The sequence below is a fragment of the Lactuca saligna genome, chromosome 8 (assembly GCF_052625555.1).
Source record: "Lactuca saligna cultivar CGN05327 chromosome 8, ASM5262555v1, whole genome shotgun sequence".
NCBI classification, from domain to species: Eukaryota; Viridiplantae; Streptophyta; class Magnoliopsida; order Asterales; family Asteraceae; genus Lactuca; species Lactuca saligna.
Window position 1 is genome coordinate 168743420 of NC_136424.1, and position 72089 is coordinate 168815508.

General features: G+C 36.0%; 4 protein-coding genes and 1 long non-coding RNA gene across 6 annotated transcripts; 1 reads left to right on the top strand and 4 right to left on the bottom strand.

Annotated features, from left to right (window-relative positions):
* Nucleotides 1-9120: 9120 nt before the first annotated feature.
* Nucleotides 9121-10439, bottom strand: LOC145011550 (uncharacterized). Its single transcript, XR_013664142.1, has 2 exons — nucleotides 9623-10439; nucleotides 9121-9533 (listed from the first exon to the last, which is right to left on the bottom strand). It is a non-coding gene; the product is annotated as an uncharacterized LOC145011550 (long non-coding RNA).
* Nucleotides 10440-10895: 456 nt separating this feature from the next.
* LOC145011549 (isocitrate dehydrogenase [NAD] regulatory subunit 1, mitochondrial) lies at nucleotides 10896-13994 on the top strand. The gene is made up of 4 exons (XM_078970289.1): nucleotides 10896-11561; nucleotides 11876-12115; nucleotides 12234-12312; nucleotides 13539-13994. Exons 1-4 carry the CDS (start codon nucleotides 11049-11051, stop codon nucleotides 13811-13813), a joined length of 1107 nt encoding a protein of 368 aa, XP_078826415.1. The 5' UTR covers nucleotides 10896-11048; the 3' UTR covers nucleotides 13814-13994.
* Nucleotides 13995-14093: 99 nt separating this feature from the next.
* Nucleotides 14094-18845, bottom strand: LOC145011548 (MATE efflux family protein). Of its 2 annotated transcripts, XR_013664141.1 has the most exons (16): nucleotides 18721-18845; nucleotides 17138-17456; nucleotides 16830-16993; nucleotides 16616-16741; nucleotides 16390-16550; nucleotides 16103-16238; nucleotides 15923-16019; nucleotides 15727-15827; nucleotides 15485-15648; nucleotides 15291-15362; nucleotides 15068-15184; nucleotides 14896-14991; nucleotides 14698-14819; nucleotides 14544-14601; nucleotides 14366-14460; nucleotides 14094-14273 (listed from the first exon to the last, which is right to left on the bottom strand). XR_013664141.1 is itself a non-coding variant. In XM_078970288.1 (15 exons), the coding sequence occupies exons 2-15, from the start codon at nucleotides 17452-17454 to the stop codon at nucleotides 14449-14451; spliced, it is 1743 nt and encodes a 580-aa protein (XP_078826414.1). In that variant the 5' UTR covers nucleotides 17455-17456; nucleotides 18721-18845; the 3' UTR covers nucleotides 14365-14448. The 2 variants fall into 2 exon arrangements, 1 of the variants encoding a protein (XP_078826414.1); XM_078970288.1 differs by lacking the exon at nucleotides 14094-14273 and having other exon boundaries at nucleotides 14365-14460.
* Nucleotides 18846-20740: 1895 nt separating this feature from the next.
* LOC145011488 (lysM domain-containing GPI-anchored protein 2-like) lies at nucleotides 20741-23305 on the bottom strand. Its single transcript, XM_078970219.1, has 4 exons — nucleotides 22510-23305; nucleotides 21439-21559; nucleotides 21152-21351; nucleotides 20741-21041 (listed from the first exon to the last, which is right to left on the bottom strand). Exons 1-4 carry the CDS (start codon nucleotides 23180-23182, stop codon nucleotides 20947-20949), a joined length of 1089 nt encoding a protein of 362 aa, XP_078826345.1. The 5' UTR covers nucleotides 23183-23305; the 3' UTR covers nucleotides 20741-20946.
* A 13995-nt stretch (nucleotides 23306-37300) lies between these two features.
* LOC145008367 (lysM domain-containing GPI-anchored protein 2-like) lies at nucleotides 37301-40088 on the bottom strand. The gene is made up of 4 exons (XM_078966991.1): nucleotides 39299-40088; nucleotides 38573-38693; nucleotides 38286-38488; nucleotides 37301-37673 (listed from the first exon to the last, which is right to left on the bottom strand). The coding sequence occupies exons 1-4, from the start codon at nucleotides 39969-39971 to the stop codon at nucleotides 37582-37584; spliced, it is 1089 nt and encodes a 362-aa protein (XP_078823117.1). The 5' UTR covers nucleotides 39972-40088; the 3' UTR covers nucleotides 37301-37581.
* Between the last annotated feature and the right edge of the window lie 32001 nt (nucleotides 40089-72089).

Consider the following 72089-nt stretch of genomic DNA (forward strand, 5'->3'; position numbering starts at 1 on the left):
TGCTTTGATTTTGGAAAGGTCCACATGTATTTCGTCTTTGCTAACCACGTAACCTAGGAAATCTACCTTTCGAATCCAAAATTCGCACTTGGAGAATTTTACGTATAGCTTCTCTTTTCTTAGCGTTTCTAAGACTTGTCGGAGGTGTTGACCGTGATCCTCTTTAGTATTTGAATAGATGAGTATATCGTCGATGAATACGATCACAAACTTGTCCAAGAATGAACGACATACTCGGTTCATTAAGTCCATGAACACTGCCGGTGCGTTTGTTAATCCAAAGGGCATCACTACAAACTCGTAGTGACCATAACGAGTTCGAAAAGCTGTTTTGGGGACATCTCCTTCCAAGACTCGTAGTTGGTGGTACCCGGATCTTAAGTCGATCTTTGAGAAATAACTCGCTCCTTGGAGTTGGTCGAATAAGTCTTCAATGCGTGGCAAGGGATATCGGTTCTTGATAGTGAGCTTGTTGAGTTCCCGGTAATCGATGCACATGCGGAAAGATCCATCCTTCTTCTTTACGAACAAGACTGGTGCTCCCCAAGGTGAGAAACTCGGCCTGATAAACCCTTTGTTGAGTAGTTCGTTTAGTTGGCTGGATAGTTCCTCCATCTCTGCCGGTGCTAGACGGTAGGGCGACTTGGCTACTGGTGTAGCTCCGGGAATTAAGTCGATCCTGAACTCGACTTGACGTTCTGGTGGAACTCTGGGAAGATCTTCAGGAAAGACATCGGGAAAATTGCAGACTTCTGGAATGTCTTTGATGCCTTTCGTTTCTTTTTCCTTATCTACCATGTAGGCTAAGAAGGCATGGTACTCTTTACGTAGGTATTTCTGGGCTTTGACGCAAGAGATGATTTGTAAATTGGTACTGGGTTTGTCACCATAAATGACAAGGGTTTCGCCGTTTGGCAGATTTAGGCGAACGGCCCTTTCGTGACAAAGTATATCGGCATGGTGTAGGCTTAACCAATCCATACCGATGATGACATCAAAGCTATTTATAGTGATCGGCATTAGATCGATTTGAAATGAGTGTTCATCTAGAGTTAGTGTGCAGCCTATGTACATGTTGCTCGTGCTTTCTGTTCTACCATTTCCCATTTCTACTGTAAATATCTTATTGAGTGTTTTAGGGTTTTGTTTTAGTACATGCTTGAATTTATGACTCACGAAACTCCTCTCCGCACCACAATCAAAGAGTATGCATGCATAAACGTTATTGAGGAGAAACGTACCCGTAACCACCGTGGGATCAGCTATCGCTTCGTTCTGCCCTATTGCCAGCACTCATCCCGTACTGCCAACATTCCTTGCCTTAGGACAGTCCCTCTTGTAGTGTCCAGCCTCACCACAACCATCACACGTCTGGCCCACACCGACCCCAGGTACTTAGGTGATTGGTCGTGCCGGTGCCCTGCAAAAACGGTCAGTGTGCCCCTTTTGGTTGCAGTATTTGCAGTGTATCTCCCGAAAATTTCCATTGTGGTGGAAATTGCACTTGATGCACTTCGGAAAGTTCCCAGCATATCGCTTTACTGGGGTGGAGGTAACAGGAGAAATAGTGGGGGAAGTAGCGGCATGGAATGCCACAATCTATTGTTTCTTGGAAGGTTCTTGTGAAGGTTGACTCTTCCTTTTGCTCCAGAACCTCTTCTTCTTGTTTTTGTTGGTATTAGCATTGTTGTTGTTGCTTATTTTGGGTTGCTCCGGTGCGGTGGTTGCGAAGTTTTGGCAGACCCCATGGTCCACGAGAGCTTGTGCCAACTGTTTGGCGCTATCGAAGGTGATTGGTTTGGAAGCTAGAACACTTCCTCAAATTTGGGGTGACAGTCCCCAGATGTATCTTTCAATTTTCTTGCTCTCTAGAGCAAGCATCCCTGGGCAAAGGATTGCCAAATCACTATACCTATTGGTATAGGCCGTGATGTCCGAGCCTACCATAGTAAGGCCCCAAAGTTCCTGTTCGAGTTTTTGTAATTCACCCCTTGGACAGTACTCTTGCAGTAATATTTGTTTTAGATTCTCCCAGCCCATAGAGTTAGCTACTACTAGTGTTAGTGAATTGATGTGGCCATTCCACCATGTCAGAGCTCTCTCAGAGAAGGTACTCCCCCACCAGAACCGTTGTTACTCATTTGGTCCATTGTCGTTGTTACTGCAGCCGTTACAGCAGCTATCAAAGCGGCATTTTCCATCGGGGGAGGTGGTGGTGGAGGTGGTGCGTTGTTGACACGGTGTGTAGATCTACAGGGCGGCATCGTGCTGAATAGGAAAACAAATAAAAGCTCATAAGTTTTGGTGGTTGAGAGTTGATTGATAGTGAGTTAACTATCTTTAATAGTTCGAAAAATTGGTTTGACCAACACAGGGCTTAGAGTTTGTTTTATCAATGGAGTTAAACAATAAATAACCAAACTCGTGAACTCGCCTGAAATGCACATTTTTAACACATGAAAGAGATATGCCCTATATATATTAAACATATGGTTGTGTTACATCCGAAGTTAGAAAATTTTGACCTTTCTAAAGGTTTCCGATTATAGGAAGTTAAAGAAAGTAAGACTTTTAGCCGATGGTCCTATTCTATATCAAAACTTTGGGATCAACAAGCACTACTTGCGACGTAGGTTGCGCTTGGAGCTTGACTCCGCGTTTGATTGCTTTGCCTCCATAAGGCGCATATCTAAGGCGGCTTGTTGTTCCCTCAGCTTAGTGATGGCTGCACTCATTTGTGCTTGGAACGCATCAGCGCAGAGTTGAGTGTTATCCTGCAACCTATCCAGCCGGCGGATGTTGGAAGTGTGCCCCTGTACTTCCACGTTGACTTCCCGAATCCGGCTAGCTTGAACCCCAGATTGATAGGACTGGTTGGCTAGCTTGACTGGTTGGCTAGCTTGCCCACCATGACTGGGAGTGCTCGATCGGCCGAACCTCCGCCACGGACATCGTAGAAATCCCGACACATGCTGTAGGGAGGACGTATCCCTTGTTGCTGGCTCCAATGGTGGAGGTGATTTCCCCAAACGGGAGTCGGTCCCTAAAAGTTTCTCGCAAAGACAGGGGGTTGTGCAGGTGGTGGGTTGATTACCTCTGGTTCTGAGTCTGTCCCAGAGTCATCCCCTTCATCCAACTCGATAGGTTCTTCATCCTCTTCGGGATCTTCTTCGACCCATCCTCCGTTACCTTGGTTGAGATAGTAGGGGTCTCCGTGTGGAATGAATCCATCCATTTGACTATACGAGAATAGGGTTAAAGGAATTGAATAAAACTTGAAGCATGTAAAACTAAGCATGTCGATTAAACTATTGCACGTACCAGATACTCCTATAGCATTTAAATTTGTATGTTTGATACTAATGTTTATTTTGGTAAGTTTTGACTTGTTGCTCACTACGACCATTCCTCGACACACGTTAGTCCAATATCGGATAAATATAGTTGATCAGGTTATATTCATCCCAAATCCGATTACATATGTCGAGTCCTAATCATAGTGTCCAACTTGTCTTAATACTTCTTGTATATTTCTAACCATAAAAATATATTGTCGCATGCATGTGTTTGTACTTTTACGACCCAAAGCAATCTAATATACATGAAACAAGGTTTTAGGTGTAAAAATGTTTTGTCAGAGACTTTGAGTCCCTTTGCATTTATAGTTTGTATATCTTATGTGGTTCGATATACTTAGTTCACTATAAACAATGCTCTGATACCAATCTGTCACACCCCCAAACCAAAACAGCGGAATCGTTCGAGGGCGGTTGACTTCATGTAGTATCGAAACAGTTGAATACATAGTAAAGAAAGCAAACACAACCAACATATATATAATTGAAAAAGTTACATCGTTTGTAGGTATTACAGGTTCCAAAATATCAATTACAATATGTTGTCAAAATGAAATTAAACTAACACCACAGCATCCCTTCTTCAAAAGCAGTAATTTACCTGTATTACTGAATCCCTGAGAAGTACAAGTAGTTTTGAAAGAGTAGGTCAGCATTTAAGCTGGTGAGTTCATAAGTATTTAGTGACAATGTTTGAATAAAATCAAATGATATTTTTTTGCAAATGTTTCAAAAGACTCCTAGGAAATCCAATATTTCCTAATAGTATAAAAGTAGTCTTCTGCAAAGACTTGACTGTTTTGAAGGTTTTCTTTTTATAAATCCAATATCCGTTCATAAGTGTGTGGTGGTTTAAAAGTTCCAACACTGAAATGCAATCGTGTTTTTCATGCCTAGAGTAGTAAATTTGTGTAAGTATAAAAGCACTAAGGCATTTGATAACCCGGTAAATCAATAAGTTCTTAATACTCCATGTGAGTTTTATAACCATACTAATGACCCAGACTGCCTGTAACAACGTTTTTCAGGCGTTGAAATGTTATGATATTTGTCACCCCAGGCTTGCCGGCCTAGCTGTAGCTAACAGCTCAAGTGCGGCATTGTCAATCCCGTATAGATCTATACACAAGTATCACGCTCCCCCTACAAGGGATTATGGTATATAATACATGACTTAAAATGCATACTCGAAGGTACGTGAAATGTCTCACAAAACTTAGTATAAAACAGATTTACGTATGAAAATGTCCGTTTGTTCCTAAATGTGAAAGTATCTCTTTGATATAGTATTTCTAGTATGTAAATGTTCATGATTTCCTCGTAAACTATACCTATTATAGTTATTCAAAGTGTGTGTTTCGTTCGTATAGTAAATCCTAGTGCAATGCTCACTTGTTATGTAAGGTATAACATATAAAGTGACATAAATGATCACATATACTTAAAGTATAAATAAAGGGTTTGATTCACATTTATATATATAAAAAAAATATGTTTTATTTCCAAAAGTCAAGATGTTATCGTGAATATATATTTCATGCAAAAGTTCCCATGTAGTAGTTATGAATCACATATGATTCACTTGATAGAAAAGAGTATATATTGATTCTTTATGTTACACACGATAATAACCGTGTGTTTACTTGTATCCCCCCCCCCCCCCTTAAACGTGTATAAAAAGCAGTGATAAACATTTGAAAGTGTAGTTTATAGGGGTATGAACTCACTTGATTGATTAGGGAAAGCGAGATGAAAATCGAGCAGAACTTCGGCTTATGAAAGTCGATTTTCTCGGGATTCTCGGGAATCTCGAAAATCTCGGGATTCTCGAGAGAGCAGAACCTTCCTTCGGAACTTGATTGTGAAAACCGGGGCTTTGGGAGGGCTTCGGGAGCTTAACCGCAGAGTTTCAGCACGAGAGAGGGAAGAATGGAGCACCTAAACCCGACACCCCAAGAGTTCTATTTATAGGGGGTATTTTTGAGTGCCACGCCATGGCTAGGGTTGGCCACGTCGTGGGGAGAAATTCTATCCTCTTCCATTGATTGGACTCCCTCAGTCATTTTCCGGGTCGTGGCAAAACTGTGCCACGTTGTGGGGAGGCCTGACAGCCTCAGATTTTGGACCCCGAACTTGTAAAATCCATAACTTTCGCGTACGAGCTCCGTTTTCGATGTTCTTTATATGCACGTGTAGCTGAAAATATGATCTACAACTCTCGTTTAGACTTCATCGGCAAATTTTGACTTTATTTTTAATTATTTATTTTTAACGGGCCGGGACACGAAAAGTCCGTGTAAAATCCATAACTTCTTCATCCGATGTCCGTTTTCACCAGAATTTTCGCCGTTGCGCTACTATTGTTGAGACCTTCGATTCTCATTTAGGTTGTTTTGTTCAAAAGTCTCTTGGGCTCTATTTCTAGTTTTTAGCTATCTAGTGCTATATTCGGATCTTGGAAAAATCATAACTTCCTCATACGAAGTCAGATTTGGACGTTCTTTTTGTGTAAGCTCACGGTTTAATGTTATATCTAACTTTCATTTACATACTTAAGGCTAAATGCTATTGTATTGAAACTTCGCGTTTTTCGTTTAATCGGTGTTGTCGGTTTTGTCGGAAATCTTAGAATAGTCATAACTTCTTCGTTATAACTCGGATTTTAGTGTTCTTAGTATTTCTGTAAACCTTGGCACAATATCTAACATAATAGATATTCTTATAAAGACTTTTACATATTTCATTTTCAAAGTCAATTTCATTATTTCAAAGGTAGCTACAATACTTGACTTTTTAGGTCATTACATAAAGTTGAAATATCGGGTTGTCACACATGCGAAAATCACAAAGATAATAGCATATTACACAATCATCGGGCCCCGCCCAACATACATACCAATACATATACATGTAAGAGTCATGTAGAAAAATGGCATCCTAACATAATAACCATGGGCCGATGTTGGTGCCTTCGACCCGCTAAACACAGTGAGGAGACTCACCTCGCACTACTGAAGTCTCGCAGATAAATCTATGGTTGCTGGCTAACAGATCCCTTAACTGTCAATATCAAAACAACACCCAATTAACAATTGGGTTCCAATGTATAACCATAAATCCATACTTGGGGTAAAAAGACCATTTTACCCTTAACCTAGCTTGGTCCAAAACCAAGGCCCAAACTCACACTTTGAAGGCCCAAAAGCCAAATAATAAACCAAGACCCAATTATGGCCCAAATTTCCAAATTGGGCCCAAACCCATTACATGGGCCTTACCCTAATGCCCATCCAATTTTCCTAGTCCACACACTTGTTCTCAGATGGCCTATCAAGAACCCAAACACCTAAGCCTAAAAGAAAGGCCCAACTCGAAGGGTTAAGTAAGAAAACTTAACACATTAAGGACTTAATCCAATAAGTTCATCACTCTACTAGGTCAATCATACAATGTTGTCGGACATAATTCATAACTCCAATCCAACGGTCCAAAACGCGGGTCCCGGCAAGTCGTTAGCTAAAGTTTCCAAGATCAGGGTTTTCTAAACCGCAAGTAGGGTTTCCACCTGAACACATGCCAACTAGGTCCAAGATTATGTTTTAGATTAATTTGGTTTTCACTAGGTCGGGCACCATCCACTACCACCTCGGGTAGTGGTGGTTGACGGCGGTTTTACGGCTACAACCACCACCTCACGGTGGTGGTGGGTGTTTTCCTAGATTTTTCTCCAGCCAATAACACTCATACAACATCTCATCTTACAAGAAACACACTCACACACACCATATAACATACACAGCCACCCACGTGGTAGCAGATGGCAATCGGAGAAAGAGACATCAACCACGGCAGTTGCTAGGAACGGCGACAACACAACGAAAGAAAAGGCGGAGGAGGGAGAAGATTAGCGACCTAACTAGCAAACAACGATATCAACACCCACAAACCTTGCTCTCTTGACCATCCCCGACTAATACGACGTCGGGTTCGTAACCCTCACCTTGGTCGGCAATGAGGGCAGCAGAGGTGATGCTCGGCGGTACATGTGTGACTAGAAGGCGATGACGGCTGGAGTATGGGGGTATAAGGGTGGCGGCTAGACAAATACAACTAGTGTTTAGGGTTTGGCTCCATGTTCCTTAAAATGGGAGGGGAAGGGTAGTGACGGGTTAAAACATGTCTCAATTACAAACTTCATTCCATTTTTACAAGATTGGTCCCTGACTCAACAAATCCTTTTCAATTTAACTCCAAAATTTACCAAACATCCCCTGCCTTCTGAAATTCTTTACAAAGCCACCCCAAAAGTCACATTTTAAGCCCCAACGTCCAAAATTATAACATTTAACTCCCCGAAGCCAAACCCCTAGCTAAATTATTATTGATTTTTTGGTCAAAATCAATCGTAATTAATAACATCTCGAAGTTTAGGGTTTATTTTCGAAATGGGGTGTTACAACGGACCAATAAGAATTTAGTAAAAATTAATTTATTATTTAATCAAATAAATATTGATATTAAATGATTTCCATAATTATATGTATATTAAATGATATCCACAATTATAATTCTTTTTTTATGAAAACTAATTTAAGTCTCCATTAATGTCAGCAATAACATTCTTTCAGAATAAATTCACATCTAGGGTTTCATGTATGAGTTCATGTTTTGTTTCAGGACACACTCACTCAAAATACAACAAAATTATCTAGAACATGGAGAACGAGAGTTTCTATTAGAATGAGGGTTTATTCTAAAAGAATGAGAGTGTATTATACTAAAATATAATCCAATTTTTTATGTTCCAAGCAACTTTGTTGTATTTTGAGTGAGTCGGTCCTAAAACAAAAAAACGAATCCATAAATAAAAATATAGATTCGAATTCATTCTGAAAAAATATTATTGCTGACATTAATGAAGAATTTAAATAGTTTCCATTAAACATTAATTATAATTATGGATATCGTTCTATACATTGAATTATAAAAACCATTTAATATCTATCTTTATTTGGTTAATTAATAATTTAATTTTTATTAAATTCTTATTGATCCATTTTAGCACACAATAGATGTAGGAAACACATCAACCTATATATATATATATATATATATATATATATATATATATATATATATATATATATATATATATATATAGAGAGAGAGAGAGAGAGAGAGAGAGAGAAAGAAAGAAAGAGAAACTTTTAAGAATGTTTTAGGTACTTAAAGATGACTTGGATACCAATACTCGCTTAATGGGATTACTCATAGTTAGAAGTGACCTAAATATTTATGCATCTTCATATATAGTTTCTTAAACAACAATGTATTTTAAATCTGTAGTTTAAATGTAATTAAAATATGTTTTGAACTCTTATCCATGCAATTTCTTATTCATTCATAATAAGTGTATGCTCGATTGTGATTGAGTACTATCTGAACACATAATTTAAATAAGATGTTCAACACATAATTTGAATATCTAAAATAAAATTTGTATGGAAAATAGATTATAATGATGATGATAAATTCAAAATGATGCTAACAACATTGTTTTGTGGCAAATATGTGGTTATAAAGGACTTTGATCGTTAGTCTTACTAGTTTAATGATATTTATTTTTAGAACAAATTACACGAATGGTCCTTTAGCTTTACAGTTTTTCCCTGATTTGTTCCTTATGAAACTTTTTTCCCTGAAATGGTCCTCAAGGAGCAAACCTTGAACACGAAAGGCCCCTGTGACTAACTATGTTAACAGATTTAGTTAAGTTTTGTTAAATGACACAAATGCCCTTTATTTTATGCACACAAATGGTCCTTACAACTCTCCCTCTCTCTCCCCCTCTCCATGATTCATCACACACACACTTAGAGATAAACTAGATGAAGATTTTGGGATGAACTAAATGACGATCTTGGGTTCTGGTTCAACACAGAAGAACCTCTCTCTCTCTCTCTTGTACGTCTCTTTCCCCCTCTTCCTGGTGGTGAAGATCTAGGTTCAAATTCAACACATATGAACCAACACACACTCTATAATCGACAGGACACACAAAATCCAGAGATCGAGGGAAAAAGTCCCTCTTGTGTTCAACAACTATTCTTCAGGCATAAGATTGAACTGCATTGCAATTGCGAAAAATTGAAAGCCATAAAGGGCCAACTGCTACACCTGCGAATGAAGAGTAAATTGAGTACCTGATTTGTGTGTACATGAAATAGATTAATACAACTAGAAGCCATAAAAGGCCTACTGCAAACCTGTTGTTGTTAGCAAAGAATTGGTGCCATTCATATGTGACATTTGTGAGGTCTAGAAGATCTTAAGTGGGTTATATCATTGGTGTTATTTGCAAGAATTAAATGAATAATGAAGAGAGAGAAAGAGACGTATACGAGATGTACAAGAGAGAGAGAGAGAGAGGGGTGTCTTTGTTCTTTAATTCCTTCTGTGGAGGATGGTTTGGATCCCTCCAAGCAACGATGATGATAACTTATAGAAACAAACACAACATAGTCCAGAGCTTATCGAAGAAATTGATCCCTACCCACTTCCTTTTGCTTGTTGTTATGAAGAAATTGCTCTCAATGTCTATAGACCACTTTAATTTCTCGAAGCACCTTCTCCTCCAGAAGTACTCGCTGATATCATCATAATTCTGCAAATTTGAATGTGGTGATGTTCTGTTCTTAATGTTCACTACCTCGGCCTTGACAGTATCGTAAATTGGTTTTAAAAACGTGATTCAAAAAATCATTTTCCCCAAAAATTGCAGCGGTGGTGGTTGCAACGGTGGTGGTCGTTGGTGATTGCAGTGGCAGAGTACTGGAATTAGATGGCAGCGGCGACTTCCTTGGCCGATTCCAACAATGGGTGTGGTCGTCTGTTGAAGGAGATTTAAGAGAGGAGAAACATTTGTGGATCCAATTTTGACTTTATCAGTCAAACATTGTTAATTTATCCATACATTAGAGAGAGAGAGAGAGATCGGGAGAGAGAGAGAGTTGTAAGGACCATTTTGTGTGCATAAAATTAAGGGTATTTTTGTCATTTAATAAAACTTAATTGAATCTGATAATAGAGTTAGTCACAGGGGCCTTTCGTGTGCAAGGTTTGCTCATTGAGGACCATCTCAGGGAAAAAAGTTTCGTAACGACCAACTCAGGGACAAACTGTAAAGCTAAAGGACTATTCGTGTAATTTGTTCTTATTTTTATTTATAATTTCAACCAAAAAATTTCTAGATTTTTAGTGAAATAGTAAAATTGTTAAAGTAAAAATAAAAATAAAAATGGTGACAAGTAATAAGAATTTTCTAAAAGTAACCGTGTAAAATATAGTTTGCTGTAAAAAAGAGCCGATTTGAATTGTTTATCCACTAATCATGATTTCCTTATTAACAAAATAAATTTAGAACTTTTTTTTTTTTATAAACTGCGCCTTTGTTTAACGAACATATACGACTCCTTGTCCCTAAATCATTAATAATTTTTTTTTAATATTATTAAACTTTTCTAATATTGGGATCCTTGAAAGGTCAACTTATTCTCTATTTCACCAGTATTTCTCTTTCCTTCCTCCATTATTCGCCCGCCCTTTCCAGTAGCAGATTCGTCAATCAAAACCCTAATATCCGCTCTGTCTGTAATCTTATTCAATCGGATCAAACAAGCAAATCTGCATCCAATGGCCAAACGAACTCTACCGATCCTCAAGCAACTGCTTCACCGACCAGCTCCACCTGTTTCGACCCCATCCCGATCTGTCACTTACATGCCCCGGCCAGGTGATGGTGCTCCTCGCACAGTCACCTTAATCCCCGGAGATGGGATCGGTCCCCTCGTTACCGGAGCTGTCGAGCAAGTAATGGATGCGATGCACGCGCCGATTTACTTCGAAAAGTTCGATGTTCATGGTGACATGAAGACCATACCAGCGGAAGTCATAGAGTCGATTAAGAAGAATAAAGTGTGCTTGAAAGGGGGTTTGAATACTCCCATGGGTGGAGGGGTTAGTTCGTTGAACGTGCAGTTAAGGAAAGAGCTTGATCTGTACGCATCGCTTGTAAATTGTTTTAATTTGCCTGGATTACCCACGCGCCATGAGAATGTTGATATTGTGGTGATTAGAGAGAATACTGAAGGCGAATACGCAGGGCTCGAACACGAGGTTGTTCCTGGTGTGGTGGAAAGTCTTAAGGTATACTCTAATCCAAGTATCGTTTTCCTTTCATCTCCATCCAATTTCTATTGAATATGTAAAAAAAAAAAAACGTTATGGATTCTGAAACTTGCACATGTAAGTAGGTACTTGATGTATGTATTCTGAATAATCTTAAGGTTTAGCTAAGTTCTAAGCTTAGAATCTTAGGTCAAGTAAAGAAGTTTAGGGAAGTAGATGATAGTCCCTGAAATGAACTCAATTTCCCTAGAAGTTTGGGTTGAGAATGTAGAATTACATGACCATTTGACCCTTCTGTTTCAAAAATGATCTGAAGTTTCCATAATTTTCAGGTGATCACAAAGTTTTGCTCAGAGCGAATTGCAAAGTACGCGTTTGAGTATGCTTACCTCAATAACAGGAAAACAGTGACAGCTGTCCACAAAGCAAACATCATGAAACTTGCAGATGGTTTGTTTCTAGAATCTTGTAGAGAAATAGCAAGCAAGTATCCAGGCATAAAATACAATGAGATCATTGTGGACAATTGCTGCATGCAGCTGGTTTCAAAGCCAGAACAATTTGATGTTATGGTCAGTAATCATTATACAATTATGTCACAACTCATAATTCTTTGCTTTCTATGAATCTTTTCAAGATTTTAAGTTTTTCAAAATGCCACGTAGATTTAAGTGTGTGGTTATTGTTTAGGTTACTCCTAATCTTTATGGAAATTTGGTGGCAAATACTGCTGCTGGTATTGCTGGTGGCACTGGTGTCATGCCTGGAGGTTGGCGCTCCTTTAAATTTGATTATATTTGCATAATTATTCCTGCTTTTTATCTGGATACCAATTCTGTAATTGTGTAGATTTTCAAACAAAATTTCATAATTGGTCCTTGTTCTTTGCAAAATATCTCACTTTGAGGACAACTATGGAAACCGTCACGCCACCGGTCTCTATGGTTTTGAAACCTTGCATGACTGGCGTTAACTTTAACTTTTGAGTAGTTAGTTTTTTCTAAATGACCTAAATGCCCTTGGACCAAATCTGAGAATTGTGTATACCTCAAGGATCAATTCTGCAATATACACTTCACTTTTTTTATAGAGTCCGACTCTTATTATTTCTTTTATTCTTTATTTTAGTCTATTATCAAATATTCAAATTGAAAAGTATTATATTGAGTTTAAACTATTGATATCGCATGTAGAAATATGATTTAATTTGTTACAATATTTTCAATTGAAGTTTTTTCTTTTACTTGAATCAAAATAAATAAAAACATTAGAAAACACAATAAATAACTAAAATTATAAAAAAAAAAAAAAAAAAAAAAGGTCTAAAAGGTAAAAAAAATGTTATCAAGTTGTTGAAAAATAAATTAAAAAAAAAAGGAAAAAAATTAAAGTGTGTGTATATATACATTTCAAGATTTCAAAATTACACAACTGTTCCTTGAGGTTTGTTGAATATTATTGTAGATTTGGTTCAAGGGTAAAATGGTCTTTTCATAAAAAGTAACAGCTGAAAAGTTGGTTTTAAAACTCAGAAGGACCATTCATGAAATTTTGCAAACCACAGGGACAGTGGCATGACATTTTCCATAGTTGTCGTTAAAGTGCAAATATATTTTGCAAACCACATGGACCAATTATGAAAATTTGTGTATATATACTAAACAAATGGGCTAAATGCAATTAATAGAAACACCCTTTCATCTTCTTTAATAAAAATTATTATAGGATCATACTTCCATTCCTTTCTATTTCTCTTAATAAGTAACTTTGATAGTTTGAATAATCTATCAAATTAGCAGTGAAAATTGCTTTGTATTTGGATGATAATCACCTATATATATATATATATATATATATATATATATATATATATATATATATATATATATATATATATATATATATATATATATATATTTTTTTTCTTCTTTCAAATCAATGAAAGTAGGTGGCTATTTCTTGCATTTAATTAACATATGGGAATACAAATTGTAGGTAATGTGGGAGCTGATCATGCTGTGTTTGAGCAAGGTGCATCAGCAGGAAATGTTGGAAAACAGAAGATAGTGGACAGAAAGACAGCAAATCCAGTGGCATTGCTTCTTTCATCTGCAATGATGCTCAGACATCTTCAATTTCCTTCTTTTGCTGACCGATTGGAAAACTCGGTCAAACGTGTCATTTCGGAGGGAAAATACCGAACAAAAGATCTCGGTGGGAACAGCACCACTCAAGAAGTTGTCGATGCTGTCATTGCTAAACTTCAATAGATCACTTCCAATTCCAATTCCAATTCCAAATCATCATCCTTTTGATTTTGATATGATTTTTATATTTCTTCACAGATTTTTATTCCTTGTGAATAACATAATATATTATGATGACCTTTGAGGCAAGATGATAAAACATTAAAGACTTCAATAAGAATCAATTGTGAGATGTTTGTACCAATTTTCAACATATCATTTGTTTTTCTGCATTTACTTACTCCAACTTAAATGTAGCTATGCTATAATGAAAAGAAATTTAAGTAGGATACTATAATACATAGATAAGTGAAGGTACTTTGTTATTTTTTGCATTCATTTTGTCTTAAATTATCATACAAACATTAAAAAAAAAAAAAAAAGATTATATACAACACTTTGGCATTAAGTGATACATGCATCACATCCCTTTTTTTGAAACCAATTCCTTTCAAATGCTTTCTCCAATTCACTCTGTTGTATCCTACAAAGCCACAATAAGTCATGACCTAATTTACACGACTTTATGAATTAAGTCGTTCTTTCTTGCATTAAGTAAAAAAGAAACAGACTTACAGTCAACAAGTATATCAGCAGTAGTCAAGATTGTGTTGTGTGTAATCAGATCAGTTTTTTTTTTTTTTTTTTCCAAATCCCATCTAACGCCCAACCTGTGAAAACAAAGATAAAATGCAACACAATTTAGCAAAACAAAGCCACAATAAAATAAATAAAAAAAAATTCATGGCACGACCTTTGTTAAATTCAAATCCTCATGCAGAAACCACCATGGCCCATTCTTGTTTAACAATCTAAACAAAAACACAAAAAAGTTAGCTCTCTCTCTCTCTCAAAGAAGATGAAATTACCGATATACCCTTTGTCATGTCATGAAATCACACAATTACCTGATAAGCCCTGCCAACATTCGTAACCCCATGAAGAGAGTCAAACCCGACCAAACGCCATGAAGACCAAAACCCGAGGGAGCATAGTAAAGAAAAGCAGACGATAAAATCCCAACAAGCATCTACAATAAGTGAAAAAACATATTTAATCCAAGGGCAAATACGTAATTTTATATTCATGTCTAAAAAAAAACATACCATGGAATAAGCAGCATACGGGAAGTCTGAAACTCCATAATGCAAACCATCAACAATAAAAGCCAAAGCATTCAAAGGCTGACTAGCACTCACAAACTTTTTCCACAAAAACAAAACACATCAGAAATGTATATATATAAATAAAATAACAAGGGTATTATAGGGATTTTACCAAAACCCCGGTTCTAGCAATCGCCAATACTCCAACATCCTTAGTGAACAGTGTGACTATAGACCCAAATGAAACTCCCAATATTGCAGCCAAAGTAACACCCATCACAAAACCAATCTAAAGAAAATAACAAACATTAATTAACTTTTATAAAATAAAATTAAAAAAAAAAAAAAAAATCTTTATATATTATATAAAGAAAATAATTATTAATTAACATTACAGTCAACACAAAGTATGTGATATCCTTCACGGATCTATAATCCCCTTTTGAAACCGAACTAGCAATCAACGCCTAAAACAAAAAAAAAAAAAAAAAAAATAGTTAAGAAGTCAACTATCCGACAAATAGTCAAAACATTATCCTTAAACTATATGTCAAGTCAAAGTCAAAGTCAAGATTTGGTGAACTTATACCTGACCAGATGCAGCCAATGCATCTGTAATAAGAGAAACAGCCAACCAAACTTGCAAACATATCTGATGAGCAGCCATGGCTATAGGACCTTGTCTAGCAGCCATTGATGTTGCTAAGGTTGTTGTTGTAAGAACTGCAAGTGTTCTTCCAAGAAGAAACCCACCTAAAAAAACAAAACACAACTTTTTAGTTTTTAAAATACAAAATAATAATAATAATAATAAGATATTTTATTACTTACCAGATTTCATATAGCAACCGAATTTAAGTGCTCCTGGTTTTGGAGGAAGTAATACAGCTCTTTTATTAAGGTGCCATATCATTAAAAATGTGACAATGTATCTGAAACAATATGATTAAAAAAAAAAGGTAAGAATTAAGATAAAACTTTTTTTTTTTTTTAATTTATAAAAGGGAGATTTATTATTTTTACGTACTGTGAGGTAACAGTAGAAATGGCAGCTCCAGTTACACCTAATTTGAAGTAGTACATAAGAATGGGAAACAGAAAAACAGCTGAAGTATTACCAATGCCTGTAGAAAGAAAAAAATATATATATTATTAACCAATAGAAAATAATAATTAAACCTTTAAAATTGAAAAACAAAAAACTTGCCTAGACAAAATACAGGAGTCTTTGTGTCCTTAAAACCACGAAAAACACCTTGAAGAGCTAAAGAGACAACAACTGCAGGAGCACCAAGGGCTCTAAGGGAAAGAAACTGCTGAGCTGGCGCATGCATTGAAGAAGCCTGTATAATATAAACCAATAATTTCAACAATTTTATGCAAGAAATAGCAATTAAAGTATAATGCTGTAATAACAGAAAACTATATATAAAAGTATTCTTCTGTTTCTTGCATTTAGCCCTAATTTGAAGTTCCCAAAAGATTGAAACTTACTGATGATATACCCATGAGATTAAGAAAAACCCCTGATCCAAAATATAAAGATAAACCCTCAAAGATTCCAATTCCAACAGCTAAAAGCAAAGCTGTAGAAACAGAAGCTAACTGTTTCCTTTCTGTCATTCCATTCCCATTTGCTTCATCAGAATTATCTCCTGTAAAAAAAAAAGGTAAATTTTTTTTTCTTGAAAACAGTAAAAAGGTAAAAAAAAAATTCCACCTTGGTTTTTAGCAATATCTTCAGCAACAAAAGAAGTGGCAACACTGAGAAGAGGAATGTTGAAAAGCTTTGAAACAATGTTAAAGATTGATATGGAGACTCCAGCAGAAGCCAACTGCACAGGACCTGTGAATAGGATATGATAAACACAAAAAGAAAAAAGGAAAAAGTTGAATTTACTAAATTAACCCTGAAAGCTTTTTAATCTTTTTACCTAATCTACCAATATAAGCTGTCTCCATTAACATGGCTAAAGGTTCAATAGCTTGCCCTGCAAGTGCTGGTAATGTGAGTGCAATGAGCTCCTTTTTTATATTCTTGGCACGTGATTTTTCAATCATTTCTGGTTCTTCTTTTTTAGCAATTCCCATTAAGTCCCTGAATATATATATATATATATATATATATATATATATATATATATATATATATATATATATATATATATATATATATAAATGTGAATCTTTTTCTTATTACACGAGTGAAAAACGATGATAAAGACTAAGTTTGAGGACATACGGATATACTTCTCTAATGTTTGCCACATCATCTTCTTCTTCCTGTGTTGCAATATTCTCTTCAGAAGAACACACACTAAAATCTGAATTTTTCCTTTTTATTGAAGAAGAAACATGCTTCCTTTTACGCATAATTGAAGAATACAACATCATCTTTGAGGGATTTGAAGAATATTTCAAATTGTGTGATGAAAATGAATCATGAACTCCTCCTATTGACAATTGTTCTGGTTTCTTTAACTTTCTTTTTGTCCTTTCACTACTTCTTGTAGCCAATCCATTATATACAACACCATCATTCAGTTGCCCAGAAGCCATATCTGTGTTATATTAAAACAAAATTTTGTCATATTCACTTATTTCTGTCTTTTATCTAATGAATAAGTTTAGTAATTTTATAAGCCTAGAGTGGAGTAGAGATACCAACTTCACAAACTTGTACAAATTTGCTAAAAGAGGAGTAGGTAAGTAAAATCATAATATAACAAAAAACTATGACTAAAATCACTATAAACAAATCATGGAAGACAAGAAACTGAATGGGTAGTGTAATAATGTAATATACATCTTATCTTACATACAAGAATAATAAAAAAGATGTAATATACATCTTATCATTCCAATATTATATAACTTTTATAGAAAGTAAAGATTATGTAAGAGTTGTCATTTTCAATGCCCTTAGCATCAAATTGGAAACATGACATTGATGGATGTGTGATTTTGTTTGGTTTCAGACAATGACATGTTAGGCAAATTTCATAATGAAATGCCATCATTTATAGATCAAGAAAGCAATGGGTTGATTTGTGAATGAATTAAAGAGTAATATGACTATCAATAATGGAAATTAATATTCTTTCTTCTTAGGTATAAGTGGTCACTTGGACCCACAAGATGAAAATGTTAAGAAGATCGATGTTATAAAGGCTTTGGATTCCCCAAATTAGCGACATTTGATGGAAACTGTTCAGATAAGACAGATAAAGTCATTCAGGAATAAGAAGGAGGTGGCAATTGGCATATCATCGAACACCTTAACTACAAATGACCATCAATCCATCATATGATTGAGGTCAAATGGTTCTTTTTCTACAAGCGCGATTGAATATGGAATATTCAAATTTTCAAGAACATATGATGAAATTATGTAAAATCCGTAATAAAATCCATATGGATTTTGAATCCAAATAGCGAAGTATATGACTAAAAAAAGAAGAAAAATACAGTTTTCCTTCTTGGAAATGGAGGGTTTAGAAAGATAACATCAAAACTGACAAACAAAGAGATGAACAAGCGCTATCTGAATTTCACAAGAAACACCCACTAAAAAGTGAAAACATTAGAGGCCTATAGAAGCGAATTTGATCAAATTAGCCTACAAAACCAAATTTTAGGCATCTGTCAAGAATCACATGGTTGTGTCACTGTGTGTTGCAATAAAAAACAAGAACACTCACTGAGATATAACGAAATCATTACGGAAAAGTGAAAACCTCAAAACCATGAAAGATAAGTAATTTAATACAGAGAGTAAAAAGCAAAAGCAAAAATGAAAATCGTGAATGAAGATGAAAGATTAACCTGAGTAGATAGGGATTTTCTGTTGATTGGTGGTACTACGAGTTTATAAAAGCGGCGGCATGCAAAGGCGTTACTGTCAACTCCGCCGTGGTTTTATGAATACGACGATGACGATGAATTCATGATTTTTCGTTTCGGTTATGTTACCCGGAAAATCCATTGTAACCGACAACCCGACCCGAATTGAATCTTTATTAGGGAGTTGTTTGGTTCCGAGTTATATAATAAATTAATAACCCGAAGTTATATAATAAATTAATAACCACGAAGCTATATAATAGTTTTTTTTGAAAAAAAAATCTCTTAATTTAGGTTAAAATATAAAAGTAAAAATAAGTTATATTTATCTGTTGCGCAAAATAGCGATGAGATTTAAAACCAAAATTGACACAGCTAAAACTGAAATACGTAGAATCGGTTCAGATTCCGGGTTTAAAGAATGAATTTATCTGGGTTTGGTTGTGTTAGGAACCGGAACCGTTTTAAGGACCGAAACCGGTTTCCGTGAAAAGTTTAAAACATACATCTCTTTTGTTTGAAGTCGAATTTGCATACGGTTTTTTCCGATGTGTAATTTAGAGTTTCTATATGGTTTTAGACTATAATTGTGTTATTTTTGGTTTTATATTCATTAACTTACAATCTCCTGAATTTGAGATATCAAAGCTGTAAATTTTCAGTTGTTTAGTTTTATTTTTGTATTCTGTAAAAATTTTAAAACATGTATACCTAATTCGTTTGGACTGAGATAAGCATGTGGTTTTTTTTTTCAACATATAGTTTACAGTCCCCCAAAATCGGGATATCAAATCCTATATACCGGTCCGGTATCTGGTCATATAAAATCCTATTAACCGGTTTACGAGTTTTTCGTGTCCGAATCCATCCGGGCGAGGTTTGGATCCACTTTTATCCATAGTACAAAGAATGACAAGAGACAAATAACCCAATTGCCGAATTATACATTACAGTAAAAAACACATAACTATATAAATAAACAAAAAAAATAGTGCACTTTAAACACAACATTTATGAGCATGGGTTATTTGGCCTAACCTTCAAACAAAATATATTTGTTTTGGACTCCAAATTATAAGTTCAAAATTTTATCTTATTTTGTCATATACGAGTTTCTTTTATACGAAATTCTTTCATTTTTTTTATTTTTTCCCCTCAGAAATAATAATAATAATAACTATTTTTTAAAGTTGATTTAAAGAAGACATATGACTCGATTTGTTGGTCACATTTACCTTCGATGATGAAAATTATGGGATTTTCTGATTAATTATAAAGCTTTGTCTTCATTAATCAAATATTGTATTTCGATTCTTGTCAACGTTTCACGCAGTGTTGATTTAAGATAACAAATGGTCTTCGGTAAGACGAGCCATTATCTCCATTTTATTCATATTGCCCAATGGATATAGTCAATATAGATGATTTACAATGATGCGACCATGTCAACGGACCAAATTAAAGGGCCTTTTAAAGGTGTTAAGATGGGCTCACTGAATTTATGTCTTTTCACATTTTTTTTGTGGAATGATGCAATTTTTTAGAGGATTTGTCAAATTATAATGTTATGGGTCTTATTCGAATTCTAAGGTGCTTTTATTCGGGAAACTTGGGTGGGTTAAATATATTTTTTAATAAAAATAATATGTACAAAATTGGTGTTTGTTTCATGAAGGCAAAGATTATAGCCCATTTGTTGAGGATTCATCTTGATCTTGCTATTATTGATGACATGGTTAATAGAGAAAGTTTACAAAAAATATTGGAGAAGTTTGAGAAGAAATCGTCAAGTTAGTAGGTCTAAACTTTATCACTTCAACTTTTACCATGTTCAAGGCTCCAATTGGGATGTTAAATATTTAAAAAAAAAATGCCAATATACTTTTCTACTAGGAAATGTGTGACACCAAGTTAGCATGAATGAAAAAGGGAAAAGATTCTAAAGAAGTTGGAGGAATTGGTTTATATTTAATCATTCAATTTGTTCAAAAAAAAAAAAATCTCAAGAACAAGAACCAACATTATTAGGCAATCGTGTTACATATACAAAACTCAAAACGATCAAACACCAAATATTAACCAAAATCTTCCCTCTAATAAACAACATTCCATGAAAATTGCAACAAGAAAACAAAAAACCATGATAATACTAGCTTCATGGATACTAACTACATCACTGTAAAAATTCACAGATATATATTCATCTCACTAGAGAAAATGAAAAACGATCAATAATACACCAACAATAAAGCTCGATCTTAAACCATTCGCCCCATTTCCCGAAGGAGTGCTGTTATTTCCACCTGTTTACACCACATAAAAATACATTAAGAAACACAACATTTTATTTAGTAGATATTTGACCAACAGTCAAACAATTTAAATTTAAATTTAAATTTAAATTTAAATTTACCTGGACTACTTGGACAAGTAGACTCTTGAGTAAGAGTAGTTGCAATGGTGCCATTTATGTATCCCGCATACGAACATCTTGAAAGGCCACAATTAGAATCCGAAGTGGTGTTACCCAAATCGAAAGCGGTCCCCACACATTGTGTGGAAGGACAAGTTTGCCCTCGTGGTAAATTAACCCCCGATGGCTTGCAGTCCAATCTACAAAAAAAAAAACAATAAAAATGATTATAAAATAATATTTGAAAAAATAAAATGATTTGAGTTGAATTTCATGTGTTGACTTACATCCAATTATTTGCAGCATTGCATTGGCATCGGACACAACTGTTAGCCGTAAAAACGTAAGTACCATTTGGGACGAGTAAAGGGTAGTCCGAAGAGTTATTTTGCACCGAAGATGTACAAACTGTTAAAAAACAACAAAAGTATTAGTGGAATAAATGTTTATTAAGTTTTAAAAAAAAAATAACACCATATGGGCCCACATACAAGACTTTTGTTTTCAAAAGACGTGTGAATTAGGATAGAGGCAATCGATGAAATCACACAAAGGAGGTGTATATATATATATATATATATATATATATATATATATATATATATATATATATATATATATATATATATATATATATATATATATATATATATATATATAGTTATATACAACAAGAAGATGAATGCAATAAAAATATAAATAAAAAATAACAACTTGTCGTTATTAGTTATTACTATTGCCTTAAAGTTTGTGGACCTTGTCGACATGTGATTGTCTCCTTTATTTAGAAAAGTACCAAAATATCCTTCCAGATAGATGAATAAGTGATTTCGATGTAAAAACTTATCAAAAGGGAAAATTTGAAATGAAAAGAATTAGATTTGATTAAAAAGTTATACAACCTATTTTACCTTCGTTTTTGTTTTGACCTAAACAAACTACTATATTCTTTTTTAATCCTTTTTGTAAAAAAAAAAAAAAACTCGATTATCAAAGACTATTTTTGGTCTTTAGACATGTCATAATCAGTCAAACATTAGACTTCGGTCAAACTATTCAAACATAAACAAAAATTAAAAAATACCCATTCTACCCATATACTTAATATGACTATTGTTTGACATTTTCGTTTAATTATTATAAAAGAATCACGGATCATGAAAAAGATATCTTGCATATCATAATTAACATTAGGAAATTAAGCCATATGGATAACAAGTATCTTCGCACTTTCTTAAAATATATTAAACTGAAAATTCTTTGGCTAAAATTCTTTAATCCCAATAATGCCCTTTTGTAGCAAAATCGATGCTCAAACAGATGGATCCATATAACAAAAATGAAAAACAATCGATTACCTTTAAGAGGAACATCAAGAATCGAATCAGCTTGCAAGTTTGCAGAACTGTTCATCCCATTCAGATTCAACAACGTGCTCTCCGTCGTATTAAACTGTTCCGCAATCCCACTCACGGTGGTCCCGGCGGGCACCAAGTATCCATAATGCACCACCGTATCCCCATTAACCTCATCGCAGCTACACGGCAATGGAATCCAGAGCTTCTGACCCACCAATATAGTATTCGGATCGGATATATTATTAACAGACTGGATCTGCGGGTACGTCACGAGGTTAGAAAACACCTCGGCGGCGATATGGAATAGACCGTCGTCGGGAACCACGGTGTATATCGGACGGCGGTTGGAGATTCCGAAACCGTTACGGCAGGCGCAGGGGAAGGGGATTTTGAGGATTTGGGAGGCGGGGAAGGTTTGGGTTTGTGGGGTTGTGATTGGGAGGTTGTTGGCGGCGAGGAGAGAGCGGAGGTTTTTGATTTCGAAGAGTCTGAGGATGGAGGCGAGGGTGGTGGTGTTTGGGAGTTTGTAGTCGATGAGTGAGTTGCATGTGGCGGTGGAGGTGGTGTTTGAGCATCGGAAACCTAAAGTTGGTGTTTGTGCAGTTGATTGAATAGAGAAGATGGAACAGAGTAAAAACAATATGGGGAAGAAAAACATGTTGGAAAACCCCATGTTTTCTGTTTCTAAGATATTGTGTGCTTGCAATGGAAAGAGCTTCGAGGGTATATAAATGGTGGAAGGAAAGTTTGGGGAAGGGGAAGAAGTCTATTTGGATTTTGGAATTGTAAATGGGAAAATGTTGACTTGGTGGGAGACTTTTGAGGTTTTAAGACTTCCATTTATTTTTGACAAATATGTCGAAATTGGGGACAAATATATTAAAACTTTTATAAAAAATGATAAAAATATGTCATATGAATGCATGATTATTGTGGTTTAATAAATATATTAGTTTATATGTGTTTAGTTAAATTTATGTTTATATGTTTGATCCATTATTTTTGTTGTTTGTCTTTTCAAAAACTATATTGCCATTATATTCTTGTAGATTAATCAATGGAAAAACCACTAATTCGTGGAAATAATTCGTCGAGGACTTGGAAATAGATGTTAAGAAAAATGGAATTTGGTTTGAAAATCTTCTCTTTTGGATTCTCTTTGGATAAACGTATCTTTGAAAAATAAGCATAAAAATAAAATAGAGATAAAATAGAAGGTTAAGATATATTCTTGTGAAATTTAATATTGATCTCCCAAAACAGAAAATAAATATCTTAACAAGTGCATCAAATCTTATATTTTACATTATTTTGGTGTCAAATCACACATTATTAGAAGTATGTTTAACTGTCATAGTAGTTTGGATATATTACTATGAGTAGCAGGTTCTTTTAGTTTGCACGCAACAACATATTTAAGCAACTATTGAAAAAATAAAATAATGATGATTTAGTTTAGTAATTTATTAGTGATTAATAAATTAATATATACGTGTAGATCACAAGGGATTTAAAGTGTAAGATTTGAAATTCAAATCTTATGGATAATAACTTAGTGACCAAGTAATTATCCAAGTTGAAAAACTTATCACTCCCCTATAAATAGAGGTACCATGAACCGGCCACGATGCTACTGTAACACCCGATTGTTCTAAGATATTATTTATTTACTTGTCTTAATCAGCTATGTTGCTTTGAGCTTGGTGATTTAAGCCTTCTATGTGTAGGCTTAGTCGAGGTTGTACGTTGGGCATAATCCTGGTGTATACGGGGCGTAATTGGTCTAAAGTGGATCGTGAAGGCATGCACGTACGTGCTGCATACAAGGATGTACGCACAGCGTACATGCTCATACCTAAAACCCTAATTTTTAGGGTTCAAGCCTTATATAATGTCATTAAGTCCCAAGTGTTACCTTCCATATCAACATCTACTGTGCAGAAACCCTAAAATCACGTATTAGCTTCCATTGTTAAGTGTGTGAGCCTTTAGAGAGCTTTTGGTGTTCATTTTTTTGTGCATTTTGAAGGAGTTGAAGAAGCTAGAAGTTGCTTGGCCTGAAGAGGAGGTCTTGGATCCATAATCACCACCTTGTTTGCCAAGCTTTTGAGGTATCAAGTTTCCATCTTGATTGCTAGATGTTTAGATCTCTTTTTGGGTTAAATTGTTATGTTTTTAGCCATGGTTTGGATGGATGATGGGATTAGGATGCCCCACAGGCTTATTCTTTCAGATATAAGGTCTTCATGGACTCCTTTGCCATAAAGGTGCCAACTTTATGTGTAACATTCTGTTTATTTAATAAATAAATAGATAAAATTGATGAATGAGTAGTCGCCCTAAATCCATATTATTTAGTAGACTGTTGGTTTTGGGGAGCCGAATGTTATAATTTAGATTAATTAGGGCTTAAAGTGTAACTTCATGACTTGTTTTGCAAAGGATTTTAGAAGTCAGGGGGTGTTTGGTATTATTTGGACTTAATATGTAAGGATTTATGGAATCAAGGGATGATTGGTAACATTTTGGGATTGGATTTGAAAGAGATTTTAGAAGGCGGGGGCTAAATCGTAAAATTCAGACTTGATTTGTAAAGGGTTTCAGGAGGCATGGTTAAAAGGGTAAAATATGGATTTATTTTGAAAGAAATTATGGAATGGAGGGGCTAAACTTGTCATTATGGAGGTAAGTTTCGGGGATCGGGGTATATAACCCGTCACCCCTCCCGCTTCAAACCCTAACCCTAGGGAGGATGTCTTTGGTCGCCACCTTCACCATTGCCGTCTAGTCGCCGCCACTGATTTCATTGCCGCCATGGGTTATCGGACGACCGTCCTTCTTCTCCTTCTCCTTCTTCAGGCGTCGTTATGTAAGGTTTCATCCACCACCCTCTACTTCACCGTTGGAGCGTCACCACCACTGTCAGTACGCTATTGTTCCTGCTGTTGTTGAGGCTGAGGATGAAGACGGACGTTGGGACGTCGGGTATGAAGAATAACGAGCCACCAGTTGCTGTTAACATTGGTTGTAGCGCTCTCTCAGGTACCTCTGAGCCTAAGGGCAAGGGCAATGCTTGATGTCACAGCATGCACTATCTCAGTCGTTTTCTTTTGGGACACTCTAATATTTGAAATAAAATTGTTTTTGTTATGGATTTGAAAACAAGTGTTCTTGAGATTTTGTGGTTTATTAGAATTGTTTTGGTAAATTAAAAATGAAAATTTTAATTAAAAAATTGGGTCGTTACATATTATATATGTTGGATTAATGTCTAAGTCCATAACTATAATTAGTATGTACTTAACTCAACTCGGCATGGTCCATTTGGGTTGCATGGCATCAGAACATTTGGATAGACCATTTGTCAGAAGAGGACATTTGTGACATATTAATATATTATAAGTTCTAATATATTAATATGAAATCTTGTTATTTAACTAGTATTGATCAAGAATTAATTTGGACTTAATTTAGTGATCAAAATAGACTAATTAAATATATGGGGATTGATTGTGTAAATCATTCATTCTTATATATGTGGGCTTATGATCCATGATTCCTTATGTTGGGTTTAACCCATGTGGTGACCCATGGATACTCCATGGAGATTAAAACCCATGAATCATAAGGAATGGGTAAAGTCATGGGTTACATGGTGTAACCCTAATATGCACACTATATAAGGACCCCTCTAGCTCAAGAAATTGGCACTAGTAATACATATATGAAGGCTAGCCAATTTGAGCATGAAGTGTCTTCTTCTCATGGTTATTCCAAGTGTTGATGATGTTGTGTGAACCATTTGAGGTGTCACACTCGGGGCACTAGGCTCTCGAGCTTAATGGAGTCAAGCTACATCAACAACGTATGTATTCTATCTATTTTATTACCCAAGTATCAAAGATTGTATGCTAGTTAGGGTAATACCTTGGAATATTCATATTTTCATGTATAATAGAGAAAACATAGATCCAAGGTATTTAGGGTTGCATGTATACTTAGGAGTGTTAGAATGCTCATAACCCATCAGTGGTATCAGAGCCTAGGCTTGTTTTCTTGTTATACTTGCTTAAATTGCTGAAAATCAAAGATTTTTGCTGTCTAGACAGGGGACTCGACGAGTCCAAGTACAAACTCATCCAACTCGCCGAGTTGGTTCATCCCCTCGACGAGTTGGACCCCCCGACAACATATCTTCGAGGTTTAAAGTTGGAATTGGTCTAGAATCAGTACCTTAAGCTGTTTTGGACTCATAAAACTTGTTTTTAAAGTGGTAATGATTATACTAAACCAATTTCAAGGTTAAAATAAAATTTTCAAGCTTTATGTATGTTAATGTAATTTTTGAAATTGTTGATATGGATTGTTCATGCTTATGAGTGTTGGTAGATCATAGGAATTATTTACAAAAGTGTTTATTATTTAATTCTTGATCTAAATGTATTTTAATGGAGTCCATAATTTGTCCTCAAGCTATGGATTACCAAAAGTTGTTTTTTTTGTTACCTTGGTTTATGATTTATTTTAGATTAATGAAAAATATGTGTTAGTTGTTTTCAATCCAAATTAATCTAAAAATTGTTCATAAAATGTGGTTTTTGTAACTTGTCCTCAAGTTATATGAAAAGTCACATTTATGAATCTTAAAATTCATAAAAATGCCTTAGGTTACAAAAATGAAGAGTTCTTTTCTTATAAATAGTTTTTATGACTCCATAACTTGTCCTCAAGTTATGGATGTCCAAGAGTCTCTTCATTAAAAGTTTTTTAAAACTTTAATTAAACTCATAAGTTATGAAAATCCAAGAGTTTTGAAAAGTTTCAAAACTTGCCCTCAAGTATTGGAATTTGTAAAGTTTTCCCCATGAATACTTTAGTTTCAAGTTAAGCCCTTAGAATTTTAAAAGTTAAAATTCAACCCTTATACTTTATAATATTATATGTTAATAATATTTATATATGTATAAGAGTAAGTCGTCTTACCATTAGTAGGCCTCATTCACGAAGCCGGTCTATAAGTGAGGTATAAGGTTACTGCCTATAAAATGGCAGTTTAATGGGTATACACTCTCATGCACCGCTTCTTTGACTGGTGGAGGGTCGTTTGCCGAACGGGTAGGACAAAGACTATAATTCTCCCTTCATTAAAAGTATTAATGATAAATACTAAGTAACTAAACTCTTATTAATACCCAATCTTAGTTACTTAGGAAAATGTGAATTTGGTGCTAACCCATGAAATTACACTTTGCACTTTGGTTAAGTCGGTTAGTGGAGCGTGTGTGGTTAACCGGCACACTAGCCTGATTTAACAAGGTGTGCGAAGGGTAACTTAATATTTATCATAGTATCGGTGGAGCGCGTGTGGTTAACCGACACATCAATTAAGGGGTAAATATTAAGGGTACCAAGTATACTTGCATGGTTATTCACACCTTATTTTGTGGTCCTCAGCATCACAGTCACAAAACTTGAGATGGCACAATCAAGATTGAAACATGCCATTGAAAAAGTTCAATGAATATCAAAAGATCTAGGAGTTTCAAATCCAATTAAAAACCTAATAAATTATTTCATTTTTCATGGTGGAAATTGGTGAATCGTAATTCACCTACCTTCAAATATGCTGTAGCTTGGATTACGACATCCCTCTTCCAAGTTATAAAATATTGTGTTGGGTCCTAGCCTTAATATTTCATTTTGGGTGTTATATTAAGGACTTTAAATCAACTATCTTGAATATCTCCCAAAAGATGTCTAGTTCAAACATCTATGATCTTCCCAAATTTCTTGAAACTTCACTTCCTCCACCTCCTCCAATTATTCTACCTAATGAAGAAGTTCAAGGTCACTCAAGCCCTATTGGCAAGCAAGGTCTATGTGTGATCGCATCTTGCAGATGACGTCACACAGTGACAAGCCAGGAGAGTTGGGTGTCAAAGTCTTAAGAAAGTTGGATGTTCAATCACTTTCTAAGTCACATAGTGAGTTACCTTTGGGAATACTATGAAATAGACTATGGCATAACCCTAAATGATCTTATCTATTTGCTTGGTACTGGTGAATCAACAATGATTTGAAGCTTTGGTAAAACAAATTTGATTATTAGATCAACTTTCCAAACCTTCAATGGATATTGACAATGGTTGCATTGGATACCCAGTAAAAGCTTTCTCTTCCCAATGGAAATGGATTGGACATAGTTAACTTTGTTGACCAAATGGTAAAGAGAAAGGCTAAGTATAAGATTGTCCCATGTACCATTCCCAAAGGTTCCATATGGTTCTATTGCCAAAAGGAAAGGGCATTGGTTGCGAATCTGCCAAATTTACCTAAAAGATCATAAGGCTGGTAAAGTCAATAAGTTTGACTCTACTTCAGGTAAAATCCACTATCTAACTCGATTAAGTTTCTATTCTGAGATTCTTATTACATGATGAGACTGGAATCATACAAGTTGTACAATATGATGATTGAGAACTTTCAGCTTTGGAAAATTAAGACTAATTCCTTGTTCACATGTATATGTGAGTCAATTAAAGGACTAAGGGATTGAGTACACATTCTTGTGCATTGATCAAGTCCACCACAAAAGATCGTTAAGACTATTCGTCATGATTTACTAAAGTTTAGTAAATATTGTTATACTTACCAGTTTAAGTGTAATTCTGATATATTGAAAAAAATTTCGATGTATGGTAGAACGAATGAGAAGAATCAAATTAGGCAGAAGGATAAAAGTGTAACATCCCGAGTTCAGGGGTGCAAAGTTTAGGGTTTAAATTGAAAATGTGAATGATCAACTCGATGATTGCATGGGTAGACTCGGCGAGTAGGCTCGCGATTCTGGTCGCGTTTCTAGTGGCCAACTCGGCGAGTTGATGCTGTGTGGAGAAAATCCTAATCCCAGGGATTTGGACCTATATAAAGAACATAATACCCTCTCCCTAGTCTCTTTGCTCTCCCTTGAAGTCCAGAAACCCTAATATTCATTGTGAGAGAATTAGAGAACATTTAGATCTTGAAGGAGTGTTTGTTGAAGAGATCTTTGAAGATTAAAAGGCTTGGAGCAAGGGGCTTTTCAAGGTTTTGACTTATTCTTCTATTGGAGCCTTCTTTTGAGGTAATGATTCATTGCTTGAGCTGTTATCCATCTAGATCTATCATTTGTGGGATATTTGGGTGTATATCTAGTGATATCTTCAGTTTGGAGGTTAGATTTGAGGTTGCTACCTTAGATTTAGAATAGTGATGATCCAAAAGAGCATAAAGTCCCTGTTCAAGAGCTGTTGATGAAGTCTTTTAGCCCTAAACCTTAGCCCAAGTGTGTATTATGCTTAGATCTCCTTGGATTCACATAAAGTTTGCCACTTTACGTGATGGGTGGCTTGTATAAGAGTAGATCTATGGATTGGAGACCCTGCATGGCTTGGAAAGCCTCTGTAGGGGTTAAGAGCTAGTGGTACTCGGCGAGTCACACGGGTGTAGTCGGCAAGTTGCATGAAGATAGGTAGAAACTCGGCGAGTTGGTAGAAGATAGCCTTGGACTCGGTGAGTCTGTTCTTGGACTCGGCGATTTTGGTCTTGAGGTCCTAACCTTTTCTGGTTAAGCTGAGAATCGGTGAATCAAGGGATGACTCAGTGAGTTGAGTACGGTTTGACTCAGAGTTGTAGGATTCGGCGAGTCTTGGGGCGACTCGGCGAGTTGAGTCGTGTTATGGGAGTTTCATAGCATGGGGACTCGACGAGTCAGCGGGTTGACTCGGCAAGTAGAGTCATTCAGGAGGGTTGGCTTTGACTGAGGACTTTGAATTTGACCAAGAGTTGACCTGTTGACTTCCAGGAGTATTTTGGTTGTTATTAGTATTTATTGGTTTCGGTGATTCAGTGGTGGAGTTCGTGACGGTGGTCGGAGCAGCATGATCTTGTTCTTCAGTCGGCAGTAGCAGGTGAGTCTTCTCACTATACTTTACCTAGAGTGGTAATAGAGTTATGTGATAGAGTTATTGTATGCTATCTATGCTATGTGTGGCACTGCATTATTTCTATGTGATTTATGCTGTGTGTATATCAGAGTTAGGACCAGAAGGTCCACCGAGCTAGGACTAAAGGATCTACAGAGTTAGGTTTAGAGTTATGTTCCAGTGTAATTGTATGCTATTTATTTTATGAGATTTATTGTGATATGTGATATGTATGATTCTGAGTTATCAGAGTTAGGATCTTTGGGTCTATAGAGTTAGGACCAGAGGGTCCACAGAGAGTTGGGACTAGAGGGTCCCACTGAGACACACAGACCAGAGGGTCAACAGAGTTATAGCCTTGAGTGGCTAATATGTGTTAGAGTGGTATTTTGGGGAACTCACTAAGCTTCATGCTTACAGTGTTTTGTGTTATGTGTTTCAGGTTTCTCAGGTTCACAGGACGGCACCGGCTCGATTGTACACACCGGGGGAAGCGTTTGTTTGAGGATCCTGGTTTATTAATTGATTGAACAAAAGAGTTATGTATTGTAAATTAAACAAATGGGATTTTTATGAAAAGTGTTAAAGACATAAACTATTTTAATTTAAAAAAATTGTTTGAAAAATTACGGTGTTACAAAAAGTTTCTCAAATCTGAAAAGATGGGAGAGTACTTTAGTATCATGTTATATGATCATCTTAATAATTAAGAGACCTTATCACAATTCATCCTCTAAGTGCATTCTGGTAGCTAAGAAGAGGAGCTGTGAATTGTTGAAGTGGTCAAATCAATAAGATGATTCATACCTCGTTCCAAAAACAATACTTAGAGTCATACTCCAAGATTGTAACTTGAGTGACATATCTTAAAGGAAGGTTTATTAACACTAGTCAAATGTAAGAGTAAAGTGTGCCCTACTCTAGTACATTTGAAATTTGTAAGTTGTGATGTTTTAGATAAAACAAAGACCGCCAATTGTGTGAAGTGGTTGTCTTGATAAAGAATTTGCACTATCTCTTGAATATTTGGAAAGATAGTCTTGTATGTTAAGAGGACAGCAGGAGTCTTAAAGATCCTGAAAAGAATCTCATGATCTAATCAAGAATGAAAACCTGTAGTTTAACACCATTACACGACGTGAGGTTTATAACCTATCGTGTTGACATATTTCTATTTATGTGCCCATTCCAGTTAAAGTTGGATTTGCATATGAGTTCTTAGAGTTCTCAATTGGTTGCATAACAACTTGGAAGCAATGGTAGGCCCTTGAGCTGCCAGGTGGCAAAAAATTAAGATTACGTTAAGTCCATATGAGTTTGGATTTGTCATTATCCTTGTCTTATGTCTATAGTTTTGACAATTAACATGGATAAGAACACATACACCATAAAATCTAAGGGTCATAAGGTTTCTCTACGATTCATGAAAATGTTGGTGAGGAAGCACTTCCACCAAGTAGATTTGAAGCAGATAGCAAAGATCTAAACAATTGAGACTATGATTACAACATTACTTTTCATAGTTCTAAAATTGTTTAGACACAACTGTGAGCTATCTAAGATAAGGTGTATGATTTTGATAAAGTCTTATCAAGGCAATCTCGTCTCAGAAATCTAAACTTTGGTAAGAAAGTCAGTAAAGTATTGACTTCTAGAAGTCCAGCTGATTTCTGAGTAGATATCAAAGCTAGTGGGAACATAAGTGTTATGCTAATCATCATCATGCTAGTGGGAGCATGATAATTATTATTAGTACTGCAAGATAACAATGTTAATTATAGAAAAACAAAAGTTTCAATTCGTGAAGTTGCAGGGGTTGAAAATTTGTTTTGTTATAATTAAGGGAGATGAAATTATACTTCATTTCAATTCTAAAAGGCTTAGATTGAGATTTTAATCATTCTAAAAGGCTTAGATTGAGCTTTTAATCATCTTTAGTCAAGAATACATATATGAATTTTATGTTGATATATTGCGTTCTTAAAATTCGACTATGATTATGACATCCCTCTTCATAGTCAAATTTTGAGAACATGACAAATAAAAATATTGTAGCAAAGGACTGGTCTAGAATCATGTCTTTATGTGAGACATCATGAATCGTGTCCCATTTGCTTTGGGTGCTATAATATTCATCATTTCTAAAAAAATTCAAATGCCTGGGGCATTAAGAAGGGAAAAGGTATAGAATTGGATATGACTAAAAGGATTAAGCAATTTTCGAGGACAATCTAAGGTTTACCAAAGATTGGTTGCTGAGGGACAGTTGGAAATATAGTGTTAATTTTTGAAGGACCATATTGATATATTCTGACAACCAAAATCTCCAAAGCAAAGTTGGGCCAAGATCTTTCCATTTTCTTCATCAAAAACCGAAATCTCCAAAGCAAAGTTGGGCAAAAAAGATGAATTTATTCATAAATGGGCCGAAAATGCACATTTTCATAAAACCAATCAAAAAATTGATAATTTTGACAAAAGTGAATTAAAAATGTTATTTCTACTTAAAACTAGCCTTAAATGCAATTTTGGCCTTAAATGACCTAAAATGTCATATTTACCAAAAATGTGCCGTAATTGTAAATTTTTGGTTTTCAGGACCAAAAATGACCTTTTACAAAAAGATGGGCTTTTCATGACATTTTGGTAAACAACATAGCTTAAACAACCAACGTAACAAACCACGGATTAATTTTAGCATTCACATTCTTATTAGGCATGGAAATAATATACATGTTTAATGGGCCTTAGTAGCCCTTTAACATGTATATTGGGCTCGGGATATACCTTCATATTCCTTTTGAGAATGAAAATAATATACATGCTTAGTGGGCCTTCGTTGTCCGCTTATTTTGGCATGTAATATCGGTCGGCAAGAACACTGGGACATTTTGTTATATATGTTTGTTTATTAAGACATTTGGACTAGTTCTCTAACTAAACATCTTCAGCTTAGTGGTATCTTTATATTGACATACTTTCTATAAGATGAGCATTTTGTTATATATGTTTATTTATTAAGACATTTGGACTAGTACTCTAACTAAACATCTTCAGCTTAGTGGTATCTCTATATTGACATACTTTCTATAAGATGAGGGACAAAAAACTAACACAAATGAAAATATAATCGTTTGCTATTTTATTAATGTGATCATGGTTTAAATACCCTTGAGTATAACTAATATCCCAACAATATGAAGGTATTTTATCAATATCACTTTTATTCCAGTCGTCACGAGCACCACTCTTCATAATCGTCGTCGATCATGCCTCGGTGGTTTCCTTCGTTTATTTGAAAACTCAGATTTGGATATTTGCAAAAAAAAAAAGGAGGCAGCAAAGCTAAAGCTAAATGTGGGAGAAAATCATGCCAGCCTTGTTGTTCAAGATAATGTAGTTTGCTTAGTTTGGATGCTTCTAGTGCACACCAACATTGTGTTGGTGTGCCATTTCCTTCCCTTCCTTGTTTAATATTGCTTCATAGTTTTAGCTTCATCTCGAGGCTTGTTCTCTTATATGTCTTCTTCTTCTACAAGTTCGAGTGATATGTGTCTGTGCCCGTTCAGAAGCTTCCATTGTTGCCCAAACGGTGAAGTTGGAAGTAAAGGGATCGGCCGTATGATTTCACACATCACAAGACATCATTTACATACCGAAGATCGTAAAAGTGTGTATTACTAGAGATGTTGGTCTATTTACGGCAGTGGAAGAAACTTTGAAGGCCTTTGGTTAATGGATGTGTGGGGAGTGTATGACTTTGCAGGCTCTTAGCCGTTATTGTCATCACCCGGATGGTCGTGTGAGGTTTCTTACGGGGAATGACGGTTCAAGTTGTTATATTGTCGGTATCCCAAAGCCGTCAAATAACAAGTCGGTGAAAAATGCTCTTGGAGGTTTGGTTTTTGATGTTGCACTCCTTGATCGTGTTTTTAAAGAGCCTATCACTACTGTCAAGAGTATCCCCCATAGTTGTCGTCTTGCTTTCTCTCAGGCTTTGAAGACCACTCTTTACAAGGTGATTGCCAAACCTGGCTCAGTTGAGGCATGGATGTGTTTGTTACTTCTCCCCCGATGCACACTGTAGGTGTTTAGACCCAAAAATAGACAAGAATGTTGGTCTGGGAATAGAAAATCTTTACAACAAAGCTCCATCCTGAAATCCTTTGATACATGGGGGAAAGAGGGTGGTATCACAAAGTTAGTTCAAAATATGTTAGACAATCCTGAGATTGGAGCTATGAGACAGGGTGGAGGCATCCTTCAGAAGGAGGCTATATCAAGTAACACCAACATCAAACAGTGCCTCCGTAAGGTTGCAGATGGTCATTTTACCGCAGCAGTGAAAGTGTTATGCTCATCGGGTGTTGCACCATATAATGGTGATACTATTAAAGCTTTGGAGGACAAACACCCTTTCAGACCACCCCCATCCATGCCGAGCCCTATAATTTCTGAACCTCCCCTTGTAGCCGACTTTGATTGTGTATTTAGTTGCATCAAATCCTTCCTTAAAGGAACTTCTTATGGGAGAGATGGCTTGAGGGCTCAACACTTACTAGACGCCCTTTGTGGAGAAGGGTCTGTTATTGCCACAGATCTCATACATGCTATCACTTCAGTTGTTAATTTATGGTTAGAGGGAAGATGTCCAACCATTTTGGCAGAGTTTGTTGCATGCGCTCCTCTCACGCCTCTACTTAAACCTGACAACGGAATCCGTCCGATTGCAGTTTACATTATATGGAGACGTCTGGTTTCCAAGGTTGCCATGAAAGGTGTGGGTAAAGAAATGGCCAAGTACCTTAATGATTTTCAGTTTGGGGTTGGTGTATCTGGTGGTGCTGAGGCTGTGTTACACAGTGCCCATAGGGTGTTGAGTGAACACCATGCTGATGGGTCTCTTGTAATGATGACTGTGGATTTTTCGAATGCCTTTAACCTGGTGGATCGTTCAGCATTGCTCCACGAGGTTAAGAAGATGTGCCCTTCCATTTCTTTGTGGGTAAATTTCTTATATGGGCAAGCAGCGAGACTTTATATCGGAGACCAACATATATGGTCTGCCACTGGGGTGCAGTAAGGTGACCCCTTGGGCCCTTTTCTTTTTGCCCTTGTTTTGCACCTGCTTGTGCACAAGATTAGAGACAATTGTAAGCTCCTTCTCCATGCTTGGTACCTAGATGATGGGACTGTCATTGGGGATTCAGAGGAGGTGGCTAGAGTGTTGAACATAATTCGGTTGCATGGTCCAGGTTTGGGTCTCGAGTTGAACATCAAGAAAACGGAGATTTTTTGGCCCTCATGTGATGGTAGGAAGCTTCGGGCTGATTTATTCCCTACGGAGATAGGGAGACCTTCTTTGGGGGTGAAACTCCTGGGGGGGCTGTTAGCAGAGACGCGGGGTTTATTAGCGGGCTGGCCATGAAAAAAGCGGTCAATGCTGTTGATTTGATGGGCCTTCTTCCACAACTATGTGACCCACAAAGTGAGCTCCTTTTGCTTCGATCATGTATGGGCATTGCAAAACTTTTCTTTGGCTTAAGAACATGTCAGCCGGTACACATAGAAGAGGCAACGTTATTCTTTGACAAGGGATTGCGCAGGTCTATCGAGGATATGGTGGTATGTGGAGGCCCTTTCTTTGGAGACATTCAGTGGCGCTTGGCTTCCTTACCTATTCGTTTTGGTGGTTTGGGTTGGTACTCGGCCTAGGAGGTTTCCTCCTACGCATTTGTAGCCTCGAGGGCCCAATCTTGGGCATTACAAGACCACATCTTACGTGACAGTGACATATGTGGTATGGACTCGGATTATCTATGTGCTATGACTCGTCTCCGTGATACGATTCTGGGATTTGACTGTAGCGGTTTCACTAATAAGGACACCGCCCCCCCTAAATCCCAAAAAGTTTTGGCGTGTGCCCTTTTTAGCAAAATCGTCCAAGATATGGAAGTTAACTTCGAGATGACTGTCAGACAGAAAGCAGTCTTTGAGTGTCTGCGGGCGCCTCATGCTCAAGATTTTCTGCTAACTATCCCTATTTATGGTCTTGGCCAGCATATGTCTCCTGTGGAGTACCGAACTATCCTTCGTTACCGCCTCATGATTCCCATATTCACAATTGACGAGATATACCCAGTTTGTCGCAAGGCATGTTTAGATACCTTTGGGGAACACACGGTTCATTGTAGAGAGCTCACTGGTTTCAAGTATAGACATGATGTGGTTCGGGATGTTCTCTTTGATGCTTGTCGGCGTGTTGGTATATCTGTGAAGAAAGAAGCGCCAGTGAACTTTTTGACGGACCCGCAGGATGGCAGGTCCACACTTAGACCGGATGACATTTTGGTCTTTGGATGGATAGGAGGGAAGCATGCGTGCGTGGATCTTACTGGTGTATCTCCTCTCGTTGGTTTGGGGAGCGGAGGTTTCGTAGCTGGGCATGCCGCTTTGAAAGCCGCTGCGTGCAAAGTGGTAAAGCACGACAATGCATGTAGAGAAAATCAACATGTGTTTGCTCCTTTTGCATTCGATAGATTTGGTTTTCTCGCACCAGAGGCGGTAGAACTCCTTAACAGAGTCCAACAGGTCATGCATTCTAATGTCATATCTCCTAGATCCACAAATGTTGTTTTCAAAAGAATAGGTTTTGCCATCCAAAAAGGGCTAACGGCGCAACTTGTTGCCCGTTTGCCTTCAATCCATATGTATTGAATTCAGTGTCTATTATAAATTTAAAATTGATCAAGGGACTGATTACAACTAAATATAAACAGCATAAATGTTAAGCTAATTGCCCCTAAAGTTTGAGCGGGAGAAAGACGGACATTGAAACGGATACAAAACTCAAAACATTATTAAGTAATTTTGTTACGGATACAAAACTCAAAACGATCAACCACTAAATATTAACTAAAATCTTCCCTCTCATAAATAATATTCCATGAAAATTGAAACAAGAAAATAAAAAACCGTAATTATACTATTTTCATGGATACTAACTACATCAATCACAAACTTATATATATATATATATATATATATATATATATATATATATATATATATATATATATATATATATATATATATATATATATATATATCACTTGAGAAGATGAAGAACGATCAATAATGCTCCAACAAAGCTCGATCTTAAATGTTTTGAACCATTTCCCATAGGGATGTTATTTCCGCCTGTTTTACACGACATAGAAGACAAATTTATCTTTAAAATATGTTAAGAAACTCAACATTTTATTTAATTTTCTCTTAAAATATTGAACTTTCAAAAACAATTTTTCTTAATAAGGCATTGTATTAGAAAAATTCTACTCGGTTATAGTATTATACTTTAATTTTATTTTTTATTATCAAAAATAGTTTGAAATACCTACTAATCATAGCAATGGAAATTGTTTCGTATTTTGATGACACTGTTATAACTAGTTAGAGTTTTTATAAGTCTGTAATTGGTTATTGTAATACGATAATTGTAAGATGCCAAAATAGATAATTTAACAAAAGTATGTTGCTTTATCATGCAACCAAAGTTAAATGGTATTTTTTTTTACCAAAACGACTATGCTTAAAAAAAATTTATAACAAAAAAACATGTAACATTTTGACAAAGTTGAATGGTATTTTGTATAGATTCTGAAAGTTGAAGGCTTTTACTAACAATTTTCAAAGGTTGGGGACCAAATTAGGATTAAAGTGAATGTTGCTACTTATTCAGTTATTTGTCTATTTACAGTTTGTGATTTATCTTTTAAGTTTTAAACGACTGTATATATTAAGACAATTTACCTGATGGACTACTTGGACATGTAGACTCGTGAGTAACAGTAGTAAAGATAGTGCGATTTGTATAACCGGCATACGAACATCTTGAATGGTTACAATTAGAATCAAAAATGGTGGCCCCCAAATTAAAATCGTTCCCCACACATTGCATGGAAGGACAAGTTTGCCCTTGTGGCAAAATAATCGTTGATGGCTTGCATTCTAATCTAAAAAACCCATAAAAATGATTATATTAATTTTAAAATATATAAAAAGTAAATAAATAAATTGAGTTTGATGTGTTCACTTACATCCTACTATTTGCAGCATTGCATTCGCATTGGACACAATTGTTAGCCGTAAGAGTGTAAGTACCATTTGGGACGATTAAAGGGTAGTCAGAAGAGTTATTTTGTACCATAGATGTGCAAACTGTTAAAATTAACAAAAATATTGATATTAGATGTATAAATAAAATTTTATCTGGATACTTCTTTTTTAATTTCTTTTCTAAAAATGATGTAACATTTGAGAAAATGTATGAAAATTATACAAAAAAAATACACATATGAAAATACTTATAATGTTGAGTTTTTTTAACGTATATATAATCAAAACTAGGGGTATCAAATATGAAAATACAAAGTTTCTTTTATAAATAGAGAAAATAAATGGTAACACTCAATTTTTTATATGATTTATCAGATGTTAATTTTTATCAGCTAGGTTAATAGACTGAAACGAACTTTTCAACAACAAACTAATTTTTAATTAGTCTCCATAACAAAAACTAAAGAATAACCACTAATCATGGTAACTGGAAATTAAGCCATATGGATAACGATTAGTTTCCCACTTTCTTAAAATATAGTTTTAGTAGATTTTCTATATTTTTCTTAAAATATATATATTTGAAAAATGTTTGGTTATAATTGTTAATCCCTATACTGGCCTTAAAATGCTAAATTCATGATGCTCAAACACTAGACCCACGTAATAAAAGGAAAAATAAAACAAAGGAATGCTGAATTTTCTACCTTTAAGAGGAACGTCAATAATAGTATCATCTATCACGTCTAGAGAACTATTCATCCCATTCAAATACAGCAACGTGCTCTCCGTCGTATTAAACTGTAACGCAATCCCACTCGCCGTGTCGCCGACGGCCACCATGTATCCATAATGCACCACCGTCTCCCCATCAACCTCATCGCAGCTACACGGCAATGGAATCCACAGCTTCTGACCATCTAATATATTATTCGGATCAGATATATTATTAACAGACTGGATCTGCGGGTACGTCACGATGTTAGAAAAAACATCGGCGGCGATATGGTCTAGTCCGTCTTCAGGAAGCACGGTGTATATCGGACGGTGGTCGGAGATTCCGACGCCGTTACGGCAGAAGCAGGGGAAGGGGATTTTGAGGATTTGGGAGGCGGGGAAGGTTTGGGTTTGTGAGGTGGTGATTGGGAGGTTGTTTGCGGCGAGGAAAGAGCGGAGGTTTTTGACTTCGAAGAGTTTGAGGATGGAAGAGATGGAGGTGGTGTTTGGGAGTCTGTAGTCGACGAGTGAGTTGCAGGTGGTGGTGGAGGTGGTGTTTGTGCATCGGAAACCAAGAGTTTGTGTTTGTGCAGTTGAGTGAATGGAGAAGATGGAACAGAGTAAAAACAAGATGGGGAAGAAAATGATGTTGGAAAACACCATGTTTTCTCTTTCTGTAAAGTTATAAGAAATTTTTAGGAATTTTTGGAGGGTATACAAATGGCGGAAGGAAAGTTGAAGGGAAGGAGAAGACCATATGTCTGTAATAAATTTTGTGCTTGCAAGAAATAGACTTTTGAAGACTATTTGAATTTTGCACTTTTAATTGTTCCTCAGTAAACCTTTAATTATTTTATTTTATTTTTTCTATAAAAATACAACGGCTAAGATGGACAAATTCAAATAATTAAAAAACATATTTAAAAATAATAAGATTTAATCCGAAAAATACAACTTAACTACTTAGATTAGTTTTTTAGGAGTTTTTTTAAAAGCCAAAAAGTAGCTGATAAGCTAGCTTTTTGAAAAGCTACTTAGACTAGTTTTTTAGAAGTTTTTTTAAAAAATTTTCAAATATACCCCTTAATTAATTATAGAAACACATATTCTTACATGTTCTTTTATGTAATTTTATATATTTCAACTAGTTTTATCAAACGTTATTTTTTATCAGCTAGCTTTTCAGCTATCAACTAACTTTTTATTTAACAGCTAGCTTTTCAGCCATCAGCTAGCTTTTTAGTTAGTCCGCCAAACATAATCTTTAACAACTTTATCGGTAATATCTCGGTTTGAGTTTTCTACCGTACAATTGTGTAAACATTATAAAGTTTTTATATTTTTGTTTTATAATCCATTTAGTCTTTGTATATATTTTTTATTTAATTAAGTTTACACACCCATAATCATATTTATTTTAATTATTTTACACGGTCAACAGGTTATCTCACTTTTAAAATTTACATCTTTAACTTATATTCTAAATTTTCTTCCAAAATTTATATTTTTTTTTGTTAGATTTCAAAATTTTGTTATGAATTCATTTTAAATTTAGTTTTTTTACATTCTTTTTTTCTTTCAAAATTTTGCTTCGAATATATATATATATATATATATATATATATATATATATATATATATATATATATATATATATATATATATATATATATAGTATAAAATCATATTTATACAAAAAAAATCATGTTTTCATATAAAAAAATATTTTTCTATATAAAAACCTTTTTTTAATATTTTTGTTAATATATTATGAAAATAAGGATTTATGTTTTGTAATTGACATGCCTTTTTACTGATTTGTTATTCGATTTATTTTACTAATTTTATAATATTTTGTGTTCCAGTAAGAAAATTTGACGATGAAAATGATTAAATATTTGATAATGTAGATTTGTATAGATTTCTTTTTTCAAATCTAGTTGAATCTATAAAATAAATAAGTTAATCATTTTATTTTGTGTGTCTTTTAAAATTTTGAAATGTTCAATGTTGCTTGAAATAATTTACTTAGTTTACATAGCCTTGTGGTTTTTTAAAGAGAAATCTCCGAAAAAATCTTAATATTTTATTCTAATTTACGAAAAAGTCTCAAACTAAAATTTGTTTACAAAAAAATCACAATCACCGGTAAAGTGAAGATTTGATTTATTTTTCTAGGTTTACCGATTTCATTATCTACCCGATTTTATTTAAGTATCATTATTTTACCATAATTTACGAATAAGTCCCAAAGGCCTAACCTTTGGGTGGCCTCACCCAGCTCCTTGCTAGTTAGGCCTGAATTGGGCTAGCCCAAGGCCTAACCTAATTCCCCTTGACCTAATTGTCCCCTATATCATGAACAGTATCTCCTCCATGGAGAGGGATTTTCCCCTTGGCTTAGCCGCCGCCCTATACTCCAGCCGGGTAGCTCCGCCACCACCCGCCGCCGTCAGCCACTACCACCAGCACCAAGATGGTTCTCTCTAGCTATGGAGGACCATCTCAGATTTATCAGCTAATCTAAGTTGACCGTTGGAGTCCGCTACTGGGGCACAATCCCTGGGATGGCTCTAACACATCTCTCTGATTGTGACTAGCAGATCTCCGCTGCAGCAGAAGACCAGACTCGCCGGAGGTCGATGTCGCATCAGATACCTAGATGAGCATTGGAGGAGCCTACTGAGAGAGTAGTTAGATACCCGCGTGAGGTAGAGTTACTAGTGTTCGGTGACACATGTTGAGTGTGAATAGAGCAAATAGAGTTGTAACCTAGAGTGGTTTTACATGCTGGTGGAGATTATTCGATGGCCAAATGCTGCTTGCTTCATGCTTTGTGGAACTCTCGATGATGGGAGTCAGCTACTAAGAGAATATGACGATATTCAGGAGGTAGATGGTTGGCATCATAAGGAGTTCTTCATCAACTGATGGCAGAGAAGTATGGGAACCTAGGAAGACCCTAGGGAGTGACCTTAGTCAGATGAGTATGCTGATAAATTAGAGTATTCGTGGGGAGCGACCAGGTTTAACGGGATTGGTGATCGAGAAGGTTGAGCAACTACTTAGGAAATCTGGGAAGATCCATGTGAAAAGTATGGGTAGATGTGGCAAGTAGTATGGGCCCGTACTACTGAAAGTCGAGGACCCTTACTCGAAGCAGAGATAGTTTCAGAGGTTCTAAGTAGTAGACTGAAAGGAGATAACATGGTTCTGGTACCATGATTCATAGCAGATTGAAAGGTGGTCACACGGTTTGAGGACCATGACTCGTGGTGGTTAAGTGCTTCTAGTTTTACCAGTTATCCCGTTGTGATTGATTAGATTGAGATCAGATGTGATAGAGTGAGGGGCCAGAGGGCCATGTTGAACGAGTTTCAATGGAGCATACCTTGAGAGGGAAATCAAGTTAGTTTCCGAGAGATTTTTGGTGACATGCCAATTGGAGTCGCATGACTCAGGGATGAATAGAGATGGTGCTTTATGGAGGATTATAGTCTGAGTTGAGCAATTGTCCGATAGTGGAGACGTCACTTTCTATGACCAGAGTTGTGCTATTTCCATTTCCTGTAAGAAGCAGAAGAGCCATTATGTTTCCAGTTTCTGAGTTTGAAGGTAAACCATGTGGGGTAGCAATTGTTGTGATCTTTCATTAGAGTATCTGGGCAGTATGTCTGCCACAAGGTAATATTATAGCATGAGAGAGGCATCAGTGGGGACTGAGAGGGTCAAAGATATACCCTATTTGAGTATAGTAGGGCATATGCTAGCAACAGGGTCAGGCGATCAATAAGAGTATATCGGGGCGGTGGCCCTCATCATCTATGATGGATATCGAGTTTGGGAGTAAGGTCTCTGCTATAACTGATAATTCTCATGATGGGACCTTGGTTGGGGAGTTGAAAATGAGGAGTGTGATAGTTCATTAATTTTCAGACTGGGAGTTGTGACTACTACGTGACGGTTGAGATGCATGGTAGTGTGTCAATATGAGATTTGAATCATGTTGGGAGACTGGTCGAGGAATCAGAAACAGGGTGCGTGATAGTGCATTATTTCTAGATTGAGAATCAGGACTGTGTCAGGACATTCAGAGTATTCGGTGGTGTGTCTGTCTAAGGCGTTCAAGATGACTAGACGCATTCACTTGGGGAGGATTCTGAGATTTTGTCTGAGATGCAGGATTTTTGGAGTTGCTTGGTTCCCATCAGGAAGATCATTGAATGATTGCGAGGCTAGTTTCAAGGGTCAAGTGTAATATACCTGGTGAAACAGTCTATAAAGTAGATTGTTAGTATGCCTACGGTGATGGTTTGAACCCTTAGTGGGGGAAGATCCGGGTATTTTATTGAAAGGATCGGAGATTTGTTCAGGGGCGGTTAGAGAACTGGATATCGAGACCTGCAGTATGAATGCATGAGACCAGGGTTATTGGTGGTCGAGGTGAAGTGCAGAGCGAGGTAATACATAATGTGCATGTTCATGAAAGGATGGGTGTATCCAAGGAAGGTGGCTGCCGACTAGGGAAATCTATTGAGGTTAAGAACTTTTCCAGATTGAAAATGTTTGGGTTCAAGGCGGATGGGTCATTAAGGTTGGAGTCGATTGTCGAAGTACCAGTTCGATGTATGGATTGTTATCTGCATTTCGGTAAGGATAGCAGTTGTTTTGTGCAACCAACTTCTGGGTCGGTATGAGTATTCTTGCATAGGTTTTGAGCAATAGAGGAGGGAGTTTCGGATTGTCATCAACATGTTCCGAGTCATTGGTGATTCCTTTGTGTTTCAAATTAAGGGTTGGAGTATTTCGAAGTTGCGAGTTGTGCGAGAGGAAGATCAGTGGTGGAGTCGAGATATTATGAGATTCTGAAAGGATACATTGAGGTATCCGATTATGATTCCATGGGTGGCAGATCAGTGGTTGAGGCAATGCATCGTGAGGTTCTGTGATGGCGTACCGAGGTATTTGAGTATGAGGCCCTAAAATTTCAGATTATTTTGAGACTTGAGTTATGAGATGGCAAGTGGAATATCAAGTGACGACGATTCCAGTGGGAGCCCTTAAGCTAAATATCATCAAGCGGAAGTATTTAAGAGTGTAAATTGCAGTAAGAAAAGTGTTTGTCACGATGGTTGTCGTCAGGAGTGGTGATGCTTAACTTGGGTGGGTTTGTGTACCTATCTATGTTGAGCCATGGAGTATTCGATAGTGAACTTAGTGGGGTGGTGACTCGAGGAGTAGATTATGGGATGATAAGAGGGTGAGTGGATCTGAGCGGGAGTAATCGCTTCGGATTATCAGAGGAAAACCATGGAGTAAGCCCATGGCGAGTCAGTGAGAGAGTGTTGTGACACTGCGGCAAGTCATCTGATGTCTTAGGCATGAGTGGGTCAGTTCGTTGTATGGAAAAGACTGCAAGATGCATGGAACTAATGAGTAGTAGACGATAGAGGTTGAGGGTGAGACGATTTCAGTTGGGATTATAGTATCCGTTTGGGGTAAAGCGAACTTCATGACTTGTGTATCACTGTGGGTCAAGATAGTTGTTGTGAGAAGGAAGTCAGTAAGACGTTTTGGAGCATGCAATGGGTAACCTTTGGAGGTTCAACTGTGGGGTCGGGAGTTGACTTGGTGTTCAGTGTTGAAAGGGATATCTGAGGGGGAGCTGGGGATTATGATTGTTAGATTTCAGAGGATACTTCTGAGCAAGCATGATCATTTTCTTGTGTCTGAGCACAGGGTGGTGAGAGTTCTTTGTTCAGATAGGTTTCAATTGCAGTATAGTGGATGAGTCTCTGTTGTAATGTGACCCTTTCGTTCCTTGGAGTATGATATGGATCGTTTAGTATGTCTGGTACGAGTGATCAGTAGCCAATCTGTGGGCTTTGACTTGTTTCTATCAGTCGCACCGAGAGAATTGGAGGGGTAGTGAGTTATCAGGGTTTGTTATTCGAGGAGCGAATAACATAGTGATAGCTTGAGAGGGCGGTCTGGCAGTGAGACAGGCCACTAGAGATTCTAGATTGGAGAGTCAAAAGTGGAATCGTAGCGGCAGAAGGGTATGTCTTATTCCGGATTTGGGAGTTCCTGTTTGGATTCAGGTGTCCATGGAGAAAGATATTTGTGTAGTATGAGATCCTTTCAGTGGTGCTTTTCGGGTTATTAGGTTCGATCTATGTGTTGTTGAATAGCGATTTCGAGGGAAAAATCTAATCATGTGGGGAAGAATTGTAACATCCGGACTTTCAGGCATATTATTGTGTGTTTAAATTTAGAATTTTATGGAGTGACTCGACGAGTTGTGAGTCCAACTGGCCGAGTAGGGTCGACTTGCCCGTGTGGAATTAATGAGTGGACTCAATGAGTCGGAGAACTGACTCGCAGAGTAGGTACTGTTGGATTAATGTCTAAGTCCATAACTATAATTGGTAAGACTTGACCCGACCCGGCATGGTCCATTTGGGTTGCATGGCATCATGCACTTGGATAGACTATAATGAGAGAAATAAGACACTTATGGTTATTAATATATTATAAGTTCTAGTATATTAATAATAAGAATAATGAGATTATTTGATTAGTATTGATCAAGAATTAATCTAGGATTAATTAAGTGATCAAAAGAAGACTAATTAAATATATGGGTTGATTGTGTAAATCATCCATACTTGTATAGTGGGCTAATGCTCCATGGATAATCAAGTTGGGTTAAAACCCATAGGATGGTCCATGGATGCTCCATGGTGTATTTGAACCCATGGATCCAAGGAAATGGAAAGTCATGACAATTAGGGTTTACCCTAATTGTAACACTATATAAAGATATTATTCTTGACAAAATCGGCACTAGTATGATTCTAGAGAGGGCAAGCCGATTTCATGAAGTGTAGAATTCTCTCAAGTTATTCCAAGTGTATTTGGTGTTGTGTGAACCATTTGAGGTGCCACACATGGGGCACTAGGCACTCAAGCTTCATGAAGACAAGCACTAACAAAAGGTATGTTATTCTAACTTGTGTTATTCAAAGTTTAGTATGCTAGAATAGAACAATACCTTGGAAAGTTGGTATTTGCATGTATAATAGAGAAAACATAGATCCAAGGTATTTAGGGTTGCATGTACACTTAGGAGTGTAAGAATGCTCATAACCCAACAGTGGTATCAGAGCCTAGGCTTGTTTTCTTGTTATACATGCAATAGAAGCTGAAAAAACGAATTTGTTGCTGTCTGATCATCAGACTCGGCGAGTCCATCAGGAGACTCGGCAAGTCCATGCCTAAAATGTGATCAATTCGATCCGACTCGCCGAGTTGGTTCATGCACTCGACGAGTTGGACCCCCAGACAGCATATTTTCGAGGTTTTTGGCTAGAAATGGACTAGGAACATTACCCTAAGTTGTTTTTGAACTTATAAACTTGTTTTTTGATGTGGTAATATTCATGCTAATCCATTTTCAAAGATAATTGTCAATAGATTCATGTTTTGTATTAGTTTAAGGTTTAGACTAATTATATGAAAAAGTTTGATTTGAATTATCTTGTTCTTATGAGTTGCTTAGATTAATAGAAAAGTTGAATGAAATAGTTGTTTTCAATCCAAATTAATCTAAGAGTTGATTCTAAAATGTGTTTTTGTAACTTGTCCTCAAGTTATATGAAAAGTCATATTTAAGTTTCATAAAACTCATAAAAGTTGGCAAAGGTTACAAAATGAAGAGTCTAGTTCTAATTAATTGGAGTTATGACTCCATAATTTGTCCTCAAGTTATGGAGGACCAAGAGTCTCTTCATTAAATAATAAATAAAAAAAAGGTGTAACCTTAATTAATTCCATAAGTTATAAAATAAAGAAAAGTTAATTCTTTTATTAGTTTAAAGTCTTCCATAACTTGTCCTCAAGTTATGGAAGTTGAAGAGTTTTTGGATTAAAACTACTTTAAATACATAAGTTATGGAATTAATTAGTTTTGAATAGTTTCAAAACTTACCCTCAAGTTTTGGAATTTGTAAAGTTTTCTCATATGAATACTTTAATTCCAAGTTAGCCCTTAGAATTTTAAAAGTTAAAATTCAACCCTTATACTTTATAATATTATTATAAGTTAATAATATATATATATATATATATATATATATATATATATATATATATATATATATATATAAGAGTAAAGTCAGTCTTACCGCTAGTACGCCTCATTCACGAAGCCGGTCTATAAGGTGGGTATAAGGTTGTTGCCTATAAAATGGCAACTTAATGGGTGTCCACTCTCACCCACCGCTTGCTTGACTGGTGGAGGGTCGTTAGCCGAACGGGTTTGACAGGACTATAATTCTCCCTTCATTAAAAGTATTAATGATAAATACTAAGTAACTAAACTCTTAATAATACCCAATCTTAGTTACTTAATAAAATGTGAATAAGGTGCTAATCTATGAAATTACACTTTACACTTTGTCTAAGTCGTTAGTGGAGCGTGTGTGGTTAACCAGCACACTAACTTGGACTAAACAAGGTAGGTAAAGGGTGACTTAATATTTATCATAGTATCGATGGAGCGTGTGTGGTTAACCGGCACATCGATTGAGGGGTAATTTATTAAGGGTACCAAGTAATTTGCATGGTTACTTCACACCTTGTTTTGTGATCCTCGGCATCCTAGTCACAAAACCTGAAGGGCACACTCGAGATTGAAACATGCCATTGAAAAGTTCAATGAATCTCAAAGATCTAGGAGTTTCAAAAACCAATTAAAACTTAATTATTATTTCGTTTTTCATGGTGGAAATTGGTGAATCGTCATTCACCTACCTTCAAATATTTTATAGCTTGGATTACGGCATCCCTCTTCTAAGTTATAAAATAGTTTGTTGGGTCCTAGCCTCAATATTTCATATTGGGTGTCATATTAAGGACTTTAAAATCAACTATCTTGAATATCTCCCAAAAGATGTCTGGTTTAGACATTTATGATCTTCCCAAATCTCTTGAAACAAGCTTTCCTAAATGAAGATGATGTTCCATGGAAATCATACTTCATTTCACCTCCTCCACTTATTCTCCCTAACCCACAAGTTCTTAAAAAGTTTAAGGTCACTCGAACCCTATTGGCAAGTGAAGGTCTAGGTGTGGTCACATCTTGGAGATGTAGTCACATATTGACAAGTCGGGAGAGTTGGGTGTCAAAGTCTTGAGAAAGTTGGTGGTTCAACTACTTTCTAAGTCACATAGTGAGTTCTTTTGGAACACCCATGAAACAGACTATGACAAGACCCTTAATGATCTTATCTATTTGCTAAGATCAACTTCCTGAAACTTTATGGACATTGACAATGGTAACACTGGAAATACAAAAAAAAGCATTCTCTTCCCAAGGAAAGGGATTGACCATAGTCAACTAGGTTGATCAAATGGTAAAGAGAAAAGGCTAAGTCTGTAATAGTCTCGTGTACCATTATCAAAGGGTCCATATGTTTATATTGCCAAAGGAAGGGTCATTGGTTGTGAAGCTACCAAATTTACCTAAGGATGTTAAAGTCAATAAGTTTGACTCTACTTCAGGTAAAGTCCACTATCTAACTCTGCTAAGTTTCTATTCTGAGATTTTGATACATGATGTGACTGGGTCACATGGTGATGTTTTAAGAATCAAAGAAAAGTAAAGGAACTTAAAGAAAGAATATGTTGAATCTGATCGCATAGATGGATTTCTATCGCGTAGTTTGAAAATCGGATTCTTGAGCTACTTCTTAGGAGTTATGAGGTATTGCTTAGGAATAGATAACAACAAGTTTTCATATGGATTGTAAGGATAAGTTGTTCCGCATAGTTTTAAAATAAAAGAAAATTTTGATTTTATTTATTTTAAAATATCCTTACAATGACATTTGAGGAAAAATTGTTGCTTATATGATTCCATTAATAGCAAGAGTGGAAATATGAAATTGATTCCTTTTTTTTGTGGTAATGTCTAAATTTACCAAATAAGGAAAGATTCTCATCACCCAAGTCTCAATTGGACCGGAACTTGGAATCATGCAAGTTGTATAGCATGATGAATGAGAACTTTCAAGTATTGGAAAATTAAGACTAATTACTTGTTCACATGGATGTGTGAGTCAAGTAAAGGACTATGGGATCGAGTACACACTCTTGTGTATTGGTCAAGTCCACCACAAAAGATCAATAAGAATATTCGTCATAATTTACTAAAGTTCAGTAAATATGGTTATAATTACTAGCTTAAGTGTAATTCCGAGACATTGGAAAAAGATTCCAATGTATAACAGAGCGAATAAGAAGAATCAAATTAGGCAGAAGAATACAAGTTTCTCAACTCTGAAAAGATGGGAGAGTACTTTAGTATCAGCTTTGTGATCATCTTAATGATTAAGAAACCATATGAAAATTAGTTCTCTAAGGAAAATCTTAGTGCATTCTTATGACTAAGAAGAGGAACTTGAATTGTTGAAGTGGTTAAATCAAGAAGATGAGTCATACTTCGTTCCAATACAAGTCTTAGAGTCATACTCCAAGATTGTAATTTGAGTGACATGTCTTAAAGAAGGTTTAAAAACACTTATCAAATGTAAGAGTAAAAGTTTTCTACTCTTGTACATTTGAAATTGGTAAGTTGTGATGTTTTGGATAAAACAAAGACCAACTAAGGCCAATTGTGTGTAGTGTTTGTCTTGATTAGAATCCGCACTATCTCTTGGATGTTTGACAAGGGAGTCTTATAGGTCAAGAGGACAGTGGGAGTCTTAAAGGTCTTGAAAGTCTCAAGAACTAATCAAGAATAGAACCTGGAGTTCTTCTTTAGCACACGACTTAAGGTTTTATAACGTATCGTGTTGACATAATCTGTGCCCATTCCAATCAAAGTTGGCTTTGCATATAAGTTCTTAGAGTTCTCAATTGGTTGCACAACAACTTGGAAGCAATGGTAGGCCCTTGAGCTGCCAGGTGGCAAGAAATTAAGATTGAGTTCAGTCCATATGAGTTTGGATTTGTCATTATCCTTGTCTTGTGACTATGGTTTTGACAATTCACATGGATAAGAACACATACACCATTAAATCTAAGTGTCATAAGGTTTCTCTCCGATTCATGAAAATGATGGTGAGGAAACACCTTCACTAAGTAGATTTTAGTTAGATAGCAATTGTGATATTTGCATTCTCAAAGTCGTTAGTGGAGCGTGTGTGGTTTACCAGCACACTAACCTGGACTTGTGAGAAGTGGCAAAAAGGTCTAACCATTATGATTACGGCATCCCTCTTCATAATTGTTTAGACACACAAGTATGTTATCTAAGGGAAGGTGTATGATTTTGATAAAGTTCTATCAAAACAATCTAGTATTAGAAATCTGAACTTTGGTAAGAAAGTCAGCTGATTTCTGAGTACATGTCAAAGCTAGTGGGAGCATAAGTGTTATGCTAATAATCATCATGTTAGTGGGAGCATGATAATTATGATAAGTATTGCAAGCTAGCAATGTTAATTATAGAAAACAAAAGGTTTCAATTGGGAAAAAGTTGTGTTGCTATAATTAAGGGAGAGGAAATTATACTTCATCTCAAATCTATAAGCTTAGATCGTGAGGTTTTAATCATCTAGTCAAGGAAATATATATGAATTTCATGTTGGAATGGCTCAACATAAGGAAATTCTATATATGGGTCCATTATTTGCGTTCTTAAATTCGATTATGATTACGACATCCTTTTTCATAATCTGAATTATGAGAACTTGGCAAATAGAAATGGAAATGTTATAGCAAAAGACTGGTTTAGTATTTATGTGAGACATCATGAATTGTGTCCCATATGCTTCGGATATAGGATCGATTACATGTGCTATATTCATCCTTTCTAAAAGTTTCCAAATGCCTGGGGCATTAAGAAGGGAAAAGGTTTAGAACTGGATATGACTAAAAGGATTAAACAATTGTCGAGGACAATCTAAGGTTTACCAAGGATTGGTTGCTCAAGGACAGTTGGAAGTATAGTAATAATTCTGGAAGGACCATATTGACATAATCTGTAAGGAGGCAACTCTTGTTCAGAAGAGATAGTCAAAATGGAATCTGGAAATGTTTCGAAGTTAGAATTTCAATCTGTGTAAGATTAAGGAAACTTAATGCAAGAAGGATGTTTCCAAGGAGTTGATCTCCTTTGGAATACTCTGTAATGATTCTTGCCAAGTCTTTGTGAATTTGTGCATAATCGTTACAAGAGGATCAATGCATATAAGTTTAGAATCTAACAGATTTCAGTAAATGGCATGAATTTGGAATTCTTGCTTTTGCAGTAAGGATTTGGGAGTGTGAAAAGAGAATCATTGAAGTTATGTTCAATTGATCTAGTTCACAAATTAAAGATCATAGACAAACATAGTATGCATACTTGGTGTGTGGCATGACTAGTGTTTAGAAAAACATAGTGTACATGCTTGGAGCATGGGACAACTATTGTTTTAAATTCAAGAATAAAGTTGATAGTGAAACATTATACAATGAATAATATGTAATCATATGGTGATAAATAAAAGGTGTTTTATTTATGTTCATAGGTTTTGATACCATATTGGATTCAATTATTATTGTGTTTCACTTTGCATGTTTTGACTTCCCGAATAAAGTAGGTTATTCTTCCGGAATGACTAAGTTATTCAAACCATCCACAGTCGGTCATATGTTGGAAGTAGATATGAATTAAGACTGTCATGGGTTGACTTGTAGAGGTCTAAGGTGTTGGACAAAGGGCTACAACACTCATGAGTGCTCATAAGTTCTGAGTATTGGATTCAACCCGCGCTCATTGGAATCACTTCATGGATTTTATCACGAGTGATCATGAGACGATAATATCTTATATTCTTCAAACCTAGAGATATGAGTTGTTACTATGAGTTGGTTGTGCATTTATTGCACGAAACCGCATTTGGTAACTTGGTGCTATAAAACGTGCCTTTGTGTATGATTCAACAAGTAGTAGAACAAGAAATATGAGTTGAAGTTTATCCATTCCTTTTACCTTCGGGATAAAAGCAATATCTGTGGGCCGCTCAATGATTTGATGATGACATATGGAAGTGCTCGGCCAGGCCAGGACTGATTTGATTTGTTCAATTAGTCAGTCGTCATAAATTGGAAATCGGGAAACAACAAATGGACAGAGAGAATGATTATAATCCATGTCTCAGTCCATATGATATCTAGAATGGAGGAATATATGATCCCTTATCTAATGGACAAGTCATTTACAAAGGTCAGAGTTTATCGACAAGGTCAGAGTTCGACAGAAGCTTTTGAGAGCTACGATTGCCAGTTGGTTCCTGAAGTCATACGCAATAATAGTTTTAGACTTATCCAAGTGGGAGACTGTTGGATTAATGTCTAAGTCCATAACTATAATTGGTAAGACTTGACCCGACCCGGCATGGTCCATTTGGGTTGCATGGCATCATGCACTTGGATAGACTATAATGAGAGAAATAAGACACTTATGGTTATTAATATATTATAAGTTCTAGTATATTAATAATAAGAATAATGAGATTATTTAATTAGTATTGATCAAGAATTAATCTAGGATTAATTAAGTGATCAAAAGAAGACTAATTAAATATATGGGTTGATTGTGTAAATCATCCATACTTGTATAGTGGGCTAATGCTCCATGGATAATCAAGTTGGGTTAAAACCCATAGGATGGTCCATGGATGCTCCATGGTGTATTTGAACCCATGGATCCAAGGAAATGGAAAGTCATGACAATTAGGGTTTACCCTAATTGTAACACTATATAAAGATATTATTCTTGACAAAATCGGCACTAGTATGATTCTAGAGAGGGCAAGCCGATTTCATGAAGTGTAGAATTCTCTCAAGTTATTCCAAGTGTATTTGGTGTTATGTGAACCATTTGAGGTGCCACACATGGGGCACTAGGCACTCAAGCTTCATGAAGAAAAGCACTAACAAAAGGTATGTTATTCTAACTTGTGTTATTCAAAGTTTAGTATGCTAGAATAGAACAATACCTTGGAAAGTTGGTATTTGCATGTATAATAGAGAAAACATAGATCCAAGGTATTTAGGGTTGCATGTACACTTAGGAATGTAAGAATGCTCATAACCCAACAGTGGTATCAGAGCCTAGGCTTGTTTTCTTGTTATACATGCAATAGAAGCTGAAAAAACGAATTTGTTGCTGTCTGATCATCAGACTCGGCGAGTCCATCAGGAGACTCGGCGAGTCCATGCCTAAAATGTGATCAATTCGATCCGACTCGCCGAGTTGGTTCATGCACTCGACGAGTTGGACCCCCAGACAGCATATTTTCGAGGTTTTTGGCTAGAAATGGACTAGGAACATTACCCTAAGTTGTTTTTGAACTTATAAACTTGTTTTTTGATGTGGTAATGTTCATGCTAATCCATTTTCAAAGATAATTGTCAATAGATTCATGTTTTGTATTAGTTTAAGGTTTAGACTAATTATATGAAAAAGTTTGATTTGAATTATCTTGTTCTTATGAGTTGCTTAGATTAATAGAAAAGTTGAATGAAATAGTTGTTTTCAATCCAAATTAATCTAAGAGTTGATTCTAAAATGTGTTTTTGTAACTTGTCCTCAAGTTATATGAAAAGTCACATTTAAGTTTCATAAAACTCATAAAAGTTGGCAAAGGTTACAAAATGAAGAGTCTAGTTCTAATTAATTGGAGTTATGACTCCATAATTTGTCCTCAAGTTATGGAGGACCAAGAGTCTCTTCATTAAATAATAAATAAAAAAAAGGTGTAACCTTAATTAATTCCATAAGTTATAAAATAAAGAAAAGTTAATTCTTTTATTAGTTTAAAGTCTTCCATAACTTGTCCTCAAGTTATGGAAGTTGAAGAGTTTTTGGATTAAAACTACTTTAAATACATAAGTTATGGAATTAATTAGTTTTGAATAGTTTCAAAACTTACCCTCAAGTTTTGGAATTTGTAAAGTTTTCTCATATGAATACTTTAATTCCAAGTTAGCCCTTAGAATTTTAAAAGTTAAAATTCAACCCTTATACTTTATAATATTATTATAAGTTAATAATATATATATATATATATATATATATATATATATATATATATATATATATATATATATATATATATATATATAAGAGTAAAGTCAGTCTTACCGCTAGTACGCCTCATTCACGAAGCCGGTCTATAAGGTGGGTATAAGGTTGTTGCCTATAAAATGGCAACTTAATGGGTGTCCACTCTCACCCACCGCTTGCTTGACTGGTGGAGGGTCGTTAGCCGAACGGGTTTGACAGGACTATAATTCTCCCTTCATTAAAAGTATTAATGATAAATACTAAGTAACTAAACTCTTAATAATACCCAATCTTAGTTACTTAATAAAATGTGAATAAGGTGCTAATCTATGAAATTACACTTTACACTTTGTCTAAGTCGTTAGTGGAGCGTGTGTGGTTAACCAGCACACTAACTTGGACTAAACAAGGTAGGTAAAGGGTGACTTAATATTTATCATAGTATCGATGGAGCGTGTGTGGTTAACCGGCACATCGATTGAGGGGTAATTTATTAAGGGTACCAAGTAATTTGCATGGTTACTTCACACCTTGTTTTGTGATCCTCGGCATCCTAGTCACAAAACCTGAAGGGCACACTCGAGATTGAAACATGCCATTGAAAAGTTCAATGAATCTCAAAGATCTAGGAGTTTCAAAAACCAATTAAAACTTAATTATTATTTCGTTTTTCATGGTGGAAATTGGTGAATCGTCATTCACCTACCTTCAAATATTTTATAGCTTGGATTACGGCATCCCTCTTCTAAGTTATAAAATAGTTTGTTGGGTCCTAGCCTCAATATTTCATATTGGGTGTCATATTAAGGACTTTAAAATCAACTATCTTGAATATCTCCCAAAAGATGTCTGGTTTAGACATTTATGATCTTCCCAAATCTCTTGAAACAAGCTTTCCTAAATGAAGATGATGTTCCATGGAAATCATACTTCATTTCACCTCCTCCACTTATTCTCCCTAACCCACAAGTTCTTAAAAAGTTTAAGGTCACTCGAACCCTATTGGCAAGTGAAGGTCTAGGTGTGGTCACATCTTGGAGATGTAGTCACATATTGACAAGTCGGGAGAGTTGGGTGTCAAAGTCTTGAGAAAGTTGGTGGTTCAACTACTTTCTAAGTCACATAGTGAGTTCTTTTGGAACACCCATGAAACAGACTATGACAAGACCCTTAATGATCTTATCTATTTGCTAAGATCAACTTCCTGAAACTTTATGGACATTGACAATGGTAACACTGGAAATACAAAAAAAAGCATTCTCTTCCCAAGGAAAGGGATTGACCATAGTCAACTAGGTTGATCAAATGGTAAAGAGAAAAGGCTAAGTCTGTAATAGTCTCGTGTACCATTATCAAAGGGTCCATATGTTTATATTGCCAAAGGAAGGGTCATTGGTTGTGAAGCTACCAAATTTACCTAAGGATGTTAAAGTCAATAAGTTTGACTCTACTTCAGGTAAAGTCCACTATCTAACTCTGCTAAGTTTCTATTCTGAGATTTTGATACATGATGTGACTGGGTCACATGGTGATGTTTTAAGAATCAAAGAAAAGTAAAGGAACTTAAAGAAAGAATATGCTGAATCTGATCGCATAGATGGATTTCTATCGCGTAGTTTGAAAATCGGATTCTTGAGCTACTTCTTAGGAGTTATGAGGTATTGCTTAGGAATAGATAATAACAAGTTTTCATATGGATTGTAAGGATAAGTTGTTCCGCATAGTTTTAAAATAAAAGAAAATTTTGATTTTATTTATTTTAAAATATTCTTACAATGACATTTGAGGAAAAATTGTTGCTTATATGATTCCATTAATAGCAAGAGTGGAAATATGAAATTGATTCCTTTTTTTTGTGGTAATGTCTAAATTTACCAAATAAGGAAAGATTCTCATCACCCAAGTCTCAATTGGACCGGAACTTGGAATCATGCAAGTTGTATAGCATGATGAATGAGAACTTTCAAGTATTGGAAAATTAAGACTAATTACTTGTTCACATGGATGTGTGAGTCAAGTAAAGGACTATGGGATCGAGTACACACTCTTGTGTACTGGTCAAGTCCACCACAAAAGATCAATAAGAATATTCGTCATAATTTACTAAAGTTCAGTAAATATGGTTATAATTACTAGCTTAAGTGTAATTCCGAGACATTGGAAAAAGATTCCAATGTATAACAGAGCGAATAAGAAGAATCAAATTAGGCAGAAGAATACAAGTTTCTCAACTCTGAAAAGATGGGAGAGTACTTTAGTATCAGCTTTGTGATCATCTTAATGATTAAGAAACCATATGAAAATTAGTTCTCTAAGGAAAATCTTAGTGCATTCTTATGACTAAGAAGAGGAACTTGAATTGTTGAAGTGGTTAAATCAAGAAGATGAGTCATACTTCGTTCCAATACAAGTCTTAGAGTCATACTCCAAGATTGTAATTTGAGTGACATGTCTTAAAGAAGGTTTAAAAACACTTATCAAATGTAAGAGTAAAAGTTTTCTACTCTTGTACATTTGAAATTGGTAAGTTGTGATGTTTTGGATAAAACAAAGACCAACTAAGGCCAATTGTGTGTAGTGTTTGTCTTGATTAGAATCCGCACTATCTCTTGGATGTTTGACAAGGGAGTCTTATAGGTCAAGAGGACAGTGGGAGTCTTAAAGGTCTTGAAAGTCTCAAGAACTAATCAAGAATAGAACCTGGAGTTCTTCTTTAGCACACGACTTAAGGTTTTATAACGTATCGTGTTGACATAATCTGTGCCCATTCCAATCAAAGTTGGCTTTGCATATAAGTTCTTAGAGTTCTCAATTGGTTGCACAACAACTTGGAAGCAATGGTAGGCCCTTGAGCTGCCAGGTGGCAAGAAATTAAGATTGAGTTCAGTCCATATGAGTTTGGATTTGTCATTATCCTTGTCTTGTGACTATGGTTTTGACAATTCACATGGATAAGAACACATACACCATTAAATCTAAGTGTCATAAGGTTTCTCTCCGATTCATGAAAATGATGGTGAGGAAACACCTTCACTAAGAAGATTTTAGTTAGATAGCAATTGTGATATTTGCATTCTCAAAGTCGTTAGTGGAGCGTGTGTGGTTTACCAGCACACTAACCTGGACTTGTGAGAAGTGGAAAAAAGGTCTAACCATTATGATTACGGCATCCCTCTTCATAATTGTTTAGACACACAAGTATGCTATCTAAGGGAAGGTGTATGATTGTCACACCCCAAAACCACGAACGGCGGAAACGTTCTGGGGCGGAGGACGTCATGTATGCATCACAACAAATGTAAAGTAGTAAACAAGCAACAACATCATCCATTGCATCAATAGTATAATTTTAATTACAAGTGTTTTCTTTCATTGTACAAGATATGATAATAACTTATCAAAATAAAAGACGAGTCTTGAGTGCTCCATCTTCTCTAAACCTTGTATCGACACCTGTTTATTTGTAACCTGAGAATACAAGTTATTTTGAAAGAGTAGATCAGCATTTAAGCTGGTGAGTTCATAAGTATTTAATGTCATTACTTTGATTAGTTGATATGAAAGACTGGTAAATGAATGATGAAACATTTAGTATAAGTATGAAAAGCTCTAGAAAATCCCATATTTCCTACTAGTATAAAAGTAGTCTTTTACCAAGACTCGAATGTTTTGAAAGTAGTCTTTTACCTAGACCTGACTGTTTTGACAGTACGTATCTCTTGAAAATGTGATGGTTTTTCCTTGTTTAACTCTTATTAGTAGCCCCTTAAGTATACCTGAAATGGTATCAACCTAGAACATCCGTAGACTGCTCATTTACCTCTGTTGCTAACAGCCGGGTTTAGGAATAGTTAGTCCCTTATGTATACCCACGATGGTATCAACCTAGAACATCCGTAGATTGTTCATTTACCTCTGTAGCTAGCAGTGGTTGTCGGAATGGTTAGTCCCTCAAAGTATGATGTGGTAATAGGAGATAAAGTCCCAGTCTACCTCGTCGATGATGTGATTGAATCACAAGGTAAAGATAGAAAGGCGAACAATATAACCGTATCTAGACATATAACATGTAATATTAAATTGCCATATAATGTCTATGTAAAAGTATTCATGTATAAGTATTCAGGTAAGAGTATTCCTTCATATAACATGTAGTAGTGATTTGCCATATAATGTTTATGTAAAAGTATTCATGTATAAGTATTCAGGTAAGAGTATTCCTTCATATAACATGTAGTAGTAATTTGCCATATAATGTTTATGTAAAAGTATTCATGTATAAGTATTCATGTAAAAGTATTCCTTCATATAACATGTAGTCTGGACTCATGAATGAATTGACTCTGGTGTAATTTCTTGTAGTAGTGAAAATGTTTTGTTTACTCTAAACTATTCCTATAATAGTTTACTAGAATGTAATTGATGAGTGACCAAGTAGGTTTATACACCATTGATATCTATTTGTATCGGAACTAAATTACTGATGGAACATTTATGACCATATATGTATACATGATATATAACTAATATTTAAACGACTTTCGGACGAATACCCAATATCCCACCAGACCACATCTCAAGGCGCGAAAAGGAAATAGGGTGGATAGCCTTTCTAAGTCTTTTAAACATTTCTTATATAACTGTACATATAGAGGCATGCAATTTATAATATAAAAGCATAAAGAAGTTTTGTAAAACCGTTGAAAAGTCTAATAAAGATTTGTGACTTGATGTCAGTTTATAAAATGATTGAAAGTATTTTGTTTGATAAGACAGTTTAAGTACACGTAAAACCATTGTTTGAAAACACCTTTGTAACCGATTTTGAAAGGAAGCTTACAGTATGTAAGACAGTTTGATAACGAGCTTTAATCATGTAAAAACGTTTAAGAAAGTCATTTAAAGTAATATGTTTAGTGAAACTGTTGAACTTGTAGTGAATCTATTTGTATACTAGTTATAAATCACATATGATTGATTTATTAACAAGAAGTATCCCAAAATATTAATGTTTTTCATACCAAAATAATCGTATGTTTGTAGTACTAAAATAATCGTATGTTTGTAGTACCAAAAGTGGACACATATACATACAATATAAGTGGAGTGTTTGATTTATATATAAATAACAACACTTTTCAATTTCCGAAAGATATGATATTATCGTGATGCATTTTGCACACAAAAGTTTCTTTATAATGATTATAAATCACATATGATTCCGTTGATAAAAAGTATAAAACGAAACTTTATATAACATACGATAATCATCGTGTGTTTTACTTGTATTCCCCCCCTTAAAAGCATATAAAAATATTCATAAAACATTTAAAAGTGTGGATTATAGGGGTATGAACTCACCTGATTGATTGAAGAATGCGTGACGAAAACCGAGCAGAACTTCTACTCGAGAAAGCGGATCTCTCGAGATTCTCGGGAAATCTCGGGAGTCTCGGGAGTGTAAAACTTTCTTCCCACCTTGGATATGAAAGTCGGGCCTTTGGGATGATTCCGAGGTTTGAAACGCAGAGCTTCGGCGCGAGAAAGGAAGGAAATTAGCAATTTTGGCCGGCACCCTCGCATGCTATTTATAGGGGTCTGAGGGGGTTGCGTTACGCAGGGCGTACTTAGAGTACGCGTTGCGTACTCATGCGTCATGCATGAGCGCATCCTCGGTCGAAACATTGGAGCGACGTGGACGAACCGGAGCCTAGCATCCGAGTACGCTGGGCGTACGACGGTACGCTGGGCGTACGAGGGATCGGACCGGTGACTCCTCCTTCGGATAATACCGGGATTTAATTTAATTTATATTTAAATTAATTAACAAACTTCAAAAATTCATATCGTTCTCATACGAACTCCGTTTTTGACGTTCTTTATATCCACGCGAAGGTGAGACTACGATCTACAACTTTCGTGTAGACTCCGTCGGCTAGTTTTGATTTTATTTTTAATATTATATTTTTAATAGGTCGGGACAGGAAAAGTCCGTTAAAGTTCCATAACTTCTTCATCCGACGTCCGTTTACGTCAGAATTTTTACCGTTGTGCTAGAATTGTTGACCCCTTTGATTCTCATTTGGGTTGTTTTGGCCAAAAGTCTCTCGATCTCTATTTCGAGTTTTTAGCTGTCTACTGCTATATCTGTAACTTAGAAAAATCACAACTTCCTCATACGAAGTCAGATTTGGGCGTTCTTTTTATTGACGCTCTTATCTTAACATATTCTATAACTTTTGTTTAGATTGATAAGGCTAAATCTCGATCTATCGTAAATTCACTATTTACGCTTCCTGGTGCCGTGCCGGTTTTGCCGTAAAACTTCGACAGGTCATAACTTCTTCGTTATGACTTGGATTTCGGCATTCTTTATATCTTCGGAATCCTTGTTTCGACCACTACAACTTTATTTAACCCAAATAAGATTTTAGGAAAGTTAAATTTTGACCTAAATTTGACTTGCGTCCCAACATATCGTCTTGAAATATCGGGTTGTCACAATGATTTTGATAAAGTTCTATCAAAACAATCTAGTATTAGAAATCTGAACTTTGGTAAGAAAGTCAGCTGATTTCTGAGTACATGTCAAAGCTAGTGGGAGCATAAGTGTTATGCTAATAATCATCATGTTAGTGGGAGCATGATAATTATGATAAGTATTGCAAGCTAGCAATGTTAATTATAGAAAACAAAAGGTTTCAATTGGGAAAAAGTTGTGTTGCTATAATTAAGGGAGAGGAAATTATACTTCATCTCAAATCTATAAGCTTAGATCGTGAGGTTTTAATCATCTAGTCAAGGAAATATATATGAATTTCATGTTGGAATGGCTCAACATAAGGAAATTCTATATATGGGTCCATTATTTGCGTTCTTAAATTCGATTATGATTACGACATCCTTTTTCATAATCTGAATTATGAGAACTTGGCAAATAGAAATGGAAATGTTATAGCAAAAGACTGGTTTAGTATTTATGTGAGACATCATGAATCGTGTCCCATATGCTTCGGATATAGGATCGATTACATGTGCTATATTCATCCTTTCTAAAAGTTTCCAAATGCCTGGGGCATTAAGAAGGGAAAAGGTTTAGAACTGGATATGACTAAAAGGATTAAACAATTGTCGAGGACAATCTAAGGTTTACCAAGGATTGGTTGCTCAAGGACAGTTGGAAGTATAGTAATAATTCTGGAAGGACCATATTGACATAATCTGTAAGGAGGCAACTCTTGTTCAGAAGAGATAGTCAAAATGGAATCTAGAAATGTTTCGAAGTTAGAATTTCAATCTGTGTAAGATTAAGGAAACTTAATGCAAGAAGGATGTTTCCAAGGAGTTGATCTCCTTTGGAATACTCTGTAATGATTGTTGCCAAGTCTTTGTGAATTTGTGCATAATCGTTACAAGAGGATCAATGCATATAAGTTTAGAATCTAACAGATTTCAGTAAATGGCATGAATTTGGAATTCTTGCTTTTGCAGTAAGGATTTGGGAGTGTGAAAAGAGAATCATTGAAGTTATGTTCAATTGATCTAGTTCACAAATTAAAGATCATAGACAAACATAGTATGCATACTTGGTGTGTGGCATGACTAGTGTTTAGAAAAACATAGTGTACATGCTTGGAGCATGGGACAACTATTGTTTTAAATTCAAGAATAAAGTTGATAGTGAAACATTATACAATGAATAATATGTAATCATATGGTGATAAATAAAAGGTGTTTTATTTATGTTCATAGGTTTTGATACCATATTGGATTCAATTATTATTGTGTTTCACTTTGCATGTTTTGACTTCCCGAATAAAGTAGGTTATTCTTCCGGAATGACTAAGTTATTCAAACCATCCACAGTCGGTCATATGTTGGAAGTAGATATGAATTAAGACTATCATGGGTTGACTTGTAGAGGTCTAAGGTGTTGGACAAAGGGCTACAACACTCATGAGTGCTCATAAGTTCTGAGTATTGGATTCAACCCGCGCTCATTGGAATCACTTCATGGATTTTATCACGAGTGATCATGAGACGATAATATCTTATATTCTTCAAACCTAGAGATATGAGTTGTTACTATGAGTTGGTTGTACATTGATTGCACGAAACCGCATTTGGTAACTTGGTGCTATAAAACGTGCCTTTGTGTATGATTCAACAAGTAGTAGAACAAGAAATATGAGTTGAAGTTTATCCATTCCTTTTACCTTCGGGATAAAAGCAATATCTGTGGGCCACTCGATGATTTGATGATGACAAATGGAAGTGCTCGGCCGGGCTAGGACTGATTTGATTTGTTCAATTAGTCAGTCGTCATAAATTGGAAATCGGGAAACAACAAATGGACAGAGAGAATGATTATAATCCATGTCTCAGTCCATATGACATCTAGAATGGAGGAATATATGATCCCTTATCTAATGGACAAGTCATTGACAAAGGTCAGAGTTTATCGACAAGGTCAGAGTTCGACAGAAGCTTTTGAGAGCTACGATTGCCAGTTGGTTCCTGAAGTCATACGCAATAATAGTTTTAGACTTATCCAAGTGGGAGACTGTTGGATTAATGTCTAAGTCCATAACTATAATTGGTAAGACTTGACCCGACCCAGCATGGTCCATTTGGGTTGCATGTCATCATGCACTTGGATAGACTATAATGAGAGAAATAAGACACTTATGGTTATTAATATATTACAAGTTCTAGTATATTAATAATAAGAATAATGAGATTATTTAATTAGTATTGATCAAGAATTAATCTAGGATTAATTAAGTGATCTAAAGAAGACTAATTAAATATATAGGTTGATTGTGTAAATCATCCGTACTTGTATAGTGGGCTAATGCTCCATGGATAATCAAGTTGGGTTAAAACCCATAGGATGGTCCATGGATGCTCCATGGTGTATTTGAACCCATGGATCCAAGGAAATGGAAAGTCATGACAATTAGGGTTTACCCTAATTGTAACACTATATAAAGATATTATTCTTGACAAAATCGGCACTAGTATGATTCTAGAGAGGGCAAGCTGATTTCATGAAGTGTAGAACTCTCTCAAGTTATTCCAAGTGTATTTGGTGTTGTGTGAACCATTTGAGGTGTCAGACATGGGGCACTAGGCACTCAAGCTTCATGAAGACAAGCACTAACAAAAGGTATGTTATTCTAACTTGTGTTATTCAAAGTTTAGTATGCTAGAATAGAACAATACCTTGGAAAGTTGATATTTGCATGTATAATAGAGAAAACATAGATCCAAGGTATTTAGGGTTGCATGTACACTTAGGAGTGTAAGAATGCTCATAACCGAATAGGTACTGGGCAGAGAAACCCTAATTTCCTAGGGTTGGGGCCTATATAAGGGAACTTATCCCCCCATTTCCACCTCACCAGTTACCCTACACCCCTGAGAGAAAACCCTAATTGCCATTAGAGCTAGAAAGTGAGTGAGGAGCTAATTTGGTGGTTGTTGGTGCATTCTTTCAAGGAGAAGTGAAGATTATTGAGGTTGGGGCAAGAGGAGGCTTTGGATCCACTGGTTCAGTAGTGTTTTCTTGAGGTAAATATGCTGACTTGATTATCTTCTATGGAGATCTTGATATGGGAGTTTTCTAGGGTTTTCTTCCATTGCTTAGAGTCTTTGAGCCTTTTATGTATGATTTGAGGTTGAAACCTCAGATATGAAGTGTAGAGGGTCTTGTGAGCCCAAAGACCTAAACTTTGTTTAGCTAGAGACCATACTTTGAGCACCTAACCCTTTTTTAGACTTTGTATTGGCATTTTGGGCATATATCCCATGCATGAAGGTAAAGGTCGAGACTTTACGCGACTTTTGTGCCTTTACGGACTAGATCTAGAGTCTAGTGTGGTAGATCTGGCCTTGGACTTCAGAATGAGAAATCAAGTTGAGAAAACTCGCCGAGTCCATGAGCTGACTCGACGAGTCAGTTAGGGTTTGTCCTAATGTTCACGGCCATGCGATAACTCATCGAGTTAGGAGTCAACTCGACGAGTTGAGTTAACCTCCATGAGATTTCTGAGGAAAACAAGGGGACTCGATGAGTTATATGGGTGCACTCGGCGAGTCAGGTCAAATTCTGATTGTTGAGTTGAGTTTGACTTATGTTGACTTTAGGGTTTGGTCAACATGAGTAATGGAAACCATGGAGGTGTAAAATGATCTTTTATCCATTCCAAGAGTTAGAGAGAGGGGGAGAAAAACCTTTGGTGTATTTGAGTATGAGTCGAGTATTTATTGGGATAATTACCCTATGTGTTAGGCGGTGCCTAGTTCGAGATTCGAGTACGAGGATAATTGCTTACTGTCAAGGTGAGTCTTCTCACTATACTTACCATGAGTGGTATCTTTGTGTGTCTGAGATGTCTTATGTGTTTATATTGAGTATTGTGATATCATGCATTATGTCTATATGATTTATGTTGTGTATTATTTTGTGCTTACTGAGTTATGGGACCGGAGGGTCCCACTAAGACACATTGACCGGAGGGTCTTACTGTGTTATGGCCTCGAGTGGCTAATGAGATTTGTGTGGTATTTAGAGGAACTCACTAGGCTCCGTGCTTACTGTGTTATGTGTTTCAGGTTTTTCTCAGTATCGCGGGAAGGCACCGACTTGATTGTACACACCAGTGAATGAGTTATGTTTTTGAGGATCCTGGATTTTAATCAAACAATTATGGAGTTGCGAACTGTAAGTTAAATACATAGGTGGTGGATTTTGTGGCGGTGATCCGAGATTTCGAGCTTATCACTTCGAGTCGACGGTTGAAAGGTGAGTTATCCTCACTATATAAACAGGGTATAAGGCACCAAGGCCGGCCCTTTATGGATTGTATCCGGATTATGGCATGATATGTTTATTGGTTTACATCATGGTAGTTAGGATGAGGTTATGTTTATGATTACTGACCTGGTTAGGTCGGTGTCTGGTTATAGGATGTTGCTATGCTAAATGATCTATTAGATCGGTTTGATTGTTATATATATATATATATATATATATATATATATATATATATATATATATATATATATATATATATGCTAGCGTATGATAGTTATGTGTACATGTTTGCTTTGATTAAGGATGGGTTGAGGTGGTACTACTTTGTGCTGAAGGCCAACATACCCAGGGCAGACCGAATAGACTACAAACCCAGGAGGGTATGATAGTCAGACCGTAGTCCCGACGAGCGGTCCGGATAGACTGAAGGCATTGCGAGGCGGTCCAGACGTGTCGAAGGCTCGGGGAGCGGTCCAATTAGACTAAAGTCCTGTGAGACGATCCAGTCAGGCTGAAGGCTCATCATGCATGTTGTTTAGTGTTTGTTTATATGATATGATTATGGTTATATGAGGTTGGTATTTTGGGGTAACTTACTAAACCTTCGAGCTTACATCTATCGATTATTGTTTCAGGTACTTTTGATGATAGCGGGAAGGTGAAGCCATGATCGTATCGCTCCTCATGTTGTTATGATTTCTATGATTTGATATTGGGATACTCTGATATTTATTATTTTGAAAACAAACTTTGTAATGTTAAATGGTTTAAAATGTTTTAAAAAAGTTTAATTTTGGCTAAAGTTTTAAGGGTGTTACACTCGTATAATGAGGAAAATAATGGATTTATGATGGGGCCCTGAGCAGAAGATGTTATTTGAGACACTGTAATAGAGATTATGTAGGGCACCGATGTTGACCCTTCCAGAGGGTGTTGAGGATTTCGTTGTATTTTGTGATGATCCGTCACTGTTTTATGGGTGGTACTTATGTAGAGAGGATGAGTGATTGCATATTCTTCATGGATCTGAAGTCGGATGAGACGCAATATCCTACTCATGAATTGGAGTTGGGAGCAGTAGTGTTCGCCCTAGAGATTTGGAGGAACTACTTGTATGGGGTCCAGTGTACTACCTGTTGGATTTGGTGTCTAAGCCCATAACTATATTTTGTATGTACTTGACCCTATAGTAGCATGACCCTTTTGGGTTGGCTTCACCAGTTCAATTTGATAGAATGGACTTTTGAGAATAAGGTTATTGATGATTTATTAATATATTATAAGTATAATATATTAATTGAGAAATCATATTATTTAATTAGTGTTGGTCAAGAATTAATTTGGAATTAATTTAGTAGTCAAAAGGTTCTAATTAAATATATGGGGTTGATTATGTAAATCAATCTTTCTTAAGTGTGGGACAATAATCCATTAGGGTGGGCTAAATAGTTCATGAGTAGTCCATGGAGCTTTAACTCATGGAGCCTAAGGGATATGGAAGGTCATGGTGCATTAGGGTTTCATGGCTGAAACCCTAGAGTTTGAAACACTATATAAAGAAGCCCCTTGAGCCATAATTCGGCCAACCTTATGCTACAAGTATGTGTGAGCCAATTTCAAGCTTAAAAAACCTATTCTTTAAAAGCCTTCTTTGAATTTGGTGTTTATAACACATTAGCGGCATTACATTTGAGGTGCTCAAGCTTCCAAGGCCACGAAATACATAAGAGGTTAGCTATCTAACTAGTTATTATGTTTAATTGTATGCTAGCTAAGTTGTAAGCTTTGGAAATTTGAAAAATGCATGTATAATTAGAGAAAACTTAGTTCCAAAGCATCTAGGGTTACATGTGCACCATAGGAGTGTTATAGTGCTTGAAACCCAATAATGGTATCATAGCCTAGGAGTGTTTTTTTATTATATTTGATGCTCACTTGTTTTCAAAGTTGGAAAATCATTTTTTTTTTTTTTGCATTTTGACGGATGAACTAGCCGAGTCCATGAACAGATTCGCTGAGTCCACTCATTAAATCATCAACTCGGTGAGTCTAGTTCATACACTTGATGAGTTGGTTCCCCTGTGTGCAGAATTTCGAGTTTTTGGCCAGAAATGGATAGAGTCATTACCACAAATTGTTTTGTAATCATAAAAATTGTATTTTCTGAATTGATAATGATACTTCATCCATTTAAAAGGCAATTGTCATATGTTTCGATAATAAAGTAATTATTTGTAGTATTTGATATGAATTGTATTGCTATGAGTTAGTTTAGATCAATAGGAAATTATATGATAATTGTTATTAATTATAATCGATCTAAGAGTGTTCTTGATGTGAGTTTTGTAACTTCTCCTCAAGTTATATGAAAAGTTTCATTCATGAACTTTAAAACTCATAAATATTCATAAGTTATGAATATGAGAAGTCTTGAAGAGTTTCAAAACTTGTCCTCAAGTTTTGGAATTTGTAAAGTCACACTAATGAGACATTTAATTCCAAACCCCCGAGTTTTAAAAGTTAAAATTTAACCCTTATACTATTATAATATTAAATTTTAATACCTATATATATATATATATATATATATATATATATATATATATATATATATATATATATAAGAAAAGTCAATCTTACCGATAGTATGCCTCATTCACGAAGCCGATCTATAAAGGGGTATAAGGTTACTGCCTATAAAATGGCAGTTTAATGGGTGTCCATTCTCACCCACCGCTTCCTTAACTGGTGGAGGGTCGTTAGCCAAACGGGTAGGATAGGACATTAATTCTCTTTAAAAGTATAATGAAATTATAAAGTAACGAAACATTTTATTAAATTCCCAATCTTAGTTAATTTAGGGAAATGTGAAAATGGTGTTAATCCATGAAATTACACTTTGCACTTTATTAAGTCGTTAGTGGAGCGTGTGTGGTTAAACGACTCACTAATTTGGGACTGATGAAAGTGAGAAAGGGTAGCTTAGTGTTAATTATAGACCAATGTAGCACGTGTGGTTAGCTGACACATTGATTAGGTAATTTGTAACATTAAGAGTACCAAGTATATTTGCATGGTTATTTACACCTTGTTTGTGAGCCTGGGCATCCCAATCACAAACTTGTAGGGAACAATCGAGATTTAAACATGCCATTGAAAGTTCAATGAATCTCAAAAGAATCTAGGAATTTCAAATCCAATTAAAACCTAATAAGCAATTTCGTTTTTCATGGTGGAAATTGGTAAATCATCTTTTACCTACCTTCAAATATTTTACAATTGGATTACGATATCCCTCATCGCAATTGTAGAATATTGTGTTGGACCCTAGCCTTAATATTTCATTTGGGTGATATATTAAGGATTCTCATCTAATCTAAACTTTGTTCCTTTTATTTTACAGATGTCCATCCCAAATAATGCTTCAGGCTCAAACCCTTCAGGCTCTTTCTCCCTAATGAACTTGGTAGGGAGAACCATCTTCAATGGATCCAATTTTAATGATTGGATCAGCAACATTCGCATGACCCTTCGATATGAGGACAAAGAATATGTCCTATACAAAGAGCTGAAGGAAATTGATGAACAAACTGCTACTCCTGAGCAAATTGAGGAGTATCAGGTTCATGAGAGGGAGGCGACAAAGGTGTCGTGTATAATGATAGCTATAATGATTGTTGAGCTACAAAAGTCTTATGAGGACTTCTAGACCTATGAAATGCACCAAGATTTGATGGAAAGATACCATCAAAGTGCTCGGAAGGAGAGGTATGAGATCATTGCTTCCATGATTACCACTAAAATGAAGGATGGAGATTCCATCACGGGCCACTTGCAGAAAATGCAGAGATATGTGGACCGTTAGCTAAAGTTGAATGTCAACTTTGATGAATAGTTAGCCATTGATATTATTCTTCATTCTCTACCTCCTTGTTATGATCAGTTTCGTATGACCTATCATATGAATAATGAGGAGGTCACTCTTAGAAAGTTTCAAGGACTCCTCAGAACTATTGAAAGCAACCTGAAAGGTAAATCTGTTGTTACCACTCCTACTCCTACTGCTGCTACCCCTATCCTGGAAATTGGACATGGAAAGGGTAAGAATAGGAAGGCTCCTCCCAAGGGAAAGTCTCGAGATGGATCGTCTTCTAGTAGAACCAAAGTTGGTTCTAATGTACCCTCCACCAATCCAAAGGAAGACGAGTCCTTCCATTGCCATGAAGAGGGGCACTAGAAGCGAAGCTTCCCCAAGTACTTGTAGTATATTAAGGATGGGAAAATAAAACCCTCCTTCACAGGTATTTACACTATTCTATCTAATAATAAATCACATGCTAATTCTTGGGTCCTGGATACAGGGTTTTGATTTCACATTTGTTATGATTTGCAGGGACTAAAAAGAAGTAGGGATGTGGAGCACAGGAAGATAAACTTAATCATGGGAAATATGAAAGTGTCACTTGTGACCAAGATTGGAGTTTATTCTTTATTTCTTAGTAATGGTTTAAATTTAGATTTGAATAATTGTTGTTTCTCCGCTAATATTGCGAGAAATATTATTTCCTTTCACAGTTTGTATAAACAAGGTTTTACCTTTACTTTCAAAAATGATAATGGTGGTATTTATGCTTATTATAATGATGTCTTTTATTTTAAAGCATTACCTTGCAATGGTATATATTAAACTGTGATGGTTGTAGATAGCTTAGGAAATAATGTGTTACATATTTATTCATCCAATGATTTGGATAAGGCATGATTATGGCATTGTCGTCTTGGACATGGCAACACGAAGCGCATAGGCCAACTCCAAAAGGCTGGAGTCTTGGAGTCATTCGAATTGAAATCGGATGACACTTGAAAATCTTATTTACTTGGAAAGATGACCAAGTGACCCTTCACTGGTACTTGTGAAAGGGGGTGAAGGTTTGTTGGATCTCATACACACTGACGTGTGTGTACCCTTCAGATCAGCCACAAGGGATGCTAACCGCTTCTATGTGACTTTTATTGATTATTACAGTAGGTATGGTTATATCTACTTAGTCAAGAATAAGTCAGAAACCTTTGAAAAGTTCAAAGAGTTTAAGCCAGAAGTGAAGAATCAACTGGGCAGGACGATAAAGGTAATGTGAACCAATCTAGGAGGAGAGTATCTTAGTATCGAGTTCCACGACTATCTTAAGGAATGTGGAATTATTTCACAATTGACGCCTCCTAGGACACCACGGCTAAATGGTGCAGCTGAGAGGCGCAATCGAACTTTGTTGGACATGGTTCGTTCTATGATGAGTCAAGCTTTGTTACCTATCTCATTTTAGGGTATGATTTAGAGACTGCCGCCCATATCCTTAATCTAGTCCCTACTAAAAAGGTTGTCAAAACATCTCACAAGATGTGGACAGGGAGGTTTGGACCACATTAATGTTTGGGGTTGCAAGGCTTTCGTGAGATGCGAGACTCACGACAAGATCAAACTCGGAGTGAGCCATGTATTTTCATCGGCTACCCATAGAAATCCTTTGGATATATCTTTTATAGACCGAGTGACAATGTTGTCTTCATTGCGAAGAGATGGGTCTTTTGTAAGAGAGAACTCATATGCCAAGGGGCAATGGGAGGCAAATTGATCTTGAAGAGATTCTAGAGTCAAGTGGTGAAGGAACCTCAAATACTAGCAATCAACCCAAGGAGGAAACTCCAGTTGAACCAATTAACGAGACCGTACCTCTGAGGCATTCCAATAGAGTTAGTGATCCACCTGTGTTATATGGTTTTCATATAATAGCTGAAGGTGATACATTTATCAATGATAGTACATTGATAAATCTGGATGAACCTAAAAACTACAAGGAAGCCATGGCAGGCCCCGAGTTTGCAAAATGAAAAGAGGCTATGGACAACGAGATTGAGTCCATGTATGACAATCAATTTTGGAACTTGGTTGACAACGTTCCAGGTCAAAAGACAGTCAGGTGCAAATGGATCTTCAAGAAGAATACTGGAATGGATGGGAAAGTACACACATATAAGGCGCAACTGGTTGCGGATGGCTTTACTTAAACTCAGGGAGTTGACTATGATGAGAACTTCTCTCCAGTAGCGAAGATTAAGTCTATAAGGGGTATGTTGGCCATAGTTGCATTTTATAACTATGAAATATGGCAGATGGATGTCAAAACCACTTTCCTTAATGGAAAGTTGGTTGAATATGTTTACATGAGTCAGCCAGAGGGTTTTGTCAATGCAAAGTACGCTAATAGAGTGTGTAAGCTTGAGAGATCCATTTATGGATTGAAACAAGCATCTCGTAGTTGGAATCTTTGTTTCGATGAGAAAGTCGAAGATTTTGGCTTTTCTAGAAGCGAGGATGAGTCTTGTGTGTATTTCAAGGCTAATGGGAGCATAGTTAGCTTTCTCGTGTTGTATGTGGATGACATAATGCTCATAGGGAATAACATCCCAACCTTACAAGAGGTTAAAGCCTAGCTTGGGAAGTGTTTTTCTATGAAGGATCTTGGATAAGTTGACTATATCCTAGGGATAAGCATTTTGAGAGACAGGAGTAAGAGACTAACAGGACTTAGTCAAAGTACCTACTTGTACAAAAGTGTTGAAGTGTTTCAGCATGGAGAACTCCAAGAAAGGTGACTTACCTATCCAAATCAATACTAGACTTAGTAAGACTCAGAGTCCGAGTACAGAAGCTGAAATAGCAGAGATGAGCCGAGTACCATATGTTTCCGCAGTTGGCTCCATCATGTATGCTATGACTTGTAATTGCCCTGATGTGGATTTTGCTTTGAGCATGGTCAGTAGATATCAAGGGAATCCTGTT

Bases quoted from the DNA above. Each gene is read 5' to 3' on its own strand.
- LOC145011488 (XM_078970219.1), bottom strand. From the start codon at position 23,182: ATGGGGTTTTCCAACATGTTTTTCTTCCCCATATTGTTTTTACTCTGT. The intron at 21,560-22,509 runs GTAATCGATTGT...GTTTTTTAACAG, and splicing joins TCTTGATGTTCCTCTTAAAG to TTTGTACATCTTCGGTGCAA. The intron at 21,042-21,151 runs GTAAATTTAAAT...TGGTGTAAACAG, and splicing joins TACTTGTCCAAGTAGTCCAG to GTGGAAATAACAGCACTCCT.
- LOC145011549 (XM_078970289.1), top strand. From the start codon at position 11,049: ATGGCCAAACGAACTCTACCGATCCTCAAGCAACTGCTTCACCGACCA. The intron at 11,562-11,875 runs GTATACTCTAAT...CATAATTTTCAG, and splicing joins GTGTGGTGGAAAGTCTTAAG to GTGATCACAAAGTTTTGCTC. The intron at 12,116-12,233 runs GTCAGTAATCAT...GTTATTGTTTAG, and splicing joins CAGAACAATTTGATGTTATG to GTTACTCCTAATCTTTATGG.
- LOC145008367 (XM_078966991.1), bottom strand. From the start codon at position 39,971: ATGGTGTTTTCCAACATCATTTTCTTCCCCATCTTGTTTTTACTCTGT. The intron at 38,694-39,298 runs GTAGAAAATTCA...TAATTTTAACAG, and splicing joins TATTGACGTTCCTCTTAAAG to TTTGCACATCTATGGTACAA. The intron at 38,489-38,572 runs GTAAGTGAACAC...TGGGTTTTTTAG, and splicing joins AATGCTGCAAATAGTAGGAT to ATTAGAATGCAAGCCATCAA.
- LOC145011548 (XM_078970288.1), bottom strand. From the start codon at position 17,454: ATGGCTTCTGGGCAACTGAATGATGGTGTTGTATATAATGGATTGGCT. The intron at 16,994-17,137 runs GTATGTCCTCAA...ATATATATTCAG, and splicing joins AACATTAGAGAAGTATATCC to GGACTTAATGGGAATTGCTA. The intron at 16,020-16,102 runs GCAAGTTTTTTG...TTCTTTCTACAG, and splicing joins GACTCCTGTATTTTGTCTAG to GCATTGGTAATACTTCAGCT.